The sequence below is a fragment of the Dendronephthya gigantea genome, unplaced genomic scaffold (genome assembly GCF_004324835.1).
Source record: "Dendronephthya gigantea isolate DGI-Jeju-01 unplaced genomic scaffold, DenGig_1.0 000092F, whole genome shotgun sequence".
Classification (NCBI taxonomy): domain Eukaryota; kingdom Metazoa; phylum Cnidaria; class Anthozoa; order Malacalcyonacea; family Nephtheidae; genus Dendronephthya; species Dendronephthya gigantea.
Genome location: NW_021163102.1, coordinates 206,985 through 264,103, shown reverse-complemented (window position 1 = coordinate 264,103; position 57,119 = coordinate 206,985). Strand labels below are relative to the sequence as shown.

Below are 57,119 nucleotides of genomic sequence, written 5' to 3'. Positions count from 1 at the left end.
ATTTTGAAGATTTTTTTTCGGTGGGGGGAGGGGAAATCCGTCAGATGGGGGGGCTAAAAGATGGGCTTGGGAGGCATTGCATTTTCTTGATGACTGACCTCATGTTCATGACGACTTCATTTTCTATTGAATGGCTACTGATAAAAATATATCGAAACACATAGGAAATCTTTTATGTAGGATATATTCCTTCAATTACTTCTATTTTGAGTGAAACTCTCAGGTATTTTTATCAATTCAGTTTTGCAAGGCCGAGGTCTTTAATATATCCTGACTCCATGACAGGCCCTAATTTATATCAAATGTACTACAAAGTGTGATGAAGTTATATTTTTGATACGGAACATATAATGACAATCTAAGTCACTACGTGTCGTCAATCGTTAGACACACTCCAGATCTCTTTTAATTCCAAATAAGTGGACCTAATCTTTCACACAACTGACGCAAGCTCCTGATCGATATATACCCCCACGAATTGTCAATGAAATATTCTTAGGTATAATCTTCCCAATTTGCAAATCTGTGAGATGTAGTATGTTTGTGTTTTCTGTATGATGGTTGGGTAGGGCCGGTGATGAAGATAAAGGTTTTCGTGGGATTAGACTTTTTTTAGTAACCTTAAACATAAGGTAATGTTAACTTTTTTTAACATAGAAAAATAAGATTATCAACTTAATACGTCATTGATGACGTGGAGCCCCACAAAACGCCACCGCCAAGGTCAATCCGTGCAGTATTAATATCCATTTATGTCCATAACCAGATTGTCATAGTCATGATATGAGCAAAGCTTAATATAACTAATTTATAGGATATTTCTATTAACTCCAGTGCTATAAGGGACACCGTTCATTAATAGAAATTCCAATTGGACTGCGGGAAACACGAGCTATCATTTTAATTTCGATTTTGCACTTTTTTCATAAAACTAAAATTCAGATTAAGAATTCGCGAATTTGAAAAAGCTGGAATAAAGATAAAGATACCTTACAAATAATTTTAGGAATTTTTTAATCAAGATTATGTTCGTTTATGTTCATCAAGATGACGTTAAGCAAACGGTGATAGCTGAGAATAATCCTTTTACAAGTATTGCAAAATCATTCCGTGTAACATCAGCTTAATCACTTATGCATAGCATTACCCATTTAACTAAGGATAAACACGTACTCAAGGGAAAAAGGGTTAGCTTTGTCTCCGATTAAGAGTGGAGCATTTTTGTTAATATAATTTAATTGCGTGCGCTCGCCGTGTTTGCGGTGATTATGTTAATCGGGAAAGGTGTGTAGCTTCCTTATGGGTGTGTACAAACGACTCGTAAGATAACATAACTTCATGTAAACGTGTACTTAAAATAAACCTACTTTTTTTCTTCCGTTGGAATTAAAAGATGCCCATTCTTCTTAGAAAATATGCTCCGTACGTCATATCAAAATTCAGGGTTTTGATTTTCTGAAATATTAAATTGTTTAGACCTAAAAATACTAGAAAAAAATGAAAACAATCGTGACACAGATTTCAATTTTAACAATTTATTATTGTATTCAGGTAAGATCATGAAAAAGATTATAGCAACGTGTGTGTCCATACCTAGCTAAGCCTGCGAAAGCAAGCAAGCTCAGTTTTGTTTCTTACTTGAAGTGCATCCATTAGATAAATCTGCAGTATGAGAATCAGACCCACTCCCCCAAAATATTCATGCGTTAAGTGACATAAAGGTTTCGAGTATATTAATGTGCGAGCTTTCTAATATTTGTCAAGCTAATGATATTGAAAAATTATAAATATGTTAAGGTTAAACCAAGTTAACCAACCACACAATGGCTAAGTCAAATAAGCATAAAATCCTAATTGATAGTTGATATGACATGTCACTCTTACTAAAGATCAAGCTAATGATATCGCCGAAAATTAAAAGCATTTTTAAAGTTAATCCAACCAAGGTGACGTACACACAATAGCTACGTTGAATGTGCATAAAATCCTAATTGATATATAGTTGGTATGACATGTCACTCTTACTTGTAGTTGTCTGAATTAATGGACCGTCGGTTGATATGATTAAATATTTCATACGACTCTTTTTTCAAGCAATTGATCTGACAAGCAATTGCATCATAAATATGTAGGTCAACCTTGCACATTCCGACCTTAGCTTAAATTTTAGCAGATGTCGCCATTAAAATGACTTTATACCAGGCAGAGAAACGAAAAGAAAAAGTACCGGATCCAAAAAACCTCAAATAAGTGGATCGATATTTTGGTCGATCATTAACTCCTCACCTGCATCTCACTGGCATTTTACTTCTGTACTTGAGGTACTTTCTCTGAAATTTCCTCTGTTCTTTTTACGTATGCAACTCAGTAAAATTCGTGTTTGTAATTCCACTTTCACTCGACTGGATTTTGTTTTCAGAAAACTTTTATATATAATCTTTATATTGTAACTTCTATTCATCACTAAATCGAACTTTGGTATTCACGTAATTTTAGTAGCAACGGTGAGTTTCTCTCTATCTTGAACTTTGTTTACATTCACATTGTAAGGTAGAAAAAGTAATTTTGCAGTCCATAAATTTGCAACTGTAAGTGCTGCATGATACCTTCATATAAATAAAACTTACAGGAAACAATTAGGAAAGAGCCGAAGGACCCTTTGAATAAATTCCGAGTCTCCACTGAGTTCACTCGAACACTCAGGAACTTTCATTTGTGGTTAGGAGCCAAATTTGTAGTGTTATTTTTTGCCAGTGAAATACACTAAAAAGGGCAGTGAAGCGAAGCTAATGATTCCATTTCGAAGCTTATAGATAAAAAATTACGTCAAAGTGAAGTAAAATTGACATCAAATCTACCTTTCGTCACATGTGATGTTGCCAAGCCGTCCTAGACGTAAACCTGTTCAGAATTTTGTCTATAAACGACGTAGATTAAACCTTGATTGCTAAATGCACGGCTTGTTCGGGTTTATCGCATGCAGCAGTTAAAGCGAAACTTGAAGAGAGTTGACTGCACATCACCGAAGGTCAGCTACTCAGAAGCTTTGCATCCCTAACACGATTTTGAAATGATGGGTTTTTACCTTCTTCTATATACTGCAATATTGTGCAAAATAGTGAAAATACGAGAGCTAGAGCATAAATATAGGATTTGAGAGCGGATGGGGTGGAGTTGATATAATATAATGATGAATTGACAAAAAAAAACATGTATGGGCACATCTTTGGAGTAAAGGGCAATCGGATGAACATATAATATATCTGCATGAGCCATGAGGCACTGCATTTGAGATACATTGGAAAATAGATTGGAGTTTATACATTGTAATATCTGAGGTAATATCGTTCGATTTTAAACAGGATTTTCAAATTTGATGTATCGTTGCATGCACAGTCAGAGTAAATATCACAGCTTTGTCTTTTAATAATCAGGAAGTTATCAAGAAGTGCTTCATCGAGTTCCGTGGGAGTTTCATAAATTCGAAGACTGGTTAACACAATAGGTATGATATACAACAGACGTCCTGTTTTTGATGTTAGTGCATGGCTGAAGTGTTGACCACTTAAGAAATCACCTCCGTAACGTATAAGTACTTGTTTTACCACAGTGGGTGAACAGGCTTCCTTCTTTAGATATTAATTTTAAAGGCAACATATTTTAACTGTAAGAGCCAGTATGTTCTCTAAAAGCTATACATCGGCTTGGAAATGCATTGCAAGATAGCTGGGTTATAATTGTGCGAAATTTAGACAAACATGAATTATTGATATACACTTAAAGGTGTATAATTTTCTTCACCATGAACGCTTTACGAGGTAAATTTACCCATTTTTAGGGTTTAGTTTCATTTTGGGGCATTTCGCAATGTTTCATAGCTAGCTGTGGTATTTTCAGTTTTAATCTCAAATCACACTACTTGCGTGTCCATAAAGCGTGCATGCGTATGGAATGCTTAGATTACGATGTACTTTTCTTCGATGTTCAGTGTTCACCGCAAATCTGCACGGTTTAATATGAACGTTTTACTGTGTGTACGCAACAAAAACTTTACACAACATTTATTAAGACGGAATTCGTCCATTGTACTGTAGATGCATGGTTCTATCAGTATTGTCTTTGTACTCTTATAGTGTCAACTCAATCATACTTTATCGTCCGGATTTCAAGTGTCCAGTTTTCCGCGTAAATGTCATTGAATCATGGCGGGAATACTGACTTGTAATGAGTTCATATGAAACACCTTTGGCCGCACGTCCGTTTCTTCAGCACGAAGTCGCAAACATTTTCTAATTATTGAAGCGGGTTTCCTTTTCAAAGAAAAAGACGTCGAGTATTGATCTTCAAAAAACATACAGAACGAGTTAAACTCAACTTTCGGTTTTAACCAGCGGCTCCAGCGAATGACGTAATAGAACTAACAACAAGGTACTCACTCTAAACAATCTCTCCTAGAGTTAAAACCTGACATATGATAGTTCTATTATGCCTGTATTTTTGTTTAAAAATCTGAAGAACTAAAGGAAGAGTCTTTTCGATTTATCTGCCATAATCCAACTGGAAGGACAATTAGCAAAAACATCTTTAAGGATGTCGTGCTTTTAGGCAATATCCTCAATATTGCCCGTGCACTGTTTATTTGTTGTGAAAACTAAATAACACACACTTTGCTATACTCACGTGATTCAAAAATGAATTGGTGAACATACGAGGTATTTATATCATAACTTCCGCCGACATTCTAGAGCCTCTTTGCCGACGAACGACTATCGTTTGTTCTTTGGTCTGTTTTTGGGATCAGAAGAGGGTTTCGTTGATATTGTTGTTTCGTAAAACCGTTGAGACAGTTTTACTTTTGCAGAACCAGTATTTCAAAACATGCTTCACTAATTTTAAAAAAGTATAGGCACCCGTCAACCTGCTTCATATAATCAAACGTATTCACAGTAAGATATATATCTGAGCTTCTGTACCTAAATTAATGGATTGTCATGCATGAAGCCAGATGAAGAATACAAAAAGTAAACTTCCCAGAGGCTGATTTATTAAATACGTCACTACATTATAGTATGGCGTCACACAAGCCCATTACTGACGTCATCGGTTTACACATATCAGCATCGTTTTCAACTGTGTTTACCAACAGGTTCCTGTTTTCATGTTTCTATTTACTGAGGAAAAAACGTAAATCCGGCATAGTCATTCTCAGGATGTCTATTTTTAGAGATTTTCTCCCAAATTCTCATTCAAATTATTATAAACAGTAGACGACTGAAGAAAGCATTTATATTCAGTTTTGAAAGTTTTCCGGCAGCAATGCTGGCAATGCTGTTACTCTGGTGAAGGAGAAAAGAAATGTTGTGGTGATTTTCGGTGATAAGATTATATAGTTTTATATATAGAAAGAGATTGATCCTTACAGGCATAGACATGTTTCTGGCTCCACTAAAGACTGACACATTTTAGCCCGAGCCCGATGGATAAAATGAGTCAAAACAACACTCTCTGTTGTTGGGATTGCGTTCTTTCGCGTCCAAAAACAACATGGTCATGTTCCTGCTTCACCCAGACATGTATGTAAAGTATTGTCGTAAATCCGGGATAAAATACTTTAATTACATGTATATACGCAGTCACTATGACATCATTACAATACCCCGCGCATGAAAAGTGTTCCTTTTCACTTAGTTATTTTAATTATTTAATAAAACAGGCGAGAAAATGCCGCCACAATATGATAATATCGTCATGTTCTTTCTTGGTTAAATGCTTGGTATCTAATTGCACATACCTAATGCCTTTTAATTCAAAAATAAATTCAAAAATTTAAAGGTGAAGTAGGTATATAGCCAGAAATCCTCAAAAGCAGCCGCGTAATGTTTGCAGTAAAAAGTTGAGGTCATGCAAAATCTAATATTAACCAGTCGTGTTGTTACGAGACTTTCTTTGTTAATAGGCGAACTTAAGATAAATACTTCCATCGTTCTTCTCTCCCTCAGATTTGGGCTTTGATTTTGTCGCAAAACGAGGACGAAAGTTAATACTTTACAGGAAGAAATAAATAAAACCAAGCGAAGGAGCATCGGTTTCAGTCTTGCCTATAAGACTCAGGCCTTATATACACAGTATCTTTGCGGTGGAATGTAGTAAAACGACTGCCTAAAAAGACGAAACCTTTTCGACGTTTCGACCTATATAGAGCCACCTTGTAAAGAGCTATAGCTATATAACCAAAACTTCATCGTTTCCCAACACGTTATTCAAAAATTTAATGCACAATTTTACATTAAATAAAATTGTGATTACCAATCAAATGAAAATCGAAATTCCGGCTCATTACAGAGAGAAACATTAAACTTTTCATGCGCTATATATAATATACTCAGTCAATCTGAACGAAAAGTGTTGTCGTGTCATTTCCACGGAACAGTGAGATGCATGGAGTTTAATTGTACTGACTGAGTTTCAGACTAATATATTTTGTAGGGTGCTAGTTTTATACTCAGTTGCAGACTTGCAGTTGTGCATGTTTAAGAAATGTTTGCGTTGAAGATCGCGCACCCGATCATATTTGTGCCGGAGAGCTGCCTCGCGTATAGAAGTTCCGTTGCCCGAAAAGGCTGAGATGGAATGGTTTTTACGTCGCATTCCGATCGTGCCGAATGCAAATATATGAGATGCTAAGGTTCATTAACCTGCAAATGCTATGTTATTATATATTGTCTAAGTTTTGCAATTGTCGCGACCGAAATGAAAGGTCTAAAACAGGCTTGTTGGCGATGTTGCAACACATCAATTTGCCTCGTAGCCTTAGATAGACCATAGACGGTTAATTGAATCAATTTTTTGCTTCCGATTATGTGACATGAGCATTCTTACTGAAATACTTAAATAATTCTATTGAACTGGCTTAAGTTCAGGTACCGATAATTAGCGGAGATAAAGACCCTGACTTGCGAGGCAACGATAATTATATGCTAAAAAGGTAATAGAACAGTCACAGAAGATTAGGTTCTTTTGAAATCACAGCGTAATCAAATAGTTTTGCGGCGACATGGTAGAAAGGACTTTTGCAGGGCAACAACCGATTTAAAATGGCACTTTGCAATGCACCATTGACATGCTAGTGTAGATACGGAACATTAGTCTTTTGAAATCGCTAACGAAATGATAAAGACTCATCATTATCACTGGAATAATGTCAGTTAGCTCGTTACATTTCAGTTTAGCCTCGTTACCCACTAGGCTACGTAGGCGGAGGGCCTACGATTTCTACAGCTTATCTTTGTTTCTCCTGTTTGCTATTTTTGCTTTAAATTAGCAGTGAAGGGTAACGGGAGTGATGGACCAATTCGGCTCCCGCATTAATCCAGTTTCACGCAAGCTACTTTCTACAGTCTTAAACCCGGAATCTTGTGTCATGTAATTATAATAGTTGGTGCATTGCAAAACCTAGCTGAAGAAACCAGATTGAAACCAGTCAGTGATGCAAAATAGTGAAAATACAACTTTGGTAACTGATGCTGGTGGCGTTCGCGAAGAGTTACTTCAAATATAAAATGTATCTAAGTCTGTTCTCTATACCTTAACTTATGTACCTACCGATACACTATCAACGCAAATCGCAATGCAACCTTAAGTTCCAGCCACTGGGCACCCGATTCTTTGAGCATGCATGAGTGGGATGCTAATGTCATTCTGGACCAATCATGTACATAATTGAGTTTGGCGCGCGCGGGAAACACGTGACTTGTAGAACGCTAAATACTGATCAGTCCTTGTCGTTTAATTTCTATCTGTTCGCGTTGTTCTAGTTCTTGACCTTAGTCAGCCGGGCCAATTTCGAATTGAAATTCTTATCAGAGTGCAAATGCATACAGTTGCTATTGTGATTATGCAACTACAGTCTGACCTAAATTTAATTATGTGCAATATATGCTTGTCTATATAAGAATGATAAAAACATCGTTATTAAATCGATATTGGTCGCATCTTAAGTTCTCACATACCCAAGATCCTATTGAAAGTGAAGACCTCATTCTACCGTATCCCCTGTTGACCGGAGAAGTAATTAGAGAGTCATTTGAGCCTCCACAAAAGGCCTCATATATTTCTTAATGATTACAGTAAGAGAGAAACTACCGACGCAACTAAAATGAACTCGACAATTTACATAACGTATTCAATCAAAAGCTTTCACGACACGAACGTGAAAGAAAATCGAAAAAAATAGGTCTGTGCGAAAATTTGATCTGTGGTGCTTCTGAGTATCTGCATATAAAGTGTTATTAGACGCTTCGTAAACACAATGGGCGATCTTTATACGCTTTTCCTTTAGATATGATTAAACAAAGAGATATAGGGTTGGCATATAGGGGTAAGAGGCAGAGGGCAGGTTGCAGCCCTGCCACATATGGTGGGATCGAATTGGTAATAGGTCGGACAATTTTTCTACTCGACTGAATAGAGCAATTCTTATAATTTTTTACTAAAGTCAGTAAAGAGTCGAACAATTTAATTTTAAAGAGGAGTCGAGCAATCGTACGTCTTTGAGAGTGGTTACGAGGAGGAACAGGTTGAATGATCATTTTTGCAGACAGTACTTTCATAACCCATAATGATAAACTATGCAAGCTAAACATAAACGATGCAAGCTTTGTCAAATAATTTGCAGGAGGAATTCATATTACAGGATTTTGCGAGGAGAGGGTGCTCTTTTGAGGTTGACTCTTGTAGATGCATAGCCCATGGGACAGTGAATAACTGCACTCGACAAATAGGAATATTCATTGAGCAATTGTATATTGAACTGAGTTACATGGCGTTTATAAGTGCGTGTGGTTCCGTCATACGATAGTACAACACAAAGATGTTTATAAGCACATGCAGTAGCTAAGTATGTTGACTTTTAATTATCTAGATCATTGTGATATTGTCATTCTAATGTAGATTTTAAAAGTCTGCTTAGTTTCACCGACTGTGACAATGCAGTTGCTTTGTTTATTATAGGTTTCGGATAAGATGCATTTACCAGATGCAGGTATAACTTCTCAGTTAGATATTTACGAGGTAAAACACACCATGTATACATGGTCCTGACTGCCTCCTAAATATTGGTGTTTTTTTTCTAGAATAGCTTTTACTGTTGTTGTGTGTTCATCCACACTTAGCGCTGAACAGCCTTTAGTATTTTTGTGATACTGTAAAGATGGAAGCACATACCTTGTTTTACACTAATTTGAAATTTTGCTTAATTAAAAAAATATATGTCATTTGATGCATGGACAGTCATTTGAGTGGAACAAACATATGAATGTCGACATTGTAAACATTTTCAAGCTGACTGCAGTGAAGGGTGCGAGTAAGCCTTGACAGTTAAACGAAGGTCGTAGTTCTGCGTAGTTTTGGGAGTAGAGATTAAACTTCATTAGAGACACCTACTAAATATCCTGCAGTGCATAAGCCACCTGTGACTGTTTGTTTGCAAAATGCGGGGGCAGGTCAGATCGCGCAAAACATCAAATCGACTGTAAACTGATAAACATGGCAAGAGTTTTGACAAGCATAAGTAATTCATTGAGCACTAGTATAAATTTGTGAACATTGACTTTGTGAGATTTATTTTGATTACATTTAAATTGAGTCGAAATCGGGTTGGGAGCTTCCTCCGGCTGATTTGCGCTCAAACGCAGCGCGTTTTGTGGTTTGAACTTTAAGTCACCGCTAATCATCATACAGCTAAATGATACCAAACATAGATATTTCTTTATTTATAGTTCAATCTGGAAGGTTGAACTTGACATTGGACTCCACGATTTCGTCATTCTTCCATATCTGAACAACCCAATTTGATCAGCCAAAAGATGTAATTAATTTTCTAACACTCCTAATCCTTCTTAACCTTTATTAAGACGTGTCCCATCAATACCCCACTTGCATGCCCAACCCTGAAACGTACGTATACTCCAACTTCCATGCAAAGACTTCATTAGAGTTAAAAAAATTTTAAAAGGAAACGAAGTGGAGATTTCTATAGAAAATTGTTTAATTTGTATATTTGCTGCGTTATCTATTAACCTGAACTTATCGTTCGTGGCAAATTGTTTTATACAAAAAGCCCAATTATTTCTGTTTGTATGGTTAAACTTGATCCTTGCGTTTAAAAGCAAACAAGATAAAAACTATGGACAAATTTTTGTTAAATAAATTTAAGTTATTTAACTGACAAAATTACCGTTTTTGAGTTCAACTCATGCAAACGACCTTCGATCCAAAGAAGCCTATTTGAATTACTGATCAATCTGATTTATAGGAATTATTAAGGCGATTTTCAGTGTCGCCACAGAAGACTGGATAACATAGGATGCGTTTCATTGTTTTGATCTGATCAAAAACTGATCAAAAACTGACCCACATTCTTTATAAATTCCTCTTCTGGCATTCCAACGTAGGCTCAACTAAGCCTAGATGAAACATACGAATTGCCTTCAACCATCGAGAACACACTTTTTACAGAGGTTCTGAACATTTTGCAATGGGCCGATACCAATGAAAGACGAAATATCATGATCGGCATGGATTTCACCACCATTAGCATTGACGTAATGATGACAAATTAAATTAAAACACCCTCGAAACAAACACGGAACTTTAGCATGCCATTATGATCTTGATAGTTTTCCTGTTTTCGTCAGTGAAACGTAACGACGGCCTGCTATACACGCTAATTTGCATCAAATCAATCGCTTCGCTAGCGCGCGCTACTTCTTAACCCCCTCGGTGCTAAGCTAGTCGACAAAGGTAAAGCGTCGCCGAGAAGGCATGTCATTTGAGCAAGTGGGTCGCAGGAGTAACATCTAGAATATTTGAAGGTTAGTATGACAACAACTTAAGTATAATATACCCATGTATTATATGCATAATATACGTGAACTCTGCTACATTATTATCGATATCAGATATATATATGTAGATATATAATTGTGTTCAGACTACAGAAGAGGTTTAGCTAAATTTTTACCAGAATATGATCTTTGTGTTTATGTTGCAATCTAAGTCATTTCTACGGTGTAATATGCCCGGGGCTTGTAAAATATTTAAAATCATTATATAATTGTTCACAATGCAAAAACTATTAAAGTGTCAAGCTAAACAGTATACCATCTTGGGGCTCACTTGAAATAAGGTCTATCGAATTAATATATTCATAGAATTGATAGAATTGAAAATGCAGCCGACATTTATATATAGTTGCCAGATGTATACACTTGGAAAAACGTTATACTCTTGGATTTCGTGACACTGTTCTTCCAGCATGCAGATATGATAATCTTGACTGGGGCATATACCAGTATTGATAATTGCCCTGACAGATATGTCTAACTAAGACATCATACGACTTGTTTTAATATAAGTTACGAACCGACAGTGGTACTCAACCAGAATCATCAAGAGATTTAAAAACCAAATGCGGCTTCTTGCGTTTAGAATTTTTTCATTCTGACTTTATAATTGAAATGGGTGTAAGACTAGACATATATAAATTTTATGCGCATAATTAATATATAATCGCAAGCATTCAGAGGAGTGCTAAATATCATGAGTATATGAACTGTCTGTTTTAATAATTGACAAGAGTAGAGTTGTCGGCAGCCTTCTCTGATAATTCGGGGGAATTTCATGTGCAAATGTTGTTTATAACAGCAAAACGTAGACATGCAGTGCACCGATGGCAGTGACTGAGTTTGCATTATATAGCCTATGACTGTTTACAGTGTTCAGTCTAGCTTAGACGATTCCTTACCGGGAATCTCCTAGATTTCCTTTTATTATAGTGCACAGCAATAATCAAGATTGAATTTTCACGAACGTAAAAGTTACCCTATGAATCTGTGATACAGTATTTTCTCAAGAACCAATTACGTTCGTTACATTGCGGAGGGAGGGAATTCACTCACAAATCACAATTCATTTACTTTAAACAACATGTTCCAGGTCACACGGACTCATAAACTCTTTTTATCAATAGCAGGTGATATTGGTATACAGTCTTATCGCGTTGAGCAAACGCCAACTTCAAAAAAAACCCAAAGACATCATGGAACAGAAAAGGATTAAGCGACGAATCCAAGCTTACCTGTGGGAGTTCCTTGTTGGTCTACTGGAGGACGAAGAATGTGCCCCATTTATAAACTGGACTAACAAATTTGAAAAAGAATTTGTTGTGGTAGACCCAGACGAAGTTGCAAGTCTTTGGGGGATGTTGAAAAATCGACCGAATATGAATAAAACGAAGTTGAGAAGAGCCATAAGGCAGTATTATAAACGAGATCTTATTATGAAGGTATGAGTGCGATTGTCTTGGGTACTTAGTATTCATGACCGTGACAGTCACCCGTGACGCGCGGGCTGTGCTGGAAACTACTTGATTATTTGCAACCTTGAAAAAATCGTCATTGTCTTGGTATAGCATGTGCTCTCTTTTCTTTGTGTACTCCTCCAATTTAGAATGAATTCTTTGATGAAAAGTGATTAAACATAAAATTTTATATATATGCATGAAATTTAAACTGAGACCTATAGGACGTGGTATCATCACTAAATTGCCGCACTGATCATGACTCAGCAGAAAATATGGCGACTTTCCGATGGTAGCTGTGACACGTTACAAAAAAATCTTTCAGATTGCTAAAAACGCATATTCAAGCCAACTTTTTCATTTATTATGTTTCGAGTGGCTAAAAGAGAGTCTTTGTTGTTAACAGAAAAAAGGCATGTCATGTATAATATAAATATCAAATGTATAACAAATGGTTTCACTTTGAGTATAGTAAAAATAGCTGGAAGATGTATACGACAATTTATCATCCATCAGGCATCAGTGCTATATGTTGAATTCCAGTGTGCCGTTATTAATTACTTTCAGTCTTGTTACCAGACAACGGATAATCACGATATTTATAGCCGATGAGATATTTAGCCGATGATAGAGAACCATAAATATGTCAAATCAACTTGCATATGGCCAACAGAATGCCGTAATATAAGAATTTCGTCTCTGAAATGCTTTAAGAAGAAAATCTGGATGATTGAAATGCGTGCACGGTATCACGATTGAAACTAATAACAGGATAATAATTTACATAAAGTACAAAGACAAATTCTCTTTGTTTCTGAAGTCATATATGTATATAAATACAAGTAGATTGATATTCTACTGCAGGCAAATTATTTAGCAATGTCATCTTAATTCTTGTAGACTAAGACATGTTACATACGTTGTTGCATTGAGATAATTGGCTCCGATATATATAGTCAGTTTATATCGTAGATAATTAGGGTCATTCACAGTGCTCTCAGAATCTTGCCGCTACGTCTTTCGAGCTTTACCGTAAGCCAGCTAAAGTGATGGCCTTTCCTTATGTTTATTTCCTTCATAATTATCTAACTACGAAAATCATATCTATGCATATGGCACCTTGTATTTTGAATTCTTAGTCTGGCCTGGTAAACGTCTTGCTGACACTTCTGTTACCGGACGGAATTACAGCCAGAACCGGCCTACTGTTACCTACGTAATAAAACTAGTTCGTCAATTTAACATTTCAAATGTAACCCTATACGCTACTTGTGAGTCAAGGTCAACTAATTTTAGTGTATTTACAAAATTCTGTGGGTGTCTATGTCGGTATTATGCAAGTAAAACATTCAGAGACATCGTTGTTTGAATTGTACTGACTTGAAATTAATAATTCTATGCATATAACAATGAGTTATGAGGTGATATAATTCTAGTAGACATCCACAAAATAACATTCCAGGTGTGCATTATTTATTTCTATATAAGTTCAGCATAAAAAAGTAGGTTATAGATTGAGTTGTATATAAAAATACAAAATAACTTTGCCCCTTCATGCAGAATATTTCAAGTTACTGACTCTTCATTGTTTATTCAAAGCGGAAACGTCTTTGTTAACAAAATACCGAAAGAACTCTTTATTCCAGAGCTTGGATAAGTTCAGTGAACAGTCAACTCGTTGAGGTGAAACAGTAAACAGACACAACTTCAATCACCGTGCTTCAATTCAGGGTCGTCTCAAAACTAAATGCTTTTAAAAGATTTGTTCCTATATAATTTTAAAGAAATATAGGAGCTGGAAATGCCATTTTCTTTTAGCTTTTAGAAACGTTTCCAGGACTCTCTCGTTGTTCTTTGTAAAGGTCTATAGATTTTAAGGAACACCGGCTTTTTAAACTAGATGATCGCCGAAGTCGATCGGCTAGTAGCTCAAGTTGACAGTCCAAAATCGAAACTTCGGGTTGGATCTGTGTCGGCTAACCGGGGTGCTTTTCTTAAAAACGAACAGTTGCATTTCATCTCGACTCTGCTATTAAATATTGCTGTAAAGTGTAAAATTTTATACGAGAGGAGTATATTAAAACAACTTCCTTTTTATGTTATAGGTGAAAGGCAGAGTGGGCGTCTACAAGTTCCTACAGTTGCCATACGATCCTATAGGCTGGGACACATGTAACGCGAAGCAGAAGTTTTACTTTGACGAGAACTGTGAGAGCCCTTCCTACGAAGAAACGACACCTGATGACGAAGCAGTCAGTCCTTAACACGTCCTAGCGCGAGGTCCCACTATATTGCGGGGTGTGTGTGAATTTTATTTCCATCAAAGGACACCTAAATCGGCAGTTACGTAATACATAGCAGGAGCAGATTAACCGGCGAAGAGTGAATCGGTGAAAATGCAAGAGTGAACTTAAAACAGCACTTTAATGCACTGATCTTAAAACTATACTGGACTGGATCGATGATGTGAATTCAATCATGCAGACATTAATTAAGAAGCTCGATATAAGTGAAATATTGAAAAACAATGTTCAGTCGTTTTTAAGATCAGTGGCCAATTTATACAATAATATGTTGCACAAATGAACTATTTATGAAGCAGATCCTGCATTCTGCATGGTTTATTATTGTCTGTATTGCAATATAAAAATATTCATATAAAATACGATAGTTTACAAATGTGTACAAATTGAACTAAAGCTATTAATTATTATGAGGTGAAAAATGAATAAGAGAAATGAAACCAAATTCCTTTATCGTGTTTCAGTGTTAAAAACCATGCTTGCATGTATATACTGATGCATGCGTTGTTTGTTCACCAATTAGTTCAGCAGCATGTAGTTTTACCGCTTTTGCCTAGAGCTAAACGTGTGTATATGATACAAAACAGGAACTCAAAGTTTATAACATATAAGCCATCATGAATAAACCGAAAATTAATTGTTTGCGTCAAAGAAACAAAACAATGAGTTAGCGGGAAGTTTAAGTCAAACATGATATCTCTTTGAGTGAGAATTTGAGTGAAAGACATTTCATGACAAAGATTCCTTACATTATAGCATTTATCAAGTCTTCAAATTGACGTAAATTTGTCACTAGTCCTAATGATGAAGACTACCTTTTTTACTAAGAATTTTGCTATGTGGTTTTTAAGTGGACATAAAGAACTCAGTTATATTCATCTTAAGGCCAGCCACCAACCACAGAGAATTAGTCAGTCCTGAACTTTGGAGAGGCTGCAGAGAGACATGTCTCTGTAAAAGGTTGATAGTTTTTAATTTTAAGATAAACATGCGATGAAATGACTATAAATGAAAAGCTACAATGCTGGACATAAATGATATGGACAGTAACATGCATGGTAACAGCATAATTATTGTAGCTAAATCACGAGTTATGCAGACCCCTGACCCTAGCATCTCAATTAATCTAAAGCTAGGGTCTAGCATATTCATCTCTTTATTACACAAGTTAGCAGCATCAATATCATGTGTGGGAGGTGATTTATGACTAGGAAGGCCAGGCGTATTTCAGCCCCATGCAACTTAGATCAAACGGTCGAAATCGTTTTTCCTTACCTGTGAATCACCCTGAAAACAAAGCTAATGTTTGCGTGTTTTAACCTGTCCTGTCACATCCTTAATTTTGAATTTAAGTGTTTTTGCACGATATAGAGAATAATGTTCCGAACTCATGCTTAAAGCATTTGGTCTTTCTCGTGTTGAGAAAGATATCTCGCTCGTTCGCTGCGCTGACTCGTTTGATATCATTCTCAACACTCGAAATAAATTCCATATTTCCGCGCGTTCCTCTATTATTCTGTTTATTTTATAATAAAAAAATGGGTTTTTTTGAAAATTTTTTCATCCCCCTTCCTGATTCCAAATCGGTGGATCAAACACGATAATCGCACATGTGTTATTATCATGAATAATCGCACATGTGTTATTATCGCTTTTCGAAATGGGGGATTGGTCAATAAAACACTGCGTATTAAGCCCCGTTTACGCGGTACGAACTTTAACCGGTTTAAATTGAACTCGAGTTTAACTGCCACCATAGCTGCGTTACGTGACCACTTTAGAAATTTTAAAATAATCCGCCTAATTTAATCCACTCGTACAGGTAGTGCAAAGTAATCCCGCTTCATTTACACCGATTCGAAAAATCAAAGACCAGATTAACTGTGACCGTGTAAACGGGACTTTATATAATAAATATATATAATGCATGACCTACATTTGTTTATAGCGCTCAGCCAAAACTTCTTTTTTATGATCATGTTTATACTACAAGGTTTCAACTGGCTTTTATTACCTTTTTCATAACAAATAATAAGTCATGAAAGATAAATGATTCTTCTAAAAGATACAAAAACGTTTGTGTAAGGTGTTTTGTATAAGTGATGCAAAAAATATTTTGTGCCTTGGATTCTTGAAAAATAACTTATAAACTATAATTTGACTTAATGAATATTCTATTTAGGTGTAGATAAATTCCCCAGTCAGATATAAAACGGCTTTTGCAAAGGTGCATATTTCCCGTAGTATGGTAATTTTATGCTTTAATAGCTGACTTACCAATTAGCCATATAGGTAAGTCAACTGACTTTTCACCCGTGCAAATGTATGTATAATTGTTTTTCCTGAGATTTAATAATACTCTTTATTATGCAATTTTTAGTGATTAAAAAATTAACTCTTTTTTACATAAGTTGAATATACATGTTGGAATTTTTGAATTTGATAGCGTAGGAGAACAAATTTATTCCAACTATCCAATACTGATTAGAACAATCGAAAACTTAGCTTAACTATATAAAGATCTAAATTAAGATTAAGGATGACTCAAACACGACGAGTATGAATCACTCTTATCGAATAGATCGTTTAAGTCTATTTGTTGATCTTCCAAACTTTTGGCACTGCAATCACTGGAGAAAGAATATTCTGAAGCAGAACTTTGAGTTCTTTCGCGGTATCCATTTGATTCACTAAGACTGTGCTCCATTTGTTCACAATTGTCTGTGATTCTTTCAAGATTGTTTTCTGTACTTTTTAGATACTCTGAGGTTGTTCCACAAACGACTTCTTTTTTATTATCAGTGGTATCTGGTAACCCACGACTAGCATTTATTTGACCAAAGCTATCTACTTGTTGATCACATCCTTCTGTCTCGTATGGTATGGACAGAAATTGATAAACACCTTTATGTCCTTTCACCTGGAAATTATAGTGATTCATTCTAAAAATACTTTTTTATCACACCGTGGCGGCAAAATGCTTTAAGCATGAGCTCGGGACAAAGGCGTAGCCAGGATTTTACGAAAAGGGGGAGGGGGGCAGCAAAATCCTAAGGGGGCCATATGAATGTGACTCGAGACACACAGTTCGGCAGAATATTCTGCGCACGGTGCTGTGGCATTGATGGACAATTTCGTTGGGCAAGATCTTTACGGAAAGAGGGAGGAGCAGCAAAATCCTAGGGGGGGGGGGGGGGATGATGGATGGAGAATTTTGTTGGGCAAGATCAACTACATTCTTTGCATTATACTGATGGCAAGAAGTTAAATAAAAAGGTTTCACTTCTTTTTGGGATGAATATGGAAAATGGTCTAAATCTAGAATTCTGGTCTAATCTAGAAATAAATCTAGAAATGGTCTAGAATGGGGACGGGCCCTCCTATAGGACAGGGGTCCACGCTTCTGGGTTAGAAACATCAAACATTCAACTAACGAGACTGAAGGTAAATTATTAATTGGCACTCGAGTGAAAAGCATTGTACCGGCATCGCAAAAGCGTAGGCTCGATTCCTGCCGGAGGACCAATAGTTGACTCATTTTTCCATTAACTGTTCCTGGATTCAATATGAAGTGTGTGTAATGAACTCGAAATTATAAAACCCTTTTGAACCTCTAGAATTAACGAGACTGACCGTAAACCTTTCGAGATCACACACCTATATCTAGTTTACATTATTGTGAATGAAAGAATAACACGTTACCTTTTTTAGCATCCCTCTGTTGTAATATGTCCTCATGGCTCTAAACATTTTGTACTTGTCCATCTTTGGTCTGTTCTTGACAGTACCCCATAATTTGGCCAGTTCTTCTGTGTTTCGTAAAGCAAATATACCCTCACGTTTCTTGACCCAAGTAATAACTGATGAACATTCTTCATCTTCCAACAAACCAAAAAGAAATTCCCACAAGTAAAGTGACTTTCTTGTGTTAGATCGCGAACTAGTGCTTTTAGGAGAAACTAGAAAATTGCCATGAAAAGCTGAACACATTGTTCTTTGCAGATACAAAACGGCGCAAACGTTGGGACGTACGTTTCTATTAGCGCTTTTTAATTAATAAATTCAGAAGCCAAGCCCAGGAATTAATTGTATTTCTAAAATCTAACTAGTGATAATACTACAGACTTTAACAGTGCACCACAGTCAGTCGTATTATTAGAGAACATGACATATCTAAAATGACATGTATGTGCTAAAAATGTCAGACACAAGAAAAATATCCTGTTTTGTCATAAAGCATGTGGGCAACGTTTCAGTTTTAGGTGGAGTTCTTGTAACAGACAGCTATATATATACTATAATAGCAAGCCAAGAGAGAAGGGCAGTTTGTTTCGTGTCAGATGAAGTTTACCTTACCATTTTAGAGCTAGAGAACCCAGGGGTGAATCCAGCACTAGTGCACTAATTTGCATGACACAAGAAAACTGCTAAAAATAACCACTTTGTTTTGTAATGCAAATCAGTGCACTAGTGCTTGATCCACCCATGAGAGAACCGTTACGTGTATAAAAGTTTTAAGTGTATAAAAGTCTATCTAGCTGTACTCTTGTTTGAGTTACATTTTACAAACAACACTGACAGATTTTATATGGTGCATGTAACCTTGTTTTCGTGTTTGCCGATTGTTTTTAAACATTTTAATGCAAATTTGTATTAATTACTCACTAATTGAGATTAGCTGCATGTGTGACTAATATCAGTGCTGTTGCCCCCAAATTGAGATAATTGTATTAAATTATGCTGCCTAGAATTTAGATAATTATATTATTGTTGATATATAAATATATATGAATGTGAGCACTAGCGGAGACGATACACCGGGAGACTTTCATAGTTAGCAATGAAGTGTGATCAGTCATTGCGTAAAGAACAGGGTCATCATGCATGCAAGGATTAATAACATTGGGATGTTTTCCACATGATTAGATCCAGGACAAAAAAGATTGCAAAGTATACCAAGCGTGAGGAGAACTTGTGATATATATGTCTCTTTTATATGCGTTTTTTTATCAAATCTGCAGCATTTCTTTCTAATTTGATAATAGCTTCAGCGAACCTATATAAAGAGTCTTTAGCTAGCTGGTCATTGAATGTCAGGTAAATATATACTTCAAAGTTGTTTAAAAATTAGGATACATTTTTCTTTCATAACAAGTAAGGCTATAAAAGTATGGTTAATGACATGAAGTGGATTCAGAGTCACTCTTAAAACTCACGTACTATGTCATTAGCTCGGCATTATGTGTTGATTATAACTTATCCTGTTCAGTGCAATTTAAAAGGCTCTATAGCACTGACGCATATAGAGCAATGATTTTTTGTGTATATTTATAGCAGGTTATTTCTTTGAATACTTTTATGATTCTTATACATCACAATACGAGGTTATTAAAAGGGCATTACAAGGATGCCCTTGTAATGTGGCGTTCCATAGACTGCATACTATAGGAACTCAATAGGTCTCGTGATGGATTGTCACTGAACAACATGCAAAATGCAGCCCAAAAGTTGTTTAAATTTGGATGATATTGTTGGGGTAACAATATAGCGAGGTGTATTTCTGTGTTAGTATTAAAATACAGCGAAGCACACTCACAATGTAACCGCAGCTGCTGATCCAATGAAACTGATCAGCATCCTAATCAAGAGTGCATGCACGTCGCAATGTCACAACATAAAAAATTACTGCCTTTATACGCAAAAAAGAGGAACCTCGAACAGTGTTAATTGCTAACTGAAATTAATTTTGTAGACTGAAATTCTATAAATGTAATACCAGCATAACGTTTTTATAACTAAGACGCCTCGGTACAACAAAATAAATGGTGATGGGTGCAGTCGAGGGCATGCACCGCCAACAATATCAGCAACAAGAATGAATCTGCATTTGTCTTACGTTTTAATACGAGAACTAGGCACAGTATACGCAACACTAGTCATGATACAAAGTAATTACACTAATATACTAGTGTACATTAATGATGAACAAATATCATGCCGATTTTGTAGAAAGGGTATCACCATGTGGCGATACTGATAAAATGCTTGCCAACTGGGTGTGCATGATCATGAGGATGTTGTGTGTTCTGACGATGTATGTATAAATTATAATAGTTACTAGTCAACAATTTCAATTGATCATGATTGTAATTATACTGATAAACACAAGCAAATATATACCAATTATATTTTTGGCATATATTCGTTTATTATATGGCTGCATGATTGATAAAATATCACTACACTATGTGTTATGCATATATATCGTCATAAGTACAAAGTAACATAACATTCTAACAAAAGTATATAAATAACTCTTTACGCAAAACTACAAGTTCTTTCACTTACCACAAGCCATATCAAATGTTGCGGCGAAAAGTGGTTGTTGCTGACGAATCAAAGTGATCTGAACGTCTGTAAAATCAACAGTGCACTGAATGAGTTACGAATGTGCCGACTTTATTGACGCGAATTTTATTGCCGATCATGCACAACGCCAACGCATATAAATCACATTTTTGGGAACACATTATCAATATTCACCTTTTTCATAATTGTCATAAAATTCTGTCTTAGAAACAATTTACCACATCGCCCTAGCTGTTATATTTTACACTGTTTGGACGTTTTTACATTGCGTTTCAGGGTATTTTATTTCAAAAATTCCCCGTACTATTTACACTGTAAAAAATTTGTATGCAAACTATTTCATGGGAATCGTTCAGAGGAAGTGGACAAGTGTTCTAACAAAAAATCGCTTCCTAGCTTGCTTGTTACAAGTTTGTACTGCATGAAACGTGCAGGAAAGGAGCGAGGATGCCAGCCTATATAAGTTTACCAACGCACATGATATAGGCATTTGAAACGCATTGAATATATATAGAGTGGAGACTTGCGGATGTTTCACAATGTTAAATACTTTGTAGCTATGAAATATGAATAGATCTTGTTTGATTGCAATATGGTGAAAAATTTAAAGTTTACTCATATACATGCATACATGGACGTTCAATATTTCAACAACACAATACACGTTATTTGAATGTTATAATACCCTTGCTTATGCAGATAACGAAAACAATTGCATGTTTATACAATATTTTTGCTCATGCCGCGGTTTGGAAAGATAACTAATTTTTGCCCAAAATTTTATGTCTTTTATCCAACGCTGTCTTTTTATTCGTAAGAAATCACGATGGGCATGGCATGCTGTGGTAGGAATTATAAGCCGTTATATAAGACATTATTACTGTCGAATACGTCTTGGGTCAAAATGTGAAATTCTTTTTAATTTATCAACGCTTAGTGTCACAATATGAAAATACTTTATCTTTCCCAGAAATATAAAAGTAACCAGTTACCTGCTGTTAAACATGCATGCTTAATTAGAATCACACAGTCTGTACGCTGAACCGTCAGCGGCCGGTTTCTTGCCGATCCGACGTGCCGTGTTTTTAAGATCGACTCGGCGACTCCACGTTACCACATTAACCCGTTCATCCCTAATCCCAGCACACCGTGGCCTTGGTCCATGATAAGCCTCCAGTATAGACTACTTGACTGGACTGGATATGCTGTGCTAAAATAACCCGACAAACACTAAATACATGTGTTGATTTAATTAACAGTTCATTTTCCGCTTTTCCAGTAAGTTTATAAACATTACCGCATGACTTTGCAAACTGGATCGCTACGTGATAGGATGAACTTTTCCCACATTCTTTAAAAAAATCCCAGAGTAATGAAAAAAAAATTCTAACCAGCAGTAATATTATGTGGTAGGTCATTAAGCTTTTTTCTATACTATAGGCAGTTACTAAACCACATTTCACTAGAAGCTACATTATAATAAAAAATATTCTTTATATGGAATGCATGCATGCGGTTAACCCAACCCTCTTTAGGCTCTGCCTATACCTTATAAAAACATGCATATATAGTGCATATCTCAATAATCTCACTGCATTCCTGGCATAAACAGACATATACAAATTTCAAATGAGTCTGCTAATTGATTCTCGAACTTCAAAGAAAAAGTTCAAACCGCTGCATTTTAGAGACTGAAGTTTTTTCTACACTGCATGTGACTAAGAAAGGAATTTATCAATGGGAAAATATTAATTAAGTACATTGTAGTATAATCTTTTTGCGGTTTCGAGTTTGGGACGTCATGCATTTAGGGACGCAGTTTAGTGAATTATCCGGATTATTTCAGGACCGAAGTGACTTAACGTTGACATTCGTTTATACTGCATTCTTGCATATTTATCAAATATGAATTCTTTAAAAAGGATTTAGATCTAGATTCTTTGGTTCTGGAATCGGTTGTATTTACACTACACCTGACTCAATTTGCTAGCATGACACGGCTCCAAGCCTCCAATTGCATGGTATACCCGCCCAGGCAACCAATACAAAGGCTGGGTACGGGTTAATCGAAGTTGGCATGGGTAACCATTTTGGCCGTTCTGATATTGTGCCAATAAAGCCCCGTTTACACTACTCGATTTATCGGAACGGCTAAAATGGGTACCCGTGCTCTTTTTATTCGTGCCTGGCATTTGTATTGATAGCCTGAACATTAATAGAATTGGGTACGTATACCCATTTTGGCCGAGCCGTGCCAATAAATTGAGTGTAGTGTAAACGGGGCTTAAGTGTAGTGTAATTCTGGGCTCAAATTGTTGTTTAACTCGGATTGGTTATACTATCGCAATATAACCATACAATCATGCAATATCCCTATATACAATAACTGGTGACTGAAATACTACATTTCATATGGTATTCTTTGACCTTTGTGTTGAATTGCGCAAGGCTAGTGCATTTGAAATTAGAACTGTATAGAAATATGCTTCATCATGCATCGTCGTCGAACCCTATAAAGAAATTCCGGTTTGGTAAACCACAGGTTAACTTCTCATGTTTCTTATCTTATCTTAAGATAAAGTAACCGGACATAAAAACAAAAAATAATATTTAAAGTTTTAACGACTTTGTAGAATAGTTATATGTCATGATGTGTTCCTGATCAATATATATGCTATCGTTGACTTAATTTGATATTATCGAACATATCAAGTGGCCGTTGTGTGCCAGAAACCATGCAAAGTAACATACATGCAGTCTGTGACATAATTTTGACATTCACTTTGACTGCATTCCGCGGTATGGAAGTTTCAAACCGCCACTTTAAAACTTACATCGACTTTCAAGTTGGAATCGTGATGGGATGAGAAATAGCCGTTGCTTATTATGATTTAGAATGATCATTTAAACAATACAATATTCTTGGATAGGGTTCAATCGGTAAATTTCGGGCTCATAACCTTTATAAATATATATATATATATATATATATACACCGTTGAACCTAGCCTGACCTTTTGCTAGGCCGCTTGTGTGTTATACAGACATACGTCTTGGCTATATGCCATGCACATTGGGGCAAGTACAGGTTACTATTTATTAAAAATTACTGAGACAGAATATTTCTAAAAGTTTTAGCTGTTTAGTATGCGTGAAGTAGCCTACTGGTTAAAAATGGCTTCACTGACGAAAAAGACAATTTTCTGCTATACCCCTTATCTATATAGTGCAGACAGACAGCAAGTATTATAGCCAATGTTTCGTTTGAATGTAGCTGCATGCTGACAAATATATTTATTTAAAATAACAAGGGCATTTAATTCATTCTTTAGCAATTAGCAACAATAGCCATCATGCCTGCATCTTCTGGCGCCAGTGGAAACCAAGCCCATCCTATAAGGATCAATTTTACCAGAAGTCATAACGACAAATTTTCTCTATTGAAGTTTCTTAACATGCAGGTGAGTACTCATGCATTATATTTATGGCGGAAAGTCTTAAATGCACGTGCATTCATAAGGTTTTGCATGCTTGACGCGCTTTTGGGGAATAAGCCATAGGTCGATCATAATTCGGTATGACTCATATACACTCACAAACCCGTATTAAGAAGTATTCGATTTGCGAACTTTGCAAAGCTCATATAAATATAGATATGTACTTATTTCTAACATTTCAGAACCATGTAAATATACTTTTCAGGAAGACAAACATGCATGTCCAATATGAGAATTATCGATTCAGTGTTCGCGAGGCCGCTTGTATAAGTTTAGTCGTTGGAGCTGACCGCACTTGCGATGAACCCCATGCAGATAATCGCGAATAAAAGATGTTTACATATACGTATGTTTAAACAGGTTCATCGAACCATTTTCAGCTTTCTTTGTTTGTGTAGAGAAAAGGGAAAAGCATCCCATCACGTCCGATCTAGTTTATGTGTACATTTTGATATCCGGTTAAAATATATTGACGTAATCAATGACGAAACCGCACCGCTCAAGACATGACACACAGAAAAGGATTAGAATGCCAACTAGAGCGACTAAATACACTTTTGAATTCAAATAGTTTGTTCATGTATCATAATTTAACCCTTTCTATTGTTATATTTTATACTGACATACACATGTACCTGGCGAAAATCTACGCCTATAAAAAATAGTGCCCTCCAGGGGGCTGAAGAAAATTATTAATGCCATATAGTTAACTTTTAACTTCAGTGCCAGGATTGGCAAATGGGTATCCGATGTACTTTGCAGTTGACCCCGATACTGAACCACTGTACTGAACTGCCCAATTAAATGTATAGTTATGTATAAATATTGATCTGCTGTATATCAGCGGCATATCGCAAGGATAAATAATCTTTGCTCGAAGCAATCGAACGCGTCCTTTCCAAATTCCATGTATAGTCAACACGTCAGGTCAAAGAGGAAAATAAAATGAGGAAAATAAAATGCTAGATTGATTGACTTGATCTATTAATTCTTCATGTCAATGCAAAATCCTGTGTACATGTTTGGAATCTGTGTTTGCTATTGTCACACTGATTATGCATATAGTGGCTATATGATAAAATTCTCTGAAATTCTAAGAAATTCCAGAAATACTACATGACTCGTGCAAGCATGCATGGCCACAAGTACGGTGTGCGGAGGAGTCTGAGAGCCACTAACATGCAGTGTAAATATGATTATGGATTAACCCAGATCCGAGTTCATGCATAAGGATGTTGTAAATAGCTGCATGCCGATACATCATCAAGACAATACGGGAAGCGATTAAACTCCCGCGCATATTATAAAACCATTTCTGCATTCTTTTGAAATATAGTAATTTTAAAAATCCTACAGTATATATTAGGTATATTTGGATTTTGGAGGACAACAAGCAGTACCATGTTGTGTACGTTTTATTTTTGTCGTACATCCGACTCTTACAGTTACATTACAGATTTTTATTTGATATAGCCTCTAGCGGTTCTTGTGACGTAAATATTGATTTTGCTGGCACTGTCGTTAATAACCATACGTCAATAAGTCGGCATATTCGGAACTCATTCAGTATACACAGTTTAGGTCACATTAGTTTGTGCATCAATTGTATGTGCAAAGGGACACTATACCTGTAACAGTTGCATCCTGCAAGTACTCACTATGGCTGAGGGTAAGAGAATTATAAATTCAACATTGTTATTGCAGTTTTACACAGAAGATGTATTTGGGATGAAACTTGAATTTAAAGTGACATTCAGGTCACTTACAGTGTGAACAGTATGACTATTATGCAGTATGCATGCAGCGCACTGTAATATTTGCCTATATATTATTTCTTTGTTAAACAGAATATGATATAATATGTTATTCTACCACTTTGTTATTTTTTTCCACTTCTCCTCTCGACGTCCCCTAATTAAGATAATGTCAATCATGTTTATAAAGAACTATTACATTCCTCCCTTTCTAGTTCTTGAATTAACGTTTGATGTTTAATCGTTTGGTATTTAACTTACAGTAGCTGTAGCCATGCAGATTGGTAGAACTCTGGCGCTTTTCCTTGATCTTCTCGGTGGGATAGGTGGTGGTATTTCTTTTACTGGTTCGCGTTGACGTGGTGCTGATGTTGCACCATGTCGTCGTCAATTTCTTCATCAGTTTGATCCTCGTGTTCGACTTTCTCTACATGTGCCGAGTTTCTTCGGTGAACCATTCCGTCTTTGTCTTTGAACACGATCTGCCATCCGTCATAACCAGAAATTCAGGACATTAATTACCATAAACGTTCATAATGCCAGGATTTCGCAATCAAAGATGGCTGCCTTGTTATAATAGAATTATATAAAGCACGAGACAAAATTTGAAATTAAAGCAACTTCTTGCAGTTGCGGTATTCCTTTCCCTTTTTCCTTGACTGTGCATCCGTGTGTCGAACTTCCAAGTTGTTAAATTGTGGTAAATTTATCACTTGGGATCTCGATGGTAGTTTAGTTTTCAACTCTCGCTGCATTAGCAGTTGCGATGGTGTTCTCCAGTGGATCCGTGAGCGGGAGGAGTGGCTCTGTTGAACCGTTCTATGAGTCCATTTGCTTGAGGCCAGTATTCTGTAACATACTTGACGGTAACACCCCACGATTTCAATGTTGTATAGAATTCGGATGATTTAAAATAAGAAGCGTTATCGGATTTGATCTGCTTTGGCTATCCGTGGGTTGCGAAAACGTCGTCGAGCCACGCCAAGATGTTTCGTGATGTTATGGACTTCATGATTTGGGCTTCTGGCCAAAGAGAATAGTAATTGATAAGTATGACTACGTATTCACCAGATGGAAAGGGTCCACAGACGTCTATGGCTAAAGACGACCATCTTTTGCTGGGGAGCTCTGTAAGCTTGACCAGTTCCAGACGAGAGGGACTGCCCGTGACTGCCACGTCGTGACATTTGTTGATGTGTTCTTTCACTTTCGCGTCCATTTTTGGCCACCACAGCTTGGAGAGAAGGCGTTATTTTGTGCGTGGTCTGGGCTAGGAGGATTGCTTGTGTTCGAAGGCTTTTGGGAAGTACAATTCGATTTCAACGAAGTAGTACACTGTTTGTAGTGGATAACTGATCTCGGAATTTGTTTTTGTTAGCTGACGTAGTGGGTACGTAATACTGCTGTAGCTGTCGATGTAACGAGAACAATATAGTTAGTAAGTCCGATAAAGGACCGAACTTCTGCTGCGCACTTTGGACATGGTGTTGTGAGGACGACGTTGATCTTGGTATCGTCCAAAAAAATGTGTCCAAAAAATTAATTCTTGGGACAGCGAATGAACATTGGGAAGGGAAGGCTGTGATATATCGGGATTCAGGGGCTAATGGTATTGGCAAATATTCCTGAGAAAGGTCGACTTCCGTGAATACCTTTGCTCCTTGCATTTCATTTAGAATGTCATAAAAGCTTGATTTGGGACTCGCATGTCCAAAACTAGATGAACATCGAACTGCAATGAGCGGTGAAAGCCATGGTGTAGCACCTTTTGCTTTCTCGATAATGTTCTGCTCAAGCATTTCTTTAAGCTTCTCATTCACTTTTGATTTCATGCTATCATTGCTATGGGGTATTCTTCGCGCACGCTGGGCTACTGAGACAACCGTTTCATCGATTTCTAACTTTACTTCTTTGCCTTTGAGCTTTCCGATGCCTTGGAACAATGATGTGCGATTGTTGAGGATTTGCTGTATATTTGGGTTGGAGTGTTTAGCGTTCACATTGTTAACAAATGTTTTAAATAGTCCGAGAATAGTTGATGTATTATGGCTCAGTAAGAATTTCATTGATTTCCCCTGATAACTTGAAATGTTGCCGTTGCTGACGTTGAATCATAGACTATGGTAGCCGTGAATGATTCTAGGACTGACAGTGGTTTGTTTGCGCCAGCATTTGATTCCACCAGTTTTACGTTGCGATGTTGCTTGAGAACTTCAAATGTTCCTTCATTGATGATGTTTACAGTTGATCCTGAATATATAAGGACACGAATAGGAATATTAGCGATGGAAACTGTGACTTGTGGCTGCTTCTTGTCATAAACGTTAAATGCATGTGAACTCATCGTCCGTGTCGATTGTTTCCAGAAATGGATCCGAAACGATGTTATTAACTTATTTGCATGCTCTTGTTAACTCGCATTGCGCAATGCGCAAGCGAGTTCTTATAATAGGAAGCGTTTTCAATATTTTTATGGTCGAGAATTTCGCGACCCGCAAGGTGCGATAAGGTGCGCTGACCTGCAAGCCCTACACTAAAAGATGCCGAGCGTTTTCGAAACGGGTGTTCTGTTGCTCTCATGCTTTTCAACTTCATGTTGAACCAAAGTTGCTTAATATCGCTATGAATTCTCTGATCAAACTGAATACAATCTCAAATCAATCTCACGAGTTCTCACTAGTACTATCAATTGAAAACAATACAACGACGTTGTCAATGAACTGTGTACATGACGTGCTACGAATATCTGAACAAGACTAACTCCACTGTGCAACAAGACTAACTTCACAGCGCAATTAAATTTATCCAATGCTCTCCCCATTTTCACGCCCGTTCCGTTGCATAGCTGAACAACTATGGCAAGCCCAAACACACGCCTGAGTAAGCGTCTTTTTTGTCATAGCCCTAGCTCGACTCAAGCAATGCGAGTTGAATGCCTAGCGGGCATCTTGTTTACTTTGTTTCGAATATAGAAACAAAGTTACTATAGACAAAGTTACAAAGTTACGGTTACTTTAGAGTCAAAATACACTTGCCAGAGCAATTTGCGTGGCGCGTGGAATGGCGTAGGCAGGGAGACAGCAACATCAAAGGGTTCCGCCGCGAGTTCCATAACTGTTTATAATATAACATTTATAGTACGCGCGTGCTGATTGGTCGAGAAGCGTGTTTCTATTTAACAATTAGTCGCCGAAGGCGAGGTGATTACAAGCCTATATTCACTGAGCCGAAGGCGAAGTGAATATAGGCTTGTAATCACCGAGCCTGAGGCGACTAATTGTTTTAGTATAATTTCAGTATTGAAAAAGTTTTATTTATAAATACAACTGATACACGTGTTTATTTTATGAATATAATTTTGATTTTGAGTATTTTCAGCCATGTTTTTTTGGGGAAAAGCAATAGTTACTGCTCAGACTGCTCTGAGCAGTAACTATTGCCTCAGAGTTACTGCTGAGGGAGCCAATCAGAATGCTCAAAGGCCATTTTTCAATACTGAAATTATACTAAAACTGCATAGAAACACGGGAATTTTCCCGCCGAACTTGACAAGCGAAGTGATGTAATGAGAATTTGTAATTGAATCGAATTATAATATTTGTACAAAATCTTTTTATTAAGTTATATTATAAAAGAAATAGAAAACATTTTTTCCTGTGTTTCTATAAATTATAGAAACACTTGTGGGAGTTTGGGAGAACTCGAAATAACGTGGAAAAACTCGCCCTACGGGCTCGTTTTCCCACTGATTATTTCTCGTTCTCCCAAACTCCCACGCGTGTTTCTATAACTGTATAGAAACACCAAAAATGTTTTCTATTTCTTAAATATCATTGAACTGTGGCGATGCGTATCCGCGTAGCCACGTAAAATATAGCTACGCAGTGACAGAAGTCTAGTGGACGGGTATTCTGCAATCTAGCCGAAAACGGTAGCGATATGGAAGATCTTGAACGTTCTCTTCATGATATGAGCCTGGACAGTACGTGTGAGAAATGTGGTGTATTTTGGTAGACATTTGGTGTATTTTGATAGCATTCCTGGCCTCGTATATCATATTATAATTTTCGCATGTTTATGTATATATTGTCTGCCATATTTTGTTGGTTTATACACAAGGAAAATGGGAAAATACTTGATTCTTTAATCATTTATATATAGATGAAGGCGAGAAAGATATCGGCCTTCTTCAACAGGCCGTTCTTCCTACATCAGACACGACCGAAAGCCGTACATTTTCTTCAGGTGTGTGCGTTGTATGTTCTGAAATAGCATGTATATTTAGATACATACCATAACTTAAATGTCTGATATATTATAGGTTGAATGTGCTATAAAAATCTGAAGTAGTTCAGTATGCTTTGACTGACTATGCCATTTCAAAATTAATGTATATACATGTAGATGAAAAATTTGATTGTGTGGCTATGACTATGACAAGCACTTCAAAGAAGGAGCAACATTCTGAGAAGCAAAGCCTAACTCCAGAGTCCAAGCAACACAATGAACCTATTGCTAAGATACATCAAAGTTCTGACAGCTGTACATCAGCAACAGGTTAGTTATGTATTTTTTTTTCAATAAATGAGGATGTATAGAAATGTATAATCGGGATACCAGTAATCTGAAAGGTGCCTCCCCCTGCCTACATCTTTGCAAGCCTGTGTGCCAAACTGGGTCTTACATAATTTGCCTGCTGTAACAGTTCACAAGCATTGTGGGGAAATTATTATGCACCACTGTTTTAAAAATGCAATATCACCATCTGAAGCAGATGGGGTATACTTGTTGATTTTTTGACTAATGGCTCATCATCAGGAGGCAGTCAGTACATAAGGATATAAATAGTCACATTCCTTTTATAATAGGAAAACTATAAAGCAAGTCAAGTAATCAAAACAATTATTAGACACACATTGTCATGGTTAAATCAAAGCAATCAGCCACGTGTATACTAAAAATTTTATATACCAGTACAATGATTGAATAGTAGCTTCCCAATTTTCGCTCTTCCAGTCGCTCCCCGCACGCCCATCCCTAGCCTGCGACCAGCCCGCTTCCCGCGCGCCCTATTCCTTTGGCCGGCCTAGCTCGCGACTAACCCCAAAACAAAACCGCCTGCGAAGAACGCAAAAGCCAAAACAAAACCACCTGCGAAAATCACAAAGCTTCTGCGGAGGAGAGTGGACTCTTAAGCCGGTTTTCCACTAGCGATATTTTTCGCGCGAATCGACATTTTACTTTTGTTCCAGAGCTCTCAAATGCAACCATCTGGAACAAATTGCTCAAATACAAAGGAATAAAGTTGCTTCGCGCGAAAAATATCGCTAGTGGAAAACCGGCTTTACAGTTACATCACAGATTTTTATTTGATATAGCCTCTAGCGGTTCTTGTGACGTAGTACAGTATGCCTATTAGGCAGTATGCATGCAGCGCAATGTAATATTTGCCTATATACTATTTCTTTGTTAAACAGAATATGATATAATATGTTATTCTACCACTTTGTTATTTTTTTCCACTTCTCCTCTCGAAGTCCACTAATTAAGATGACGTCAATCATGTTTATAAATAACTATATTACATTCCTCCCTTTCTAGTTCTTGCATTAACGTTTGTTTTTAATCGTTTAGTGTTTAACTTAGCTGTAGCCATGCAGATTGGTAGAACTCTGGCGTTTCCGATTATATGAGTTGATCTTCTCGGTGGGATAGGTGGTGGTATTTCTTTTACTGGTTCGCGTTGACGTGGTGCTGATGGTTGCACCATGTCGTCGTCAATTTCTTCATCAGTTTGATCCTCGTGTTTGACTTTCTCTACATGTGCCGAGCTTCGTCGGTGGACTATTCCGTCTTTGTCTTTGAACACGATCTGCCATCCGTCATAACCAGAAATTCAGGACATTAATTACCATAAACGTTCATAATGCCAGGATTTCGCAATCAAAGATGGCTGCCTTGTTATAATAGAATTATATAAGGCACGAGACAAAATTTGAAATTAAAGCAACTTCTTGCAGTTGCGGTATTCCTTTCCCTTTTTCCTTGACTGTGCATCCGTGTGTCGAACTTCCAAGTCGTTAAATTGTGGTAAATTTATCACTTGGGATCTCGATGGTAGTTTAGTTTTCAACTCTCGCTGCATTAGCAGTTGCGATGGTGTTCTCCAGTGGATCCGTGAGCGTGAGGAGTGGCTCTGTTGAACCGTTCTATGAGTCCATTTGCTTGAGGCCAGTATTCTGTAACATACTTGACGGTAACACCCCACGATTTCAATGTTGTATAGAATTCGGATGATTTAAAATAAGAAGCGTTATCGGATTTGATCTGCTTTGGGTATCCGTGGGTTGCGAAAACGTCGTCGAGCCACGCCAAGATGTTTCGTGATGTTATGGACTTCATGATCTGGGCTTCTGGCCAACGAGAATAGTACTTGATAAGTATGACTACGTATTCACCAGATGGAAAGGGTCCACAGACGTCTATGGCTAAAGACGACCATCTTTTGCTCGGGGGAGCTCTGTAAGCTTGACCAGTTCCAGACGAGAGGGACTGCCCGGGACTGCCACGTCGTGACATTTGTTGATGTGTTCTTTCACTTTCGCGTCCATTTTTGGCCACCACAGCTTGGAGAAAAGGCGTTATTTTGTGCATGGTCTGGGCTAGGAGGATTGCTTGTGTTCGAAGGCTTTTGGGAAGTACAATTCGATTTCAACGAAGTAGTACACTGTTTGTAGTGGAAAGCTGATGTCTTCAGCTCTTCGAAGGCGGTCTGATCATGCATGTTTTAGTCCACTGAAACTGGGAATTTGCTTTTGTTAGCTGACGTAGTGGGTACGTAATACTGCTGTAGCTGTCGATGTAACGAGAACAATATAGTTAGTAAGTCCGATAAAGGACCGAACTTCTGCTGCGCACTTTGGACATGGTGCTGTGAGGACGGCGTTGATCTTGGCATCGTCCAAAAAAATGTGTCCAAAAAAATTTATTCTTGGGACAGCGGATGAACATTGGGAAGGGAAGGCTGTGATATATCGGGATTCAGGGGCTAATGGTATTGGCAAATATTCCTGAGAAAGGTCGACTTCTGTGAATACCTTTGCTCCTTGCATTTCATTTAGAATGTTATAAAAGATTGATTTGGGACTCGCATGTCCAAAACTAGATGAACATCGAACTGCAATGAGCGGCGAAAGCCATGGTGTAGCACCTTTTGCTTTCTCGATAATGTCCTGCTCAAGCATTTCTTTAAGCTTCTCATTCACGTTTGATTTCATGCTATCATTGCTATGGGGCATTCTTCGCGCACGCTGGGCTATACTGAGACAACCGTTTCATCGATTTCTAACTTTACTTCTTTGCCTTTGAGCTTTCCGATGCGTTGGAACAATGATGTGCGATTGTTGAGGATTTGCTGTATATTTGGGTTGGAGTGTTTAGCGTTCACATTGTTAACAAATGTTTTCAATAGTCCGAGAATAGTTGATGTATTATGGCTCAGTAAGAATTTCGTTGATTTCCCCTGATAACTTGAAATGTTGCCGTTGCTGACGTTGAATCATAGACTATGGTAGCCGTGAATGGTTCTAGGACTGACAGTGGTTTGTTTGCGCCGCCAGCATTTGATTTCACCAGTTTTACGTTGCGATGTTGCTTGAGAACTTCAAATGTTCCTTCATTGATGATGTTTACAGTTGATCCTGAATAGATAAGGACACGAATAGGAATATTAGCGATGGAAACTGTGACTTGTGGCTGCTTCTTGTCATAAACGTTAAATGCATGTGAACTCATCGTCCGTGTCGCTTGTTTCCAGAAATGGATCCGAAACGATGTTATTAACTTATTTGCATGCTCTTGTTTACTCTGTTTCTCGTTGCTGGCTGTGTAAGCAAACAGTTTTCAAACTTGAACCTTTTGGCTGTTAATAATTTTGATATAGGAATAGGAAATTTGAAGACCTACAGTGAGGGAGTTTCAGACGCTACATACAAGTGCTACTTCAAGTTAGGCTGCATGAAAGTCTCAGGTTCACATCTTGGGGGCAACGCCTCCATTATGAGCAGCAGCAAGTGCTACTTCAAGTTAGACTGTGTGGGATTCTTCCCGTGGACATATAAAATCATATGTTTTTAATTCCTCAATATATGCCATGCTGATAGGTTTATCATATAGCGGGAACGGTATCAACAATAACTAAGGAAAGAAAAGTTTGTTGTGTTACTGGTTACTTTTGGTTTAATAATAACCACACAGAGTATTTGAATACGATGTTAGTATCTTTTCATTGAGTACTACGGTGTTGAACAAGGTTAAACAGTAAGGCCTAGGTCAAAACGTCGCTCTTTTCATGCACCGACTGACCGCAATGCGATAATTAAAGTCTTTGTTTGAGCTCATCTGCACGAGGTTCGGCAGATGAAAAGAGCGACGTTTGACCTAGGCCTAAATGAGTAAAAAACACCACCATGTCCGTGTAAAGTCTTTACAATTTATAATATATACGTTCAGGCTTTTTTTCATCCCACTCAACTGGCAGTTTCGAATTCTTGAAATAGCAAAGGGGTAATTATACATCTGCTATAGAATTCCAACACGTTTTCACAACACTTAGAAATGCATAATATTATTCTAATTGTACTTAATTAATATAAAGAATCTTTCAAAACAGCTACAACATCCTAAAGTAGAACACATTGCGACCTTGGTATCATTCAGTTACAAAAAAATATTAGCTCTATTTTAAAAAGTAATTTTGAAATACTATTGTTGGCCTATTGAATGTCAATTTTACAGCATTAATTTGTAATCGGGTAAAATTGAATAATGTGTGCACGTGCATGCTATTCAGCACGCAGGCATACGCATAATTGTTTTACGGAGGTTACTTCGTTGTTTAATTACTTTATTGTTGTGATAATTATACATATCATAAAATATCATGCGCCAAAAGGTGAACCAACAGTAAATGTGCTGAATCTATACTTTTTAAGGGGTTAACATGATAAAGTTTGAAACATACATACTACATACATATAGTATGGTAATGAGCTATGCAGGAAGTTCATTCCAAAGATTAATTTACATGATATCCCCACGATGTTATTTGAGTGAATAAGAGGAGACAAAAAGCAGGATATCCTAGAAATAATTGGCCTTGCAAGCTGTCAGGTTTGTTTTTTTTGTTGCTATTTTTAGCTAATTATCGAGACAGGCCTTTATTTCTACACCTGCACTGCACTGAAAAAAACTCCTGATAAAACCGACCTTTCCGAATCACAAAAGTATCATACCATAATTATTATGTGTCACTTTACATAACACAGAGACAGTGACATTGTTATTCCAACAAATATACTTCTGAAGAACGCCACTATATTAAATCTCTGTTTCAGTTTATTGTTATAGTTAAAATGTACAAGTTTATATAGAACGAGTAGATATATAATAACGCAAAGGCAGCCCAGGCTCAAAGTACTATATGGGATACAGTATCGAATATACTATGCATATATCAGTACTGTATATGTTGTAGGGATATCATGCAAGAGTCCAATATTGTCAACTATATCTGCGTCGCCATGTAGTGTAGAAATAGAGTTCCGGTCACGCGAGTCAAGAATTAGGAACAACCTGGAGCCATGGGCATTCCTTCCTTTCTCTCATCCCGCGCATTTAATAAAGGTTTTCCCCGTCATATGCAATAGACTGTAATTGTGAATGTAGGAGGATAACTATACACGCGACGCAAACATGAAAAAACATCCGCCAGATCCAAACATGGCACTGGCCAGTCAACTGGGATATATTCTGCATCAATCCTCATTTCCGATTAAATTTCAAACTTTTAGGCCTTCGGTAAGGTTAAAATAAACAAATATACAGAAGTTATTTTTATGAACTCTGATTAATCACGGGAAAGAAAGAAAAAAACACGCGAATTAAGATCTTTGTTTTACTAACATCCTATCATCCAACTCTTTTAATTATAGCAAGAATTACTTAGACGATGCAAGCATGCATATGTATGACTCTAAATATACGAAGATGCTAAAACGTCCGTTGACGTTGTATCGTATATTCAAATAACGTCGACAGTGCAGCACTGCATGCATGCATGTGTGAAATCAACAACAGGTACAGATATAACCTATATTTTACAAATGGAGCACCATTATGCAGATACATGGCAGACCTATAAGGAAGCACACAAATTCAGTAAGTATAATAAATTCAGTTTGTATATATGACATGCAAGAGAGAGAGAAGGTCGACGTGTCGACCTAAGGGTCTTCGTCTCCTTGAGATGTGATTAATCAAGGGACGTTTACGCTGGTTATAACCATGCTCCAAGATGAAGCAACTTTTTAAAATGTAATTAAGACTCTAAAACACCAATGTTTTTTGCGAAGAGAAGGTACTGAAAACATCAGCCACTTCATAAACTCTATATATGCAAGCGGCGGTTGCAGGTGATTGATCTAACCGAAGCTCAGTCTTCATGAGGACAATTCAGTCCAACTATAATTTGCCATGAGATCAGCAACGTTTTCTGAATTTCACTTATAAAGAGACGACAAGTCATTGACACAAAAAAGATAATCCATATCTATAATATACTTAATATATCTTAATAAATGGCGCTTTATAGCTTTTAATCTTCATGTTTTATTTGTTCGGCAGTTATTTACTCATAAATCGATAAAGGGAAACAATAAATCAGATACAACTTCCTTTACCTTACATGATAAAGATTATGTTTATGAAAATGGGATCACCTTAGAAAAAATTGTGCTATAATCCTGACGTATACTTGAATAATTCTTTTGTTACCAAGTCTGTATGTTTAGTAAGGAAAATAACAACAGCAATGTTAAGTGTTCTGCAAGCTTCCATGCAATGAATTTCTCTACACAATGATACGTCCTTATCTAACATTTGCTTGCACGAGATGAATGTGATGGCAATTTTGCGTTGCCAGATAATCGTCTTGTGTATAACATACCTTGCTGCATGTCTTGCATGCACAAGCAATACAAAGCATGATGGACTGTTTATAGTAGCGTATATATATTTAAAAAATATACGTGTGCATGAAATTGAAATATATGCGTTGATAATTAAAGGATAGCCAGGTGTATAGTATCTAGTGTATATCATGATGCACTATAATTCCTCTGTTTATAAAGCTTTTGAATTAGCGATCATATAAATAACGCATTACGCTTATCTGCTCGATATTTTGCAGAAATCCACACATGTTCAACATTACTAATCCTTGTATAACCAGGGAGCAGCGTGGCAGCTAGCGTCTTCAAACAACTTAATTAGCATCAAATATGGTATAACAACTGCCTAAATAGACAAAACACTTCTCGACGTTTCGACCTGAGGGCCTTCGTCAGGAGAGTTGAACTACTATAACTCTCCTGACGAAGGCCCTCATGCAGGTCGAAACGTCGAGAAGTGTTTTGTCTATTTATAGGTAGTTGTTATACCATATTTGATGCTAAATCACTAATCCTTGGTTTTAATCATGTTATCCTATTGTGACTAGTGATAGAAAACGATCGAAATTCCTTGAAAAAGCTAAGAGATAGCACTGGATCAGTCTGCATGAGATAGACGATACCCCCTGACCTATAGCTGTCAAGCAACACTTCTGTATGACGGCATCTAACTATTTAAAATAATAAGACGATACTGAGAACACTTCGATATATTTCAATTTAATTGTCTTTTGGAAAGGAAATTCGTTGATCGATCGAAGCCGGAATCAATGTTATCTAACTTCAGCAGTATATCCGATACGTTACAAAAAACGGATATTCAGCAGAATATTTTTAGGATGAGTCAATTCCAGCCAGGATAAAGAAACGGAAATTCATTGAATACATCCAATTAGTATTAGTTGTTTTTCAACTACCCATACGAAAGTTAGTTTCTATAGTTTTATCTGAATATACGCATGTGTGTGCAGCATAAACTAAATTAAATTATCTTTAGTCTTTGTTCATAAGTGTAACTGTTTGTATATATAACATATATGTACGTACATATATATATAAATGGCGTTTTTCCAAAGAAAAATATCGAAGACTTGAATGCAAGGAAATCTAATGGTGGACGGAAGAAGAATTTTAAATCAGTAAACGGATATTCCGGTTTCGATTATAGGAAGCAATTACAGAAGCACGACTTCCTTTGAGAACTGATCGAATTTATCTTATGCAAATATTTTTGCATATTAATTTTAAGAATGAATGCGGGGACTGTTATTTGTTGGGTATAAAAAACACAGCAATAGTGGGAACGTGAAAGGAGGCTAAAAATGAGTTAGATTTCAACCAAAGATTATCGTGCCCCACACTTGTGGTGCGTGTAAATCAAGTGAACAATAAGAATGTGTTCCCAATTAATTGAATTATTACGTCGGCGTTATGCATGGTCAGCAAATGTATATTCATGCATGCAATGAAGTCTAGCAAAATGCTGAAAATTCGTTCAGACACAGTGGAGAGCACTGGAGGCCACACCAGTTATTTTCCAAAGACAATTGTTTCAAAAATGGCCGAAGGTAAGCCGAGTTATTCTTTGTTATGCTTATGCAATTGATAGAAAATTTTCTGTATCACATGTGTCATTTTTACTTTCCGCCATTGGCATTACATTTATATAGTAATAATAAATCAATTATATGTATCAACAAAAATTGTACATCTAGTTATGTCACAATATTTTGAACCGTTTTTCGGTACACTGGACGTACGTACTGAAATAAACTAGGCCATTTGCATTCGTCAAAAATATAATGGAATAATGTATCTTTTATATTTGTGATCACTGACACTATTGTACTGGCCGGCAGGATGCGTTTTAAATTTTTTGGCGTGCACATGTACAACTTTTCAAGCAGTTTATCATTTTCTCCCACATGGAAAATGTACATTGAATTATGTCTCCATACCAAATCGAGAAATGGTTCCATTTCAACACAAGTTAGTTTGGCAGTTACCCATATAACAATATAATATCAACATCTGATTATGTGTACAAAGAGATAATATTGGAACAATGTTTTCGGCGAATTTCTCCGGATATATGACATGTGGAGGGGAATAGAACGCGAGAATAAGGAGGTGCAAGTAAGAGGCATCACAGTGTCAGTTTTACCGAACCTATAGACATGCATATTAGGTAATTTGGGAGGTTGACATAAAAGACATCGTGCAGACTGCAGTATTAACCCGACTAACCGTATACAACATGTATTTACATCAGTCAATTACACAGCGAAACTACAGACGGAGGGAATCGTAATCAGTTATATATATACTGTATAATCAGTATCGGCAAATCAGTTATATATACTCTATAATGTATATATACTTACATTTTGATTGTGGATGTTTTTATAACTAGCAAAAATTTTACGAGATTCCTGGTATAAATGCATCCTTTCAGACGCACCGCATACATAGCTATATTCTCTAAACCACTGGCACTGATCAGTAAAATTTCACTTCAACCATAATATTTTATGGTGCCATATATACAGTATTTATTCCTTCATGATTCACAGTATAGAACTCTCTAGTTTTTATTTTTAATCCATGCAGGGTCAGTATGTTGTAAAACAAACATACTGTATACAAAAGGTAGAAAAATGTAGAACAATAAACACTGACACTGGAGCACCAAGTCAACATGGAACAGTCCATCATGTCTGATGAATAAAAAATAGTGCATGCTTGCTTGTGTACCACTATTGCATCAAACGTAGAAGACATTATGAATTGTACAATGAATGCAAAGCAGGATTTACATCTTGTTTACAATCAATAGGCAATATATTTTCTAACCAAAATACGATTATTATTATATAATGTCTACAAAACAATTTGTGAGTTTTTCCCGCGAGACTTTACTTTACTATAATTTCTTCACAATTCAATGGTATTTCAGTTTTAATTATTAAGGCTTTTACCAGAAGAATTATGCTAGAAAATTTATTTATTTAAAAAAATTTATTGTGTCCGAAACAAGTTAATGTTTTGAGATTTTGATCTGTGACTAAGCTTGAAGTTGTTTATAAAAAGTCAAACGTATCCCATGTAGGAGTATTAAAAATCTCGTTGATTTGTTATGTCAGCGCTGTATAGTAACAAATTATCAACAAGAGCTTTTGAATATTGGATATAAAATAAAAAATGACCGATAACGACTTTAAAATTGTTTAAACGTCCCCTTTTATAAACATTCAATATTGATGACTGCATATATACATGCACAGATTAAAAATAACATCTAAACCTATAGCGATTGGTTTTTTGGGGCAAAGGAACGATGAAATATAATAGCTAAAAATGACACGTTATAGACTATAGTAGACGGCGAACATCTATATATGCATGGATGAATTTGCCTATAATTATATGACTCATGAAGTAGCGAGTAAAAGGCCATATTCAAGTTTAAATGTTAAAATTCTCTGTCGGATAACAGGGAGCTCTCGTAGCTGTAGCGGGAGTCGCAGTCAAATATAAAACTCCCTAATACCTTGGCGAACACAATGTATATAATCGAATCTCTACATGTTTACTGTACAATCAATCATTAACACATAACTTTCTCAATAAATGTTTAGAACTAAAGATGGACCGGATATTATAAGCTAGGCTAGATTTTGTTAATATGTGCGAGTCCAGGTTATAACCCAAAATATCTATATCATATACTGTCCAAGGTTTCCTGGAAAGCTTTGTGATAAAAATATCAAACGAATTTAAAGAATATAAATGATGTGAAAACATAAGTTATAAACGGTTTCATCATGCGGAATAATAATCCCACGCCTCTGGGAAACGCGCAAAACGACCACATTAGATGACAGATATTCGTATTTTTTTGGCTGAGTCATGGAAATGAAATGTGCATGTGAGCATAATCTGCGTATATCCACGCCAGGAAAAGGAAATGTTATTTTAAACTTTGCCTACATGTTCAAAACAAAAAACAAGAAGTTAAAAGTTTTCCCATCTGTTAACCGTGATGTGTGTAAAATGTGTTTCATGTTTGTAAACGCTGGATATAGACGATACGTTAATTTCCCTTTAATTTTGGCACAATTCAGTCGATATTGATGGAATATATAGTGGTGGAAATATTGAGCCTGTGTATGTGCCTTAATTAATTATTCGTGTGTTCCGAATATATCACATATCATCTAAATATATTGGGTTTCATATATACCTACAATTTATGACATTGTCGTCAAAAACATATTATCGTATATGTACGATGTAGTATACACAAGTTGTATATATAATTTAATTTCAGTAGGTTATATACATGTTTATTAAATTCTTTGGATGAATTTTCAAATTCAAATTATATATATGATGACTTCTCCATTTGTTCGCTGGAATCCAATAGACCGGAAGGATCGCAAGATATTAATTCCTATATTTTATATACTACACAATACATAAAGTTGACGTCACCCTTAAAACTGTAGTATCAGTTAACCAAATACGAGTATTAGAAGAAAATCAATGAAGAGCCCCTTAGGTGCAACTTTACTTGGCACTGCATAAATTTAACTATATATATATTGTATGTTAACATGGGAAAAAATAAACCGCCATGCAAATAATGCCAAAAGATATTGTGATATCATGATAAATCATTCACTGCATGAAGCGACCTTTAAAATCAGAAATAATCGAAGTTGTTCATAACGGATCTTTTTTATGTGTATTATTCCAAATAGCTGCATCCGTGCAACCAACTAGTTCACGCTATGCCTATAATATCATTATTTTTGTCTTTTTTTGTTCAGTCTATTCATGCCCTTGGAAATTGTAGTAATATAATCATCGGTCTTTAGTGACCTTTTTACGACTAACTCAGTAAAATTTTGATGTTTTATACGATCTATAGTGGAAAGCATGCGTGCAACTTAGGTAACAAGTATAACTAAATGTTAAAAAAGGCATAGGATTAAAGGAAATTGATATCATTCTGACAATATTGAAAACAACGAAAAATCCGTTGTCATGCAGTTGAGGGGAATGTAATCTCGCGTTTTTGGCTCTCTGAACCGTCGTTCTACACCAGTTGAATTGATAGCGGCTTTCTCAGCGTCTTTGAAAACTTCTCGTCGTATATATGGTCAGGTGCAACTGTCCAGCGAGCTAATTTTATGAAAACCGCTATAAAATTCTAAGCTAATCCCCGATTAACTTAGTTTATCATTAGGAAACAGCTCGATTAAGACTATAGAAGATTATTAGATCATATTTTTGATCCAATATTTACGGACATCTTTTGAGCATCTTCTGGGCGTTTTTAAGACTTAAGACTTTTAACGCTTTCTTGTGGAGCATATTCTCCACACCACACAGGAACCTTCAGTGCTAGCGAACACAAGTTTCCCTCTAACCATTCTTGTCGTTTCCAAGCCCCTTTATATCATATTTTGCAATACAACAATGACAGTTTTGGTCGCATAGAACGAGAACGACGTGCATGCACCTAACAGAAACTTCGTGGACACAAACATACCATCCTCATTATACTTCACGATCCCACGCAGCATTCCATGCTGCACTGTACCATGATTTTGATCGAGCGAATTTCATGTGAATAACTTTTCCGTTTTAGCATCATCATTAGACCCAAAATATTGCTGCAGATAGCAATACTATAAAAATAAACATAGCATATTCTATTATGTTTTCATTTCTGAGGCTAGCAAACTGCACATTTTGTTTATCTTGGAACTCAACCTCATCAGCGAATATAGTGATGTGATATGCATGGTGCTATAGCATACCATAGCATACTTTATCATACACCATACTATAACATACTATACTATACCATACTATACCATACAGTCCATACTATACCATACTATACCATACTATACTATACCATACTGATACTATACCATACTATGCCATACCATACGGTCCATACCCTACAGAATCAAGAAGAATTGTTCGTTTTAGCATAATGCATATCGTTTTAATAGGCATGTCTGCCATATCATGACATTTATGTCATTCGGCAATAATTTTTCAAGCACGCTTATAACGCTATACATTATGCTATATAACGAACCATTCATATTGATTTTTAATTAATGTCATTTATCTCATCGCCGGAAAATATGGTAATCTAGAGTGCATCCATTAAATTAATCGTTTCACTTTCTACCTACAGCACCCAAAAAAAGACGAAATTCGCGATCTGCCCCAAGGAAGTCAATATATCTCTGGGAGTTTCTCTTTGGTCTTTTGGAAGATGATGAGTGTTCTTCAGTTATAGCTTGGACCAACAAACATGAGGGATTTTTTGAATTAAAAAATAGTGAAGAACTGGCAAAATTATGGGGAACTGTTAAAAATAGACCTAAAATGGACAAGAACAAACTTTTCAGAGCGATGAGGACGTATTACGAAAGAGGAATGCTAAAGAAGGTAAACTATATTTCTTAATATTTTATTATGTGAAAGAGAAACCTAACTATTCAGACCGATTATTGCGTTCTGGAAGGGAGAAATCCTGATCAATGAATATCGAAACGTGGCTTGTTTCGCAGCTTTTATTTTATTATTGTTTGTTCTCGATTCCCAAGAGTTCCCACATGCAAACTCATCAGAAGCCAGCCATAGCTGAAGAAATTTTTTGTTTTCTGCATGTTCTTCGAGGCACATTCGGATCAATCATGGTTTAGGAATTCAGTTATTAATTATATTGCTATTAAAGTGAAAACACTGAAAACCAGCATGCATCCATGTGGATAAAGGCTGTTTTCCACTAAAGGCGTTTTTCATACGCACGTACACGCACGTAAAAGTCTAAATCTTTACACATGTTACCTTTGAAAAAACTAAGTGAATAAATCGAAGGAACTTAGTTTTCTGCATATTTTACTATGCATTAGTTGACCTAGATGTTAAACAAAAAAAATTTAAAAGCATTTAAAATTTTCCGTACGTGTACGTGCGTTTAAAAAACGCGTATAAATGGAAAGCAGCCTTAAAATACCGTGAAGGTTGATTTCCAGGAAAATATGAAACGGAACATTTTTTTATCTCTGAAAGAGGGAACTATCATTGATACTAAACGGAACTTAATGATTCCATATTTATATCGTATGTTTTCAACAAGCTGTGCATGTGATAATTTTGTTTAAACGCACGAGTTCGATTAACCCCTTGCTGACGACATTTTTTAATCACCGCTGCGCGTGACGTAAAACATTTTGGCTCATGCATGCACAGATTGTTTCCCCATGCACGCCATAAAATCTCACCGGATCATCGGCTCCATCTGGCAATCGCATTGATGAAACAGGATGTAAACAAGACGCTTCAATAATATTATCACAGTGCAATTTGCTTTGTAACTTAAAAAGTGGTCTAAAAGGTATCTTTCTAAGGGAACCATGCATAGACGTTTTCTAGACCAGTTGCAAAAAACACGTAACTACAATTTGGGGAGTTGAATGGTCGTTAATGCCAAAATAGCCCAAATTAAGCACTTTTGTCACTATTGTCAAAAGTTAACTACATGTCTTCAAAAAAAGATATTTTTAAGGATAAATCTAGATCATGTTCTAAATAATGTTTATTACTTCGTTTTTCATTCTTTAATACTAAAAGAGAAGTCAGTTGCTTAGGAATGAGAGAAGCTCTAGTGAGTGTATCAACATGCACGCTGCTTTCTTCAGTCGAGAAATTTAGAATTGGTAAATGTGGTTACCACATTACTTTAGAAGTCATATTCTACTTTTAACAATTATACTACATTACTCTATCATCGCCACATTATTATATTTTTAACAAAGGATATAATTGGAGTCAAGCCACAACATCCCATCCAAAAGGAACATAATATTTCTGCTTTCATATAAACACAGGACAAAAAATATTATACAAACATATCTATAAGGGCAAGGTGAGATTGGGGTCATTGCAGAGGTGCTAGGGCGGGGCAGGAGGGCCAGCGCCCCCTGGTAAAATTATGGGTCTCTCCTGAGATAATGAAGTGAATCATTGTTATATGCCGTCAATAATGCAAAACATCTGTATGTGAACTTGCCCGTAGAAATTGTCCATCATGAATGCCAGAAAATCCGACACAGAATGTTTAGCACGAACCTCGTCTCGAGTCCCACTGGCGGCCTGACCCCACTTAGGTTCTCGCTACCTCGTATAAGCTGGACTTTAGGTTTAGTATTTACTTTCAGTCTTCAGATGTTATTTCTTCTCGTACTCAAAGCCGCGTGTAAACGAAAGGCCGAGTAACAACTTCATAAATCATACATAAAATAGAACCTATAATTAAGGCTCTCTGGGTATACGGAATATTAATTACAGAGTACTGTATAATCCAATTCAAGGATAAATTAGTTATAATATTCTTGTAATTTTGCATGGTGAAATCAAATAACCATACAAGCTAATTTACTTATAAATTAGTTATACTTAATTATTGATATAAGTAAACCCAATATTGACCTTTTTATCGGTATAGAATTGAAGCATTGCGTAAATTTAAACATCCTTTTTTTGGGAAAGGTATGTTGAATGCGGAAAGAACTTGAGAAAATAAAATACGGTAAGTATACAGTAGAAGTTACAATAATTAATTAATCTCATGAGCACTGTGGGAAAAATACAACATAATAATACCATTAGAGTCGCGAGCCAAAGATTAAATGTGAGGACGGGAAGGGTCGGGTCCATGCAGAAGATTATCATAACGTCCTTTCATGAAATCGTATGATGAAGTCTGTCAAGACTTACTTTGAATCATCAAACATCATCATGAAAGAGATAGTATACGCAAAACCCACGCAAACCTAGCCCAATCTGACCAATCATAATCCGCGTATAGCACCGCTATCCTTCTCTACTCTCACTTCCTCATCTCAATATAATTACGCGAACTCATATACCATTTTGTGAGGCCTCGCGTTTTTTGCTTTGTTGTTTGCCTGTTGTGATCATCGAGGCGGGATCAGCGATGATATATATAGTTATATATAGTTATCTTAATACGGTATTCGATTTTAATTCTGCTATTGATATTCTTTGCCGTTCCGGGTCTTCTTCACATAGGCCACCTCAAGTTAAGATCATAACAACTCTATTTTTTATCACGTAAACTAACCTCTAATGAGATTTAAATCTGAAGATTTTTCCGGTGCTTATGTATACTCGATGATATAAATAAAGACTTCACGATATGAAAGAATGCTTGATGTTAGACGACTTCCAGGTGAACTCTCAGCCCATTTTTAAGGGTTATCACTTCTATATTATATTGGCTCTCTCAATGGTGGGTTGTTGGACGACACTAAAGGATTTCCTACTTGAACGAAGACTTAATTGATGAAAAAACATAAGCTTTCATGTGAGATACATATATGGGCTTGTTTTCGTTGGATATTGAATATTATGTATAACGTTTTACTTCTTTTACGTATTAATGACGACGCATGCATGGTCTTATACATGCAGGTGACTCCCTTATTGTATATTCCAGCTCAATTTTGTTCGCGTGTTTTCCCCTCCATATATCTTGGAAAAATCAAGACTTGTTTCTCGGCACCCTGACCAAATGCCCAAGCTATTCTGCATCTTCACTACGTTTTATGTCATCATGAATAAAGTCATGTAGGAAACACTGATGCAATATATAGTTATACTACGTCTCTAGGTTTTCACAGAACGTAACCACAATATTTTATTTAACAATTCGAGTGCTGAACACTACTTTTCGACCGCCTGTTCTTTACTTCAATAATCATGCTTCTTTTTTAATTTTTTTTTCTCTTTTTTCCCCTCTCTCTTCATCTTAACGACCTACGCGAAATGCGCATACAACCACACGAACGTGGGACGGCTCTAACTAGCCAGCAAGAAAACGCGGCGTCACTTTGTTGTAAGTAGTTAGTATTGTAGTTTTAAGCACTCAAATTACTAAATAAAAATATTGAATAAACATCTATATAGGCTACGTACTTTAATTAGCCTATCTAAAGAGTTAAAGTGGAAGTCAAGTCCGTAGGTTTGTTTACATTTTGAACTTCACTATTTTTTAAAATACGATGTGCTGTCTGAATATCTAACACTATATAGGTTCATTATGCTTCTAAATTAACATGAACTAGAGTTTATGTTAAGAAAAAATAAGAAACATGCGAAATTTAGGCAATTTTCACATCAGAGGGCCTCCACTTGTTATGAGCAGAACCTATGCGCAGAACAGACTTGCATGACCTCCACTTTAAGAACCAGCTAAACTTATAATGATATGTTACAATCCATCGCTCGAAACAGGGGACTTCAAAGTGTCTAACGCGTGGTTAATTAAAGTCATTCGATTTTTTAGTTACTCATTCCATACTTCTTTGTAGGATACATATAGTAGCTACTTTAAAATCAAAAGTAAAAAAATAACAGGAATAAAATAGAAAATTGAATGTTTAGTAATGAACAAAACAAATAATAAGCTGTGCGGATGATGATGTACTGCTCTATATAGGGAAAATAAGAAGGAACATTTTATCTATATATTTTGATTTCATATGGCGCTTTGGCCTTTTTGACTCAGATCGCCCTTCCGACTGCCACCAACGCATACTCCTCAAGTGCTATATAATTATCTTTGTTTTTCCCTTCAAAATTGAATCTATATTTAGGCCTAAATTATGATTTAAATATGAATAAAGAATATACCATGCCATCTTAATTGGTAATTTGAAAAAAAAAATAATCTAAACTCGTCTTTCTACTTTCATTACTTTTTAAAAAAAAAAGAGAGTATGTCCATATTGCATGCATAGATTACGGATGTTACTCCTCTCTCTATATATAAAAAATATCAAAAATGTGAACAAAGGTAGAACAAATCAACATGTTTCAGTTCTTTTCCTCGATAAACTAAAAGGAAACAGTTGCAGCATGTAGAAGAAATTCAGCTTTTACAGTCTAATTAACTAAAAGCATGAACGAGGATCATCGATCCATTTATAAAAAAAAAGAGAATAAATATGCATTCTAACCTCGATTCCTCAACATGCAAAATGAAGTGCCTTAGCTACAAAGTTACGTACATCTTTACTGGAGTCTATAATTTATACTGTGTAGATGATGCTATTAAGAGAAATTCAAAGAGTTCAGAACTTCACCCCTTCAAAAAGAACAATGTTCAGACTTCACCGTCACCATCATTGCTACTTGTTCTTTTGATTGGTTAATCTGGTAAAATTATCGCATTTTTTATTGGTTTATGTTCCTTCATGTAGGTAGCTTGTAGTGGAATACAAATTTGAACTACGCCTATCAATCCTTGATAAATATTTTCCATGTTAAAGATAAAATACAAAACGAATTAGGCCAGAAACTACTTCAATTATTACTATACATACTTTACTTAATGCAATAAATTAGCCTTCGTCGTCAGCGAAATCATCAGACGCTCAGAGATAGATACGTTGTCGTATACGTTTTTTCTAACGCCAGTAGCTTCCGACTGTGAATATGGTAATGAGGGGTAATTAATCGTTAAATCTTCCCATGCATATACAAAAACAAAGTACTTGAATCATGCATAATAACCGTACAGCGACACACTTACACAGCACTGACCGAAAAATTGCAATTTAAAATCTGTCTTATATAATAAGATAAATCAATGTCAAAATATTTTGCAGGCGAAACACACAAACTATAATCATTTGAAACAAGCACCAGCATTTCATGAGATGTATAAATATATAATAGCAAAGCATTCTCTACATCGTCATTTGCCTTTTTTTAAATCAAAAACCTGTTAAAGTTGAAAAACTCAAGCAAAATTATTTCCCATTTTGATAATATATAGATTCGTTGCATTGGAGGACAATCACCTTTTTTTGGACTAATTTCAAGAATGATATAACTGCGCGAATCTTACACTGCATCGTATAATAAAATATCGAATGCATGGTGGTTTTGCACTGAATGGATTTAGTTACCCTCTAAACAGATGATCGACGCAAAGGGATAGTGGAACAGTGTGTCAGCATAGGAATTACTTTTGGGCAGTAACGACTTGTTAGGGTAAAAAAATTGGCATGAACGACCTACCCACACATTGTTAGACGGAAATCCTAAAAATTACGTCAATAGACATAACCCTACTTGAATACATTAAAATTCGGCAGTTTCAACCATCCATTATAAAACCAGAAGCTATGCCATGCTGATAAACATATATTGCATACAACTTTTGACATTCAAGACAACGGGACACTATGGCTCAAGCAAAGTTACCGCAACAACAAAAGAAACAAGAAACAAGTAAGCCGTATAAATTTTTATATACAATGTTTGCTATTGTTTATACTTCGGTAGGTTGCACGATCCAGTTTCTATGTATGCGATTAATAGCAAAATAAATCAGTATTAGTAAATTACTTTTTCTTCTCTATTTTTTATATATTTATGCATTGGTATTTTAGAATATAGCTATCGATTAACGTTAAATAAGAGAGTTAAACATTTACTGTCATTATAATTTATATTAGCCAAATGAAAACCTTCTTAAATAGAATTTGTGATATGTTTTTTAATAACTGGATGATTCATAAAGTCTTTTTTATGTAACTATCAACTATGGAGTTAATACTAACGAGTTTTAGTAACTGACCCTGTTTTGCTATATTTTTGGTGTTCAATAGTATGTAATTCTACCATATAGGTGCATGACTGTAAAGTATTTATACATTTTATATTTAGTTATAAATAAATTTTACATCTCAATGTTACATGTAGAATTACCCTTTCATACGGCTTCTACTTTCCCCCAAAGCAGAGTTAATTGACTTCACAGCTATACGTTTAGATATAGGAAATTCTCCACTATATGGCATTAATTCAGAATTTCAACAAAAAAATTATATCAATTTGTCAGAACTGACCATACAGAATCAATGTAATAAATTAAAAATACTAAAATTACTATTATGTGCAATGACGGTTTGAACAAAAAAATACTAAAAATATCCTTCATTGCAAAAATAGTGCATGCAAGTAATATGACAAAGCAGAAAATTACAATGGTGTGAAAGTTATACATAGTTATGCCACCCCCACGAAATTTAATTAACTATACACAGACTAATAATCTCACCATTTGTGAAATATATTCAAAGGCTATTCCACAGATATAGAAAACTATTTAATTTGAAGGGGGTATACACTGACACAGCAGTCTGTATAAACTGGTGAACACAGCTTAAAATTAAAATTTTCATTGCCCTTAAAATAATATCAGCCGAAAAAAATATAAATTGATTTACCCTCACCTATTCTCGGCATTACCATCCTATACACATTAACCACGCTTGCTCTTGTCAGCTACCTCTGTAGCTCAGTGGCAAGAGCATTGCACCGGCATCGCAAAAGCGTATGTTTCATTCTTGCCGGAGGACCGATATTTGACTCATTTTTTCATCAATTGTTCCTGGCTTGAATTTGAAGTGTGTATAATTCCACTCGAAATTAAGACCCTTTGAACCTCTAGTATATATACAAACAAGTATACCCTAAAGTAAGAGCGATATAAAGTTACGTTGTAAGTTCGGACTTTGAAACTAATTAGAGATTTATAAATTTCAGCTTAATTCTAGAGCATATAGTTCACATATGCCTGTAGCTTGTCGTTGGGTGATTACCGTTACATACCATGTGGCTAATAAGCAAAATAATTTCTAAAACACTATAGCAGCCGCGTAATAGGGAAATGCAGTGGGGATCTAACGTAATTGAAAATAACTTAGTGCATAGCATTTTTAAAGTTAAAGTACTTGAGTACCGATGTCATTGGTATATTGATACAACGCCTTACTATACGCACGCGTGATGTGACTGGCCTAGGTTTATAAGATATTTGACCACGCCATCAGTCATGCAGTGAACAAATTTCATTCCTTTATCGTCTGATTTTCGCAATAAAGATGCCGATTGAAAGAAATGCCGAAATAATTCGGACGTAAATTCAGCTTGAATTTAAAAGTTGCATATTGTAAAATTAGGCTAATCACCACGATATATGCATGTATATCTGGCTCTATACCAACCAAATTTATTCGCCTTCACAAGAAATCATATTTTAACTGTTGGCGCCATATTAAAGTCTGAAAACTGCATTATACGTAGAGCTATAACTTTTATACATTCGTTTAACATGCTACTGTAGGACACCATTACACGCTTTTCCCTATTTTCAAATTGCTTAAATGCATGCTTATACAGGAAATGTCTAAACGGAAACATTTCGTTTCATAAGGTAGATGAAAAAGCGAATAAAAGATTTCTGTTTTTTGTTCAAAACTCGCGAACTACAATTGTCAGAGTCACAGAGGTTTTAAAATATTTTGAGTGGTATATGTGGAACCTGCATGTGGTGGACCTGAAGTATGTCAGTCTTAATTAAGCTATATACTCAATCCTGTTTATATACGAATTCCTTTTTGGTAGTTTCTGTCCAGTTATACGGGACATGAGAGTAGTTCTCTCACTTCCCTTAAGGCAAAATATCTGTTATAATAATATGAAAGAATAATACGCATAACGAAATCATTCCTGCTGCTGACCTATGTATAATTATTGAGCGAAGTTGCTTTGGTCATGCAAGTGTGAATAATTATCTAGGAATATAAGATCTAATACAGTTCTGCTTCCTGTAGGAATTCACGAAATTACGTCAATACTTAACCAAAACCTATCCTGTTATTATACTTGTTGACACTTGTTGACAAACTGGGCATTGTCTTTGTGCTTGACTAATATTGTTAACGACGGTCCTTATTCTTCAGTCCATGTTACTAAAATAAACATTACTATACTACAGTAAAAACATAGTAAAAAGGCAATGTCATTCTCTCGTGTGAAACATTGAAAACTTCACTAAATGTAGTCTTGACAACAAGTATACAACTTTATTAAGTCGCCCACACAACCGTGGGCACAATATATGGACGAAATATAATTATCCCTAACGACGTCAAGGAAGCTATGAATATATTATATATAGTACGATAAACTAAGAATCTTTTGGTCCCACGGAAACTGACGGGCCAGCCACACGTCATATGGGATGATATTTCATAGGGGAGAAACATACTTTCTCCTCAATATAGCTATATTTTATACGAGGTTAAACACTTGTATTGGTATAACCTGCAGTTCTGACTGAAAGAATGGCTAACAACAGTAAGTCGAGTGGTTATATATTATTATATATTGTAGGCCTAAAGCCTCCTTAGGATTAAATAAGGTATATTTCCATACAGCATTAGATTTTGCCAAGACAAAGTTGTGCACTAAATATAATAAATGTAATAGATGCTATTGTGATCCAGACTTAATAAGCCAGGTCTATTAGACCAGGTCTAATAAGCAATGTTTTAGATATCTAACCTCCATTATGAATATTTCTGTATATTTGATCATTACGAAAAAAGGGAGTCAAATTATTCAAATATATAAATATAGGTTACATTCAAGAAAAAGTAAACGTTAACGAGGATGAGTCGCTATCAATAGCATGGTTAATATATTTGATACAGGACGATACATAGAGCGTATTAGACGTCAATATAACTAAACCGACGTATAGGCTATAGCTAACAACCACAGTGCATGTAGCTATAATTCACACCAAAATTCTAAGCCATTGTGCTTGAGTTGCAATCATAACTTAGTGGCTAATGCATTGAAATAGTTTTATAGACTTTTGAAACTTTAATTCATGAAATAAAATGTATATGTTTATTATGCAACAATTCTAATTTGGTCATTACTTCATTTTGCTTATCAAATTCGAATACAAATACGAATTTATGCCCTGCTGTTTAGGAATTTACAACTGATCAGCAATATACTCTATAGTTGGTTTAGTCCCAATCCTATACTATATATGGTCTTTTTAATATTCTATAATTAAAATCTATACATTTATTCTGTGTTTCTGATATATACATTGTCAGAATATCTACTCTTTGAAATAGGTATCTCTATGAAACTATATTCCTATAGTGAACTGGTCAAATAGTGATATTAATAGCGAACAGCTAGACGCATTGTTCAATGGAAGAGTGCATGACAATGATAAATTCTAAGTGTCCAAAAAATATGGGATAAGTTTTTTCACCATTTTAAATGTAATGATGGTATTTCTATTATAATATGAAATAGCCATGCATACATAAGAGAATGGTTTTGAAGTGTTTTGTGTCCAATGAAATTCCTTTTTCCCTCTAGCAAAAGTAAGAAAGCCATGGCAAAGCGGACAATACACAGTATACCTCTGGGAATTTCTATATGGCTTGCTTCAAGATCCAGAATGCTGTTCGTTAATTACATGGACAAATAAAGAGATAAAAGAATTTCGAATCAATAATACACACGAGATTGCAACATTGTGGGGCACGGTCAAAAACCGCCCAACTATGAACGATAAGAAACTTCTTAGAGCTCTGAGATATTATTACAAAACAAAAATCTTAAGAAAGGTTTGATGAATAATTTTTTACATAAAAGCTATAAAACCACCAAGTAGACTATTTTCTTATACTTACTTGTAACTATACTTGTCAAATGTTGTATAACAACTGCCTAATTCTCGATGTTTCGTCGATGTTTCGACCTAATTGGGGCCTTAAACATTTCGGCCTTAATTGACTATCCTATTGTTCCACGAAATTTTGCCTAAATCAGCCATAATCCTCTACCATTCAAAGACTGAATAAAAAATATAATTACACCGTAACCGTTAAACAATTGTTTGCGCCTGCCATATTCATAATGTGTAGAAATGTATGCATTGTGAAGTGAGGCACATGTTCATATATCAGTCATGTTTACAGCCCTGTAAAGACAATGAATTTTAAAAGAAATTAACTTTGCACAACATGAATATATGAATATCTGCCCTGCAATTATCGTCCCCCGTACGCCACTGCACAGATCGCAAAAATAATCTATCGTGAAGCATATCAGTGGTACAACTATAACCGCGACAATGCCATGCAGGCGCCGCAAATAATAAATAACGGGAAACATTCTGACGACGTACTAGCTGACCGTCTTTCCGTTCAATTGTTCTCGTGTGTCCCAATCGTGAATTATATATAGTTCAGCATATCCATTTTGGCCTATCTCAGTTTTATATTATTTTCCTAATTCACTTGTATTCCGAGCTTTTAAAAAGCGATATAATCAAGCATTATGGTGATTGTAACACTTCTGTTAAAGAAGCGATCGTTCAGTTAGATTGGATGACTTGAGACGTCCTGTTACTAATAATATCGGACTTTTGATATATTCAATATACAGCATATTTTTGGTATATATTACATACAACTAATAAGTGAATTTTGTATATTTCAGGTTAAAGGACATAAAGGCGTTTACCAATTTCTATCCATACCATATGAAACAGAAGGTTGTGACCAGGAAGTAAAGGGGTCTGTAATGAGTAAACCATCTCCTATTAACACATCAATAAACGGTTTAAAATCTAACTGTAGTGAAAGACTGACAAATGATAGTGGAGTTGCCGAAGGCTACTGCGGTTTAGCAGCAGTTTCTCAGATGGATTGTAATCATGAGGGAACCATTGACAAACAAGAACAGACCGAGGGTCGCTTCGATAAATGCAACGATCGTCCGCGAGACGAGAGTTGGTCTGATTATTCTTCGTCAAGTGACAGTAGTACAAAAAGTTTGGACGAGCTACAAGCGGACTTGCTTAATACCGACCTAACAGAGATGACTGAGAATATGGACTTTGTCTTCAATGAAGACAGTGATTTAGGAATGTACCAGAATGGAAACACATTGGGTTGGTAGAAGGGAAAAAACCCACTCAAAACCTTTTATGCCCTAAGAGCCTTGTTCTGCTGAACGCTAAGGCATGCAAAGATATTGATTTTTACATAATTTATTAAAACAAGGCGCCTAGGCCAGGGTATATATATATATGTACACAATTTACGAAAGTAAAGCATACACAATTTTAAAATGTAACTATATATTGTAAATATACAACTATTGTAATGCAACATAATAATTAAAAAATAAACTCTTATAAAAAATCCCTCATAGTAACTCGACCACTACTAAACTTAGTTATCTAGACAAAATTGACTTCTATAGTTATAGATTTGATCCTAGATACAGCATTTCTATTAAAACCAAAAACTTCAATTTATACACAAAGGCGTGGCAAATTGGGGGGGGGGTGTCATATGATTTCGACCAACTTATACTGAAGATACCCACTTTTTAATCCGTGTACCGGGCCAACGTTTTATGGCAACCCGTATGAATGTAGGTTTAATGTATGCACTGTGAAGAAACATATAGCATATAAAATATATCCCTATACAGACCTATATAGTATCTAGGAGAAAACGGTCATATTCTATAATTAATGACTGCATGATGCTGATGCATGCACTTGGCTATGAAATTAACAGACTTTTTTGCAGAATATTGACTGATTATTGACCGAGCGTGAGGTCTGTACTGTGAAATATCAGACGAGGCTTTTTAGTCTTAAAAAACGTCGGTCTGATATTTCACAGTACAGATCGGACAGGCAAGGCCAATAATCGGTTTATTATATGGCTGAATTAACTGCATGAGACATCCGGGATATTGGTCCAGATACGGAATATACGGACCACGGTCCGGATATGGGGTTTTACGGACCGCTCGTCAACCAATCAGGATACAGGATTTTGAAAAGCAATATAATAATTCAATTTATACAACATCGATCATCTATATTGATGAAAGATATTAAGAATTAAAACAATCCGTGTGAGTGAAAGGGCGCTTATATGTAGCTTACCACTGCATGATACGTAATTTTTCTTATTTCATAAGACCAAGAAATGATCGCATAATTGTAAAATGAAAATTATAGTGATCGAAATCAAACAAATTAATTGCAAAACAAATGAATTTACCGGAATTAATGTTATCTTCGACCAGCAATTTTAAACGCACGATTATTTGGCATTCAGTCTAGCCATAATTGAGACATGAAAAGGTATTGTAATTAAAGCCCCATGCAGTAACGGGATACTGGGTTAGTAGCGTACCGGATTACTTTCCATATCAGATAGACGATGCAGTACACGAGGATGCAGCAATTCAGTACGCTCCAAGGAATGAAAATCATTCCGCTGTGGCCGGGTGGATGAAAAATTTATCCGGTATATTTCTTTATCTGTGCATGTAACCGCTCTAATCCGGTATATATAATATGCTTGGTGGAAAAATAAATGGACATCAAAAGCTTGCAAAGGGTACCACGACCACAAAAGAAGTTCTACTTCGCTGTCAGCACACGAGAATATTTTATTTAGACTTTTCGCTTTTTTTTAGACTTGCCCTTCATTGTTCGCGATTTTATTGCAATTTTGAATCAATCCGTTATCGGGTAACCAAGACATATCCGGTACCATATGCATATCGAATCATCCGACACGAAAACTAATCCGATATCGTGTAACATGGGCCTCAGAAAAACAAGAAATGAAGAAAATCCCTTTTTTTCTGTAAAAACGTAAAAACGTTAATGTAAAAATAAATCTTGTCATCCATGCATATATAGTGAATTATACGACACACTCTTTTGTTTTTGAGACACCCTGTATGAAACTAGTAATAGAAGATATCGTATCTTGTGGTTCGCGACGTATTCCTCATCCTCATTACTAATGAATTAGTGTTCCGTATAGGAAGTAATAGGACCCGCA

The 57,119-nt window shown here is 36.0% G+C and overlaps 2 protein-coding genes and 1 long non-coding RNA gene across 8 annotated transcripts; 2 read left to right on the top strand and 1 right to left on the bottom strand.

The window, feature by feature from the left end:
* Positions 1–10,430: 10,430 nt before the first annotated feature.
* Positions 10,431–12,075, top strand: LOC114533547. Its single transcript, XR_003688071.1, has 2 exons — positions 10,431–10,871; positions 12,029–12,075. It is a non-coding gene; the product is annotated as an uncharacterized LOC114533547 (long non-coding RNA).
* A 5,119-nt stretch (positions 12,076–17,194) lies between these two features.
* Positions 17,195–21,076, bottom strand: LOC114533487 (ETS-related transcription factor Elf-1-like). The gene is made up of 3 exons (XM_028555016.1): positions 21,010–21,076; positions 18,364–18,620; positions 17,195–17,581 (listed from the first exon to the last, which is right to left on the bottom strand). Exons 1-3 carry the CDS (start codon positions 21,017–21,019, stop codon positions 17,195–17,197), a joined length of 654 nt encoding a protein of 217 aa, XP_028410817.1. The 5' UTR covers positions 21,020–21,076.
* Positions 21,077–30,123: 9,047 nt separating this feature from the next.
* LOC114533477 (ETS-related transcription factor Elf-4-like) lies at positions 30,124–56,819 on the top strand. Of its 6 annotated transcripts, XM_028555000.1 has the most exons (5): positions 30,124–30,263; positions 30,443–30,526; positions 30,686–30,838; positions 43,511–43,767; positions 54,739–55,408. In XM_028555000.1, the coding sequence occupies exons 1-5, from the start codon at positions 30,221–30,223 to the stop codon at positions 55,198–55,200; spliced, it is 999 nt and encodes a 332-aa protein (XP_028410801.1). In that variant the 5' UTR covers positions 30,124–30,220; the 3' UTR covers positions 55,201–55,408. The 6 variants fall into 6 exon arrangements, with proteins under 6 accessions (XP_028410801.1, XP_028410806.1, XP_028410805.1 ...); XM_028555005.1 differs by lacking the exons at positions 43,511–43,767; positions 54,739–55,408 and adding an exon at positions 56,746–56,819; XM_028555004.1 differs by lacking the exons at positions 43,511–43,767; positions 54,739–55,408 and adding an exon at positions 34,224–35,031.
* The last annotated feature ends 300 nt before the right edge of the window (positions 56,820–57,119 follow it).

Coding starts and splice junctions, on each gene's coding strand:
- LOC114533487 (XM_028555016.1), bottom strand. Junction 17,582..18,363: donor ACAGAGGGATGCTAAAAAAG/GTAACGTGTTAT, acceptor TATAATTTCCAG/GTGAAAGGACATAAAGGTGT.
- LOC114533477 (XM_028555000.1), top strand. CDS start 30,221: ATGGAAGATCTTGAACGTTCTCTTCATGATATGAGCCTGGACA. Junction 30,527..30,685: donor AAGCCGTACATTTTCTTCAG/GTGTGTGCGTTG, acceptor ATATACATGTAG/ATGAAAAATTTGATTGTGTG. Junction 43,768..54,738: donor AAAGAGGAATGCTAAAGAAG/GTAAACTATATT, acceptor TGTATATTTCAG/GTTAAAGGACATAAAGGCGT.